This window comes from Sardina pilchardus, chromosome 1, assembly GCF_963854185.1.
Source record: "Sardina pilchardus chromosome 1, fSarPil1.1, whole genome shotgun sequence".
NCBI lineage: Eukaryota > Metazoa > Chordata > Actinopteri > Clupeiformes > Clupeidae > Sardina > Sardina pilchardus.
In genome coordinates this window covers 37,291,615-37,357,702 of record NC_084994.1, presented here as the reverse complement: position 1 = coordinate 37,357,702, position 66,088 = coordinate 37,291,615, and the positions used below count along the sequence as shown (strand labels likewise).

Below are 66,088 nucleotides of genomic sequence, written 5' to 3'. Positions count from 1 at the left end.
TTTCGTTTTCACCGGTTCCGCGTTGGTCACATGGGCAAATATAGCACGTTCTAAAGTAAAGTGGGAACACTACTCCCCCTAGTGGCTGTGCGGAGTGGTTCAAGCGAACAATTGGAAAAGAATAAAGGAAATCTGGCAATTATCTGGCCAGTTATGTAACAGAGGTGGTAGTGAATCAGGTTCACCTGCTTTGATGTCAACGAAATTTACTACAGGTGTACTAGAGGGCCATCTGTGAGACGACCCCCAAAACAGGAATGGTTTTACAGGTGGTGGCAACTGGTAATTTATCCATCTTCATCCTTCTTGACTGATTTTTCACTAGTTTTGCATTTGCATAGGGTCAGTGTTACTACTGGTAACATAAGTCAATATCTGGAGCCTACAGAGGTTGCACAGGGTAGTCCCAACTCCTCCAGAATAGCACACCAAAACTTTCCATTGCCAAAAAGATTGCTGTGTCTCCCACTGCAGTCTCAAGAGCATGGAAGAGATCCCAGGAGACAGGCAGTCGCTCTAGGAGAGCAGGGCAGAGTGGTAGAAGGTCCTTAACCCAGCAGCAGGACCAGTATCTGCTCCTTTGTGCAAGGAGGAACAGTAGGAGAGCCTTACAGAATGACCTCTAGCAGGTCACTGGTGTGAATGTCTCTGGCCACACTGTCAGAAACAGACTTCATGAAGGTGGCCTGAGGGCCAGATGGCCTCTATAGGGACCTGTGCCCGCTAACATCAAAGCAGGTCAACCTGATTCACAACCACCTCTGTTACATAACTGGCCAGATCAGTTATCCCACAAGTGGGACTGACTTGATGCTATACTCCTATGAACCAGTGTTCCCTTTTTTGAGCAGTGTATTTCACTTTTGCAACAGAAAATCATTCACATGGTGGCCAGCAGGTGTCCACTGCAAATGTTTCCCCTGCATGTTCCCGTCAGTACAGATGACTGGTTGCATGCGTCTCCATGTACATCAGGTCTGCCGGTTTCAACAGAATAGTCACAGGGGGAGTCTTTGTTGAACTTTGTTAGTCAGTGTTAGCTTTGAATATGCCTGTTCAAAAATATCAAAAAACAACCAAAATATTATAATACGCACAAAGTTGAGTTCTCTCTCAGCGTATAAGCACAACAATTCTATTGGATTAAAGACTCCGAGTCATGATTTTATCGGGACCGAGGGCATTTCAAACATCTGGAATAACATTCCCATATTTTAAAACAATATCTTTTTTAAGGTTCAATGAATTGATGTGGTCTCTTGTGTAGCAGAGAATGCCACAAAATGAAAATTAAAGCAATTTCTCAGGTGCTTTTTTAAAATGTGTATTTAGGTTTTGTAAGAGACAGATAATAACTGAGTCTAAAACAAATGTTCAACCCAGCAGCGACAAGGTCCATTTTTAATAGTTTATAAATACCAATACATTGCTAGCTTCTTACAGTAAATGAATAATTAAATGGAAATAGCAGAGGGTGAATGTTCAAGGAGCAGCTTCAGCCTTCTGGTTTAAGGTTAATCCCTCTTTAGTTTAGTACTGTAGATACAATAGAACAAACAGCCCATTATGGTTCATATTTCACATTGACATGCCACACACCAGTTGAAGTTAAGTTTAATTACCTCAGCCAAAGTCTGTCTTTCTGTCTGTCTGTCTGTCTGTCTGTTTGTCTGTCTGCAAGATGACTCAAAAAGTCATGGATGGATTTCGATGACATTTTCAGGGAAGGTCTGGAATGACCCAAGGAAGAAACGATTAAATTTTGGGCGTGATCCGTATCACTGTCTGGATCTGGATCCAGTAGGCGGTATTGTTTTCGCTTGGCGGAGGTCTGCTCTCTCTGAGTGCTTTTCTAGTATTGGTTGATGATTCTGATTCTGTTGATTCTGCTAATGAAATTGTGATACTATATAATTATAGTATAGATTTTATGCTATAGATACTATATAATTATAGTATAGATTTTATACTATAGATTTTCACATTGTGTCTGTTACAGAGATGTGTTTGCTGGAGATGTCACTGTGCAGGTTTTCACCACTATCATTTAAAAAAAAGTGAATCGCAACCTCTGCTGTGTGTGTGTGTGTGTGTGTGTGTGTGTGTGTGTGTGTGTGTGTGTATGTGTGTGTGTGTGTGTGAGTGAGAAGGAAGACATGAAGAGAGAGTGAGAGGAGTAGGATGAGGAAGTGCACTAGGGGCAGTCTCCATGCTCCACTCTCCCCTCTCTATACTCTGGGCTGTTTCCACTCTCCACTCCCCCCTCTCTACACTCAGCACTGTCTCCACTCCCCCCTCTCTACACTCAGCACTGTCTCCACTCCCACCTCTCTACACTCAGCACTGTCTCCACTCCTACCTCTCTACACTCAGCACTGTCTCCACTCCCACCTCTCTACACTCAGCACTGTCTCCACTCCCACCTCTCTACACTCAGCACTGTCTCCACTCCCACCTCTCTACACTCAGCACTGTCTCCACTCCCACCTCTCTACACTCAGCACTGTCTCCACTCCCACCTCTCTACACATGTCTCCATGATCCACTCCCACCCCTACACATTAGCCAGTGCACTTTTTTGGGGCCTTTTATTATCAAAATGTCATAGGCAGAATAGAAATTAATGATTATTGGGATAATGCTTCTTTTATTTTATTCCATGGTTCACCGACATCCAAACCCAAATAGTAGCCCCCCAAAGTGTCAGCTTCATTTGAGGCCAGGATTTAGTTTGCAGGCAAAGGGGTTGTTAAGTTAGAGGTGTTTAATTCTGGTTATACAGTTTGGAGTCTCCAAAAAGGATCTAAGAAAAACGCATACTGTATATCTTTTGAAACATCATTATTTCTTCTATCATTCGGCTTACAACTTGGGTATGTAATTTTAGCAAAACAATTAGAAATAGGGGGCTGACTGCACCAGTGCACAAAGCAAGGTCTGTAAAGACATGGATGACAGAGTTTGGTGTGGGTGAACTTGACTATCCTGCACAGTCCTGACCTCAACCCGATAGAACACCTTTGGGATGAATTAGAGCAGAGAGTCTCCTCATCCAATATCAGTGTGTGACCTCACAGATGTGCTTCTGGAAGAATGGTCAAAAAATCCCATAAACACACTTCCAAATCTTGTGGAAAGCCTTCCCAGAAGAGTTGAAGCTGTTATCGCTGGACAGGATGGACTAACATAACAGAAGCCCAGATATGCCTATTTACTAGACTCTGTGTTATTTTGAGCGGGCCGACTCCACTGCATTCTGCTCAGCTTACCTGCAGCAGCTGGATACTCTGTTGAGGGTCACTAGTGTCCCTCCATTTGCATTGAGGTCAACAGCTGGTTCCACAGCAGTCAGTGAGGACTGAAGCTTCACCTCCCTGATGTTCAGGGCCGTCCCAGTAGGCCTGAGGCAGCAGGAACATGGTGGAGCAGCTCAGCTGGAACCTCACCAACTGACAGTTGGGCTCCACGTCCCGCTGGACACCGCTGCAGACAGTGCGCCACCTTCCAGCACTGCTGGGCCGCATGGGACGGAAACATGACCAAATGTTGCAGGACAATCTCTACTGGGCCACAGGAAAAAACAGTAGATAGATAGATAGATAGATACTTTATTGATCCCCAAGGGGAAATTCAAGTAGCCTACAATTAAACAATTAGGCTTTCTAATAACATATTACAGGCTAAGCAAAAAATATACTTATTGAATATGATGCAGTCTGTTATGTGTGTGGTTGAGACTGAAGATCAACACGCTCTTCAGCAGGAGAAAGGGTTTTGGAACAAAACACTTTCAACGTGTCAACGTGTTTATGACTTATTTGATCAAGATGATTAAATATTAATTTATATAATAATTTGACAATCAATGTGTTTTCAATGTTGTATTAGCTGGCCACAGTGTGGCACCACCTGCTGGTCGGTTGATTGCCTTCCACTGTGCCTGCACAATTGCTAGAGGACCTTTCCCTGGGAATAAATGAACCAGCCTCGTCCTTTACATGAGACATGAGTACTGAGGATCTTCAGTCCGTTATCTAGACTTAGTTTAGCTCACACCTGCTGCCAGTGAATATTGTACAGGAAATGTGTTGTGCTGAAGGAATAAATGCTGTATTGGTTTCACAGTTGAGTCTCAAAGGCAGTGGACACCTCCTGCACTAATTCTTCCCCTAACTCTGGGAATAAATGAACCAGCCTCTTCCTTTACATGAGACATGAGTACTGAGGATCTTCAGTCTGTTATCTAGACTTAGTTTAGCTCACACCTGCTGCCAGTGAATACTGTACAGGAAATGTGTGGTGCTGAAGGAATAAATGTTGTATTGGTTTCACAGTTGAGTCTCAAAGGCAGTGGACACCTCCTGCACTAATTCTTCCCCACAGTAACTCTGTACACCGTACTGGGTTATGACATAGAAGAGGAGGACTTGACCTGACATTGTCAAAGTCAAGCAGAATGACTCATTAAGCATACACATGCCTTGAAACTGAGCACAATACTACACACTCACACACCAAACATTTGGTCACATTTTATTTTAATTGAATTACTTAAGGTCAAGGTCAAGCAGAATGACTCATTAAGAATACACATGTGCCATGAAACTGAACACAATACACAATTTACATTTTATTTTAATTAATTTGTATGCATTTTAATGAAACCCTGTTTGCCTTTGTGGATATACACATCATACGGTTAAGACAACATTTTAAACAATAACATATTTAATTTACAATCAAAAATAAAATGTATTAAGGGAATCCCCTCCTTCTCTCTCCCTCAAGTATATCAATGTCGAAAAGTCTCTGCAGCAACAAACTCCATTGTTACTAATATCAAATATCAGCTCTGAGAAAAGCCGTTCTTCAGATAACATACAACACTCTAAGTTCAAGTCCAAATGTCGGTGTTTGCTCTAGTTGGATACGACACGCTCACCATATGTCATTCAGATGATCAAATATAGATTAAAGGATTAAATTGGAGCGGCAGAGAAATGTGTGTGCAGGAAGGAAATAGAAATAGCCAGGAAAACAGAAGGAGGTATGATGCTACTCATGGGAAGGAATGGAGAAAGCAGAAACAGAGAGAGAGAGTGAGTGTGTAAGTGTGTGTGTGTGTGTGTAAGAGAGAGAGAGAGAGAGAGAGAGAGGGTGTGTGTGTGTGTATGTGTGACTGAGTGTGAGCGTGAGTGTGTGTGTGTGTGTGTGTATGTGAGAGAGAGTGTCAGTGTGTGAGTGAGTGAGTGAGTGAGTGAGTGTGTGTGTGTGTGTGTGTGTGTGTGAGAGAGAGAGAGAGAGAAGAGAGAGAGAGAGAGAGAGAGAGAGAGAGAGAGAGTGTGTGTGTGTGTGTGTGTGTGTGTGTGTGTGTGTGTGTGTATGTATGAGTGTGAGAGAGTCAGTGTGAGTGTGTTAGTGTGTGTTTTGTGTGGGTGTGCGTGATTGAGCACAGTGAGAACAGTGACCGGTACAGAGAGGAGGCAAGAGGAGGAACAAACACACACACACACACACACACACACACACACACACACACACACACACTGTGTGTGAATGTGTGTGAGTGTGAGTGAGTGTGAGTGAGAGTGAGTGCGTGCATGTGTATGTGTGTGTGAGAGAGAGAGAGTCAGTGTGAGAGTGTGTATGTGTGTGAGTGTGTTAGTGTGTGTGAGTGTGTGTGTGTTAGTGTGTGTGAGTGTGTGTCTGTGAGTGTGTGTCAGTGTGAGTGAGGGAGTGTGTGTGAGTGAGTTTGAGGGAGTGAATACAGTGAGAACAGTGACCGGTACAGAGAGGAGGCAGGAGGAGGAGCAAACAACACACACACACACACACACACACACACACACACACACACACACACACACACACACACACACACACACACACACACACACACACACACACACACACACACACACACACACACACACACACACACACACACACACACACACACAGGAGGAAGAGCGCGCACGCACAGGAGGGGCAGCACACACACCCCAAACACACAGAGAAAGTAAGAGATATTGAGGGAGAAGAAAACACAGTCAGAGGGAAAAGGCAACACAGATGATGAACAGGAGAGGACACACACACACACACACACACACACAGGAGTGTGTAAACAGGTGTGTGTGGCTCTCCTCTGCTGCAGGATTAGGAGGTCATGTGATCTGGCACAGGGACACTGAGAAGGCAGTCCAAAACCCAGGATAGAGGGGCTCAGTGAATGTGGAGTGGAACGTGTGCAGGTGGGTGAGTGTGTTAGAGGAGACGCTGTAGAAGGACAGAGTGCCTGCTGGCCAGTCCAGGTACACTCCTACTCTGCTGGAGCTGGAGGAGGGGGCACGTATGGCAGTGTCCTTATTATTGTGCCAGACAGAGTAACTGTTACCAGAGCAGTACAGGCTCCAGGACTTGGCATTATGTCCAAACCCGCTGCTCTCCCCACTCCGGTCTGTCCTCGGGGTGCTCTTATAGGCCACTGCTATATAAACCCTATCACCACTCCACTCAGCCTCCCAGTAGCAGCGTCCAGTCAGACCCTCTCTACACAGCACCTGAGTGTAGGAGTCAAATCTCTCTGGGTGGTCAGGATACGGCTGCTGCTGATTCACACGTGTCACCTTTCTGTTCCCCTCAGAGAGAGAGAGACGTCTGTCTGCTGTGTTTGGGTCCAGTGTGAGCTCACAGGCATCTGCACACAAGAGGAGAAGAGAGAGGAGAGAACATCCTCATCAGTACACATACATACACACAGAGAGACAAACACACACACACAGGCAAACACACACACACACACACACAGTGTGTGTTAGTGTGTGAGTGTGTGTGTGTATGTGAGTGTGTGAGTACAGTGAGAACAGTCAGACCAGTGACAGGTACAGAGAGGAGACCAGAGGAGGAACACACACGCACACACAGGATGGGAGCAGGGGCAACACACCACAAACACAAACACACACACACACACACACACACACACACACACACACACACACACACACACACACACACACACACACACACACACACACACACACACACACACACACACACACACACACACACACACACGAGCGGGACTGTTCAAAAACACCTTTGGCCTGCTGCTCTCTCTCTGCTTTGCCCTGCAGCTCTCTGCTTTGCTCTGCATTACTTTGCTTCTCATTTCCTGACTTGATATTCTTCTTGATTTAGATTATGCTTTAGTGGTATTATTTTATGCTAATAAATTATTTGTATTTAACTGTTCAAACGGTGTGGTCTCCCTTTATGTCATGGCTACTCTGAGCTAGATAGTCGTGACAACACACACACAAACAGACACAAACAAACAGAAACACACACAGAGAGGAGGGGAGCACCACACACACACACACACACACACACACACACACACTCACAGAGGTTAGGATTTCGGGCTTGTAACCGAGTTTGATCCCCGACCAGCAGGACAAATGTGGGAAGGGGAAGAGGTTGCGCTCTCCTGCGCTCACACACACGGCTGAAGTGCCCTTGAGGAAGGCACACACACACACACACATCCACGGCTGAAGTGCCCTTGAGGAAGGCACCTACTGTAACCCCTCACTGCTCTCCTGCGCTCACACACACGGCTGAAGTGCGCTTGAGGAAGGCACACACACACACACACACACACACACACACACACACACACGGCTGAAGTGCCCTTGAGGAAGGCACCTACTGTAACCCCTCACTGCTCTCCTGCGCTCACACACACACACGGTTGAAGTGCCCTTGAGGAAGGCACCTACTGTAACCTCTCACTGCTCTCCTGCGCTCACACACACACACGGCTGAAGTGCCCTTGAGGAAGGCACCTACTGTAACCCCTCACTGCTCCCTGAGCGCCACTGTAGCAGGCAGCTCACTGCTCCGGGTTAGTGTGTGTGCTTCACCTCACTGTGTGCTGTGTGTGTTTCACTCACTCACGGAATGGGATAAATGCAGAGACCAAATTTCCCTCACGGATCAAAAGAGAATATATACAAACACACACACACAGGAGGGGAGCAGAGACAACACACACCACACACACAAACACAGGGGGGGAGCAGGGACAAAACACAGACACATACACACAAACACACAGGAGGGGAAGCAGGAGCAACACAACACACAACACACGCACACACACACGCATACACTCACTCTCTCACACACACACACACACACGCATACACTCACTCTCACACACACACACACACACACAAACACACACACACACACACAAACACACAAACACACAAACACACACACACTCTAAGAGACATAGGGCCAGATGTACTAAGACAGTGCTAATACCGAGTTTTCGTATGCGCAGAATGCGAACGCTGTGCTTTACTATATTGCGTGGAATTTACTAAGCTGTCACTTCATTACGTTAACTGCGTCCAACACCGCCCGTTCCCGCCCCCTGTACCGCCAATTGCGCTGTGCAGAGCTGAACCACAAGCGCAGTTGAATATTGCAGCATTAAAAATAATCAAAGTTTAGCGATCATACATGATACAAAGATAGTCAACGAACAGCGACAGACAGAGTAGGCCTAGTAGTTCTACTAATCCACTTAGAAAAATACTTAAACTATTTACTACACGTAGACCAGGGCTATGACTTAATACTTAGTCTAACAGATTGAGAAGGGCTATGTCGTAAAATAGACAATACGATATTACAGAGGCAAACGAAAGTTAAGGTTGCTTTTGACATAGTACAATGAAGAAAACTGATGCTCTGAATACTGATTCAGCTGTCTCTAAACGTTTTTCTAAGAGAAGCAGTCAACCGCAATTTGGAATACACCTGCTTTTAGCAGGCGGAAGTTTTTCAACGCAAAATAGACGTGCGCTGTTTTCATACATATGGCGGAATACTTAATCAATCGCTATTAGCACCTCTCCTCCCCTGTACTTGCGCGTTACACCCATTTTCAGCTGATCCGCCCAGGAATTAATATGCATGACACGGAAAAACGCAAATAGCCATTTTCAGCTCCCACGGCAGGCAGTCTGCGCGTTTCCCTCATTGCGGCTTGTTTGTACATATCCTCCCCATGTTTTTACGCGCACGCTACGCCTGAAATGGGCGCAAAACGTTAGTACATCTGGCCCATAGTCTCACATTCACACTCACACGGAAACAGGTCACACAAACGGGACAACACACACACACGTTCCACACGTACAAAACTACCGTATTGTCTATGACTGTATGACTCTCCTGAACATCAGAAGCAATGTAATGATCAATAAATATAACAGGATTACCTGTAGATATTGTTTGTAACTCCACAAGCGGATCGGTCAACAGGTCTACTCATCGGTGGAGGAGGGGGAGACGAGGTGGCGTCTTAGCCAGACGGCGAAGGCGTCCGACCCGGCCTCCCATCCCTACCTTACTGCTGGCTAATCTGCAGTCCATGGAGGCCAAACTGGATGAGCTCCACTGTTGCATCAGCTCATGCAGGGACTTGTGAGAGTGCAGTGTACTCTGTTTCACCAAGACCTGGCTTAGCCCAAACACTCCTTTTGGAGTATCTGACTATGGCATCCGTTTCATCTGCTGATAAAGTTTCCTTCTATACTTCTCACAACTGTTTACATTTCACCAGACGCCCCTGCTGCAGCGGCACTTGAACTGTATGTTGTAAACAAGAGAGTCAGCACCAGGAAGCAATCCTCATCAGAACGGGTGACATCAATCACTGCAACCTCAAAACAGTCCTTCCCAAGTACCACCAGCACGTCACCTGTCCCACCAGGGGCGATCAGACCCTTGACCACTGTTTCACCCCACTGAAAGGCTCATACAGGTCTGTACCACACACACTCTTTGGTAAGTCGGACCATTTGTTCCACACGTACATAACTGCTGTATTGTCTATGAGCGTATGACTCTCCTGGACTCCCTACTTTGTGACCATTTGTCAGTGTTCCTGCTGCCGGCCTACAAAACCGAAGCTAAAGCGTGAGCAACCAGCAGTGAGCAAAGTTCAATGCTGCTCTGCAGAACACAAGTCTGAACTTCAGGACTGTTTTGACATAACTGACTGGTCTGTGTTCAAAGACTCCTCGGCGGAGCTGGACGAGTACGCCGATTCAGTGACAGAGTGCATCAGGTGACGGACTACATAATGGACTTGTGTGTGCCTTCCCATATCGTCCGATCCTTTCCCAGCCAGAACACCTGGGTAAACAACGCTGTTTATCTGAGCCTGAGGGAGAGGACCATGACCTGATTAGATATCAGAACTCAAGGTACACACTAAGAAGGGCAATACAAGTGCCTAAAAAACAGTATGGGAATGAGTTGGAGAATGACTTCAGCAACTGTGACATTGCCTGTGGAAGGGACTGCAGGTGATCACAGACTATAAAGCGACACCAGCTCTTACAGACACACCTGCCTTGGTTCTGGATGAGCTAAATAAATTCTATGCTCGTTTTGAGTCTCGCGAGTCTAAACGGGGGGATGAAGGTGCTCTTCCAGTAGGAGGAGACATCTTACAGGTCTCAGAGGGTGAGGTCGGCAAAACCTTTAAAACGGGTTAAAATTCACAAAGCTGCCAGCGCTGATGACATCCCGTCTTGTGTATTCAAGACGTGCGCCACTCAGGTGCCACAAACCTACACTGACATCTTCAACTTGTCCCTGCTCTGGTGCACAGTGCCTTTGTGTTTCACAAAGACAACGATTGTGCCAGTGCCCAAGAAAAGTGCTGTGTCTTGCCTGAATGACTACTGGCCCATCGCCCCTAACCTCCGTGGTGGTGAACTGTCTGGGGAGACTGGTTACAGCCTACATCAATACACACCACCCTGCTTTCCTGGACCAACTTCAGTTTGAATATAAGCACAACAGATCTGTGGATGAAGCCATCTCCATCACCTTGCATACTGCCCTAGCTCACCTGGACAAGAAAAACACCTGTCAGGATGCTGTTCACTGACTACAGCTCTGCCTTTAACACTGTTGTACCATCAAGAGACCTGGGTCTGAGCAGCCTCCACACGCTGTCAGAGGAGGGCTGAGTCCATCATCAAGGACGCCAGCCACCCAGCTCACTCCCTATCCTCTCTTCTCTCCTCTGGTAAGTACTACCAGAGCAAACACACACATACTGGACACACAGACACCGAGTAAGCAGCAAACAGTGAGCAATAACACACACACAGACACAAATACTGAACACACACAGACAGACACACACACACACACACACACACACACACACACACACACACACACACACACACACACACACACACAGTAAGCAGTAAACAGAAACAACAAAGGGGTGGTTAATGTTACACATGACTACATTTGTAGAAGTTTAGCAACAGACAGTAACTAAGCGGGCGGGACTTCAGGTTGAAAAATGACCAATCACAACAGGCAACTTCCTTGGTTCTGTCCCCGAAACTGTCAAAAGTCAACCCACGCGAGCAAAGCTGTACTTCAAGAGAGCGAGCAGAACTCATCTAGGAGAGCGTATGGCCCCCAGCTGTTGTTTTCCTCGCTCGCTGCTGTGTCTACGTGAGTGAATTAATATTTTTTGCTCCTGAGGATGTTGTATTGCGCTTGCAAGATATGACACTATTCTACCACCATAGACCTCTGTCAACTGTCAACTGTCACCTCTGTCAACTGTCTACTCCACACACTGTCAGAGGAGGGCTGAGTCCATCATCAAGGATGTCAGCCACCCAGCTCACTCCCTCTTCTCTCTGCTTCCCTCTGGTAAGCGCTACCGGAGCATTACCACCCACACCACACCATTCAGACACAGTTGAATACCACAAGCTGTCAGCAGTGTTGTGCATGAACGAGTTCAAAAGAACGCGTTCATTGAACACGTTAATTTTTCTGAACGCTGAACTGAACGCAACACATTTGTAAATAATGAATTTGAACGTGAATTCGCTCAGATTATGTGAAATGAACGACGAACGTCACTGTTGATGTCCAATTAAACGTTACGTAATTTATTTTGTCCTGAGAAGTCGAGTGACACTATCTGCTGGCAATTTAGAAACAGTATGTCGTTGTCACACTTACTGCCCACGGGCACCACTCCTAAGCTTTGCACTACCTTACTACATTACCCATGATCACGTTACGCATGATGCATTCGCGGAAAGATTCTGCACTTGTTAGTGATGATAGAGGGATGCATAACGTGTTCAAAGAGCCCTATAGTATGTCACTGAACAGTTCCATCGCTGCAGGTAATGCAGCAAGGCAGCCTCCTCCATACTCCCGGTGTAAAAACTACACTCTTCCGCTGTCAGGCATGCACAGCTGACGCATTTATTAATAATTATTAATAAATGTGCGGCCGCATTTATTAGGCGTCGGTATCTGCCATAGACCTAAAAGAAATGTATCTGCCCAGCGAAATGAAGCCCAATTTACGGACATTCTCAATTAGATGAGAACAACAGGTGGCTGTAGCCTATATTCCGTCAGAAAGAGATTTTCATTCAAATGAACTGAATTTGAACTAGTTCAAAATTAAAAATGGTGAACTATGAACGTGAACAGTTCACTTTGCACGTGTGTGAACTGAACTTTGAACTAGTTACTGAAAAGTGTGAACGTGCACAACACTGGCTGTCAGAATCCTAAATGGTCAGTGACTAAACAGCTCCTTCTCTTTATTGATTAATTCTACCCACACGGTTAATTTCACACTTGCTATACTGCATCCGGAATGTACACTGTTTTTAGTGTTCATGTCTCATGTCCATGGGCCTGTGGTTTTATGTGTGTATAGTTGTCTTATATATTACATGTAGGTACAGGAGTTGTGTGTGTGTGTGTGTGTGTGTGTGTGTGTGTGTGTGTGTGTGTGTGTGTGTGTGTACAGTATATATATGGCTGTATAATGTGTGCGTGTATGGATAGTATGGCCATGAGTGATACTGTACAGTTGTGTATTGTCTCATATAGAGTTGTCTATCCAACTATCCTTTATTTATTGCCCCCATGCCCCCTGTGTTTATTTACCCCTTTTATCCTTGCACTACTGCAACGAATGGTATACGAATTTCACTAAATTGCAAACTACATGCAACAATATTAAGTCTTGAAACTTAAAGCAAACACACACACACACTCACACACACATACTGACACACAAACAGGAAAACAAACACACACTCTCAAGCACACAAACACACACACAGCCATACAAATGCAGATGTGCACACACACACACACACACACACACACACACACTGCACACTTTCACCACCGCACATTCACAAACACACTTTCACTCAACCTGCTCTATCACTACCTGGTGCACTGCATCCACTGTCAACGATAAGAGCAGACCGTAGCATATCATTTGTTGTATTGAGAGGATGATTGGCTGTGATCTGTCATCACATACTGTAGTTAAGCTGCTACAAGCTTAAACTGCTCTCCACCATTAAAACGTATACACACTACCCAACAAGTCTGGAGCATATAGAGCTATTGTGAATGTATAACATCTACTACATGAGTTTGAACAGGACATACAGTATCTGTAATCTAAATTAAAAATCTAGTCATCTACAGTAATATTTAATCCAATATGTCAAACTTTGCTTGCTTTTTCTATCCTCTAATTCTATTCTTTTCTTCCACTCTAACTTGAGACTCTCCACATGTTAATCTGTCTCTGTTCTCAAGGGCCTCTCATGTGTCATGCCGTACTAGTTCTCCTTCTTTGTCTGCCATGATCCCTCTGATGTCTGGCTACTGTAACATGCCAACGTGTCAATCTGTCTCTGTTCTCTCTCTGTCACTATGATTCAGTGTGTTTCTGCAGGACACCACAGACCCCCATACATGATCTAAAGGCCTTTCACATACAGTGGTGGCCTACGCCACAGTGACATAGCTGCTTACAGTAATAAAGAACACTTCAACATCATAAGCATAACAGTGCAACAGTAGATCAACACTTACATTTTATCAGTTCTCCACGGGCATGTCTTTAAAGGGGAGAGAGAGAGAGAGAGAGAGAGAGAGGGAAAGAGAGAGTAAATTAAACAAAGTAAATTCTACCATTATTAGAAGACAATAATCTTCACCACCTTGAATGTTTTAAATGGCAAAACAATGACATTGCTGTGTTACAAGAGCAATATGCCACACAAAGCCTTGTTGTCAGTGACTTAGCAGGAGCAGATGGTAAACATTTTCAGAGTACATCATAGCCCTCATTAGTAGGGCTCATAACTCTAAACAATGAAACTTAAGAAATTGCATAGACATTCGACCTGACTGTTATAAGAGCATTAGGCCTTTTAAAGTCTTTCTGTCAGTGACTCTGCAGGTGTATTCTAAACTTTGTAGTTTATTTTCAGAGTACATTATATCCGTCAGTAGTCATCTTATTACAAATAATTCACTAGCTCATGATCCGAAATTTGTATAAAGACATGCGGTAACAAAGCGTGTTTGGCGAGGTCTCTGACCAGGGTCCTAAAGTGTTTTGTGGGAGCGTGCAAGAGTCAACTGTGCAGGCAATAGTCATGCAGGACCCCGTCATACACCCCTTTATTCTTAACTAAGGAAGACTGGAGGTGTGAGGGGAGAGAGTGAGCAATTTAACCCCATGCTGCTGCTTTGGCAGTTACAGTATGCTTTTATCTGCTATTACTGTTTGGTTTTGTTCATGTAAAGCACATTGAATGACCTCTGTGTATGAAATGCGCTATGTAAATAAACTTGACTTGACTAGTAATTACTCAAGCTTATTATTATGCCATGTAAACAGCAAGGTTTGTAAGACCGACTGAGACAGAGGCGTGGCAAATTCCTTCTCGCTCCTCCTGAACTTGAGTTTCTAAACACCATCTAAAGACACTGATGAAATTGAAACTTCAATTGCATCAACATGCTATAAGGTATCAGTGACTCAGTCATATCAGACATTAGACTGGACTCTGACATGACTACCATGACTCTCAACACACTCCTGCTCACCTAACCCATATTTACTACTTGGTAGAAAAAACACTGACATAATGTTGTGTGGTGAACATACTGGTACTGAAACTATATATCAAAAGACACTGTTTAAAAGCCTGAGGAAAGTCAAACACAAACCTCAATGTATGCAGTTTACAGTTGATGTCACTTTTCAGTGAACTCAGAAGCTGAATTCCAGTGATGCTTATGTGATTGTCACTCAGGTCCAGTTCTGTCAGGGAGACCATGTGCTGCACAGCAGAGGCTAAAGCCTCATAGGATTCCTCTGTCAGTTTACAACCAGCTAGTCTGCATAGAGTGACAAAGACAGAGTGCAAAAGGCAGAAAGGAATGATATAATTTAATTTGATTCATTTTAACAATAATATGATCAATAATCAATATAACAACCCATAAGCACTGGGAAGTACATCACTGGACTCAACTCAGCCAGCCCATCAGGATGCTCTTATGTGTTCATAGATTAGTTACACACAGTGTTCATGGGTCTCCTGGAGACAGGCAATCATAATGTGGGTCCAGGAGACATTGCATGTTTAAACCAGTAAACCACCATATCAAATATACCACCATACAAAACTGGACACAGGATCACTGTATGCCAGTCATATAAATTCATAAACAATACGGTTATCATTTGTATGAATTTGAACACTATTCTGGTCCCTTCCTACATAGTGTAGTTTCACCCAGCTCACCAGGAACACAACAGATTCAGAATGATATAAGTTGATGCTGAGGAGATTCTGGGCATGAATTAGAGGAGCCCCCTTACTAAAGCATCAGACTATTTTGGTGTGTAGCAAACAAACACAGCCCATCACTCAAACTCTGGCGATATCTCCCTGCACTCAGGAACTGAACTGCAGCGATATTCATATGATGGTCACTCAGGTCCAGTTCTAACAGGATAGAAGTGTAGGCAGCAAGCTTTAAAAAACGTCAATTGTTAGAATGTTAAGGAATTGTAGAGCACTCTCTCTGCTAGGATCTCTGCTAGGACACATTCACTCTCTCTCTCTCTCTCTCTCTCTCTCTCTCTCTCTCTCGTGGCCAGACTGTGCTGGTGCTACAGGGTGTCTGCGTAATCGCTGCCAAGTCCTGCTGCTGGTGGTCGAGCCAAACCCGTCGTTATACCAGGTCCCATGCACTCCATCATCTGGGGCCACTGGCTTCTGTGCCTCCAGTGTATGTGTGCCTCAGTTCACACAAGGTCATTAGGAAGCTTTTGTGAATGAAACCCGCTTCTCGTCTGTTTGTTTACTTTGTTTGGACATTGGACTGTTTTCTCAGTGTAATCCGGGTTGCTGTCTTTGGGGTGCTGAAACCCTTTGGAGCCGTGTGCAAATGGTGAACCAAACGTGGATCTCCTGTCAACATTGAGTATTGTGGTGCTATTCTGCACAACATTTATTGTAAAGGGTGGCATAGTCAGACCATACTGTGGTATAATATACTGTAACTGGGTTCTAACTCCCAACGGCCACACAATGTTTAAATGGTGGAGATGAAACACAGCGTTACTGTGCTCGGTGCTCTAGATGCTAGATGCTAGATGCTATATGCTATCCTTCTACTTCCCTCTACCACCATCTTCTTGATCACACTCTGGCTGGTGCTTAAACGTTTGCACTCTCATCCTCTGGTTCTCTTATGGTGTTTGAAAAAGCAGTATTATTGTTACCCTACGGTTTAAATGGTGGAGATAACACACAGTGTTACTGTGCTCTGTGCTCTAGATACTAGAAGCTACTTCCTTCTACTACAGCACCATCCTCTTGATAACTCTCTGGCTGGTGCTTATTTCTGCACTCTCATCTGGTTCGCCAGGTGGTGTTAGAAAAAGCAGCATTTATTGTTACCCTACGGCCTCCTTTTTACCATGTAGCTTGCATGTTAGACATCAACTCTAAGTTGCTTTGGATAAAAGTGTCAGCCTAGTGAATAAATGTAAATGTATATGGGACACATCAGCAGGGAGAATTTATACTACCGTGACACATTCACTTACATAAACAACAATAATACATTATGTGATGATATTTCACCACTTCATATCTGGATTCCAGTGCCCCAAAAACAGAAATCGCAATCATATGCCCAGGTATGAATGTATGAATAAGGCCTCTATGAATTCTGTGTCCTTCAGAGTTTTACTGACCTCAGTTTCTGGAGTTTGTAGTTTGGGTTTCTAAGACCAGAGAGCAGCTTCTCTTCTGATGTTTGCAGATCACAGCCACTCATGTCCAACTCACTCAGTTGAGAAATATATGACAGCAGAACTGAGACCACAACCTCAGAGGAGCTGTGTTTGAGTCTACAGCTGACGAGTCTAGAGTGAGAGAATAAAAAACAGTATAAACAACATGTCCTCTATACTCCTTACATTCCCAAATATCTAAGCATTATCGCATGAGTGGGAGTGGTGCTGTTGGCCTATATCGCCACTGCTGTGGTTTGCCGTAGGCACGAAGCCGAGGGCTGAGTGCTGTAGGTAACCACAGCCGTGGCGATATAGGCCAACAACACCACGACCACGAATGCGATAACGCTTTTATACAACAGTTCCATTGGCAACAAAAAAACATACCAGAGTGCATTTTTAAAGGGATAGTTCGGGTTTTAAGACACGAAGTTATATGGGTTCCCTGTCAGCAACGTTGTGCATCAGCACTGACTTACCCCCCGACAGCGTCCTGTGAGCCGAGATCCAGCCGGTTTTTGATCGTTTTTGATGCTGAAGAAAGTAGTCCAGCAAGTTGCTGGGGTCACGAAAGAAAAGTGTTTTTCTTCTCAAAACCATATGCGTTCAAAAGAGTGATATATTTGCACCACAAAAACGTTGTCCAGGAAAAATTCAAACCTCGTTATCACTTGGCACTATTTTTCTCGATTCCTATCACTGCGCGCTACTGACAGCTGGACAACGTTTTTGTGGTGCAAAATTATCACTCTTTTGAATGCATATGGTTTTGAGAAGAAAAGCACTTTACTTTCGTGACCCCAGCAACTTGCCGGACTACTTTCTTCAGCATCAAAAACGATCAAAAACCGTCTGGATCTCGGCTCACAGGACGCTGTCGGGGGGTAAGTCAGTGCTGATGCACAACGTTGCTGACAGGGAACCCATATAACTTCGTGTCTTAAAACCCGAACTATCCCTTTAAGGAAGGATAATTTATTTTTTGCTATTGTTTTTTTTAGCCCAGTTCCTCTGCTATGCGAAGTAGGCCTAGCTCAGAACGTGTGTGGTTGTTAAATCAAAGAACATGGACAACCGTCTCTCGATACATTAGCGGAGTGAGCGGACATTAGCTGTGAAGAGTCACCAGTGGTGATATTGCTTAATATCACCACTGATAGAACGCGTCTCGTCCAATCAGATATTGCTAAATCGTTTGACCGGACCTAACTGTTGCATAAGATATGATATACTGTTCATTAGATCAAACAGAAAGCACATGTCTGTGTGCACTGTCCAAAATACAGACCTCACTTTACAGTCTTGATTCAGTGGTTGATGGAGCAGTTCTCCTCCACAGTCCTGAAGCTCACTGTCACTGATGTCCAGCTCTCTTAGATGGGAGTTTGCCCACTGAAGAGTTGAGGCCAAAAATCGTCCATTTAGTTTACAGCCAACAAGTCTGTAAGAACATAAACAATGTAACAGAGAATCACACAGAGAGCAATCAGAGACCAATCAGGAGTGAAACACAGCTGTTGTTATTGTCTGGTTAATACACTCTACAGTTAACTGAGCTATACACGAGACATATCAGGTCTATGACAACATCAACATTGCCACAAGAATAAAAGCCAGTGTTTCACAAATTCATGTCTTGATTCTAGCAGAAAACAACAGTGACATTATTTTAAGTTCAACACTGTGAATGTGCACATGTGTAGGCCTATGTGTCAGAGTTCTACTGACCTCAGTTTCTCCAGTTTGCAATGTGGGTTAGTAAGACCAGAGAGCTGCTTCTCTTCTGATGTTTGCAGATCACAGCCACTCATGTCCAACTCACTCAGTTGAGAAATATATGACTGCAGAACTGAGACCACAACCTCAGAGGAGCTGTGTTTGAGTCTACAGCTGATGAGTCTACAGAAAGAGAGGAAAACACCATAAGCAACATGGCCTTTATACTCCTTATATTCCCCGATATGAAAATGCAGAAAAAATATGGACTGTTTATTAGATCAAATAGAAAGCACATGTCTGTGTGCACTGTCCAAAATACAGACCTCACTTTACAGTCTTGATTCAGTGGTTGATGGAGCAGTTCTCCTCCACAGTCCAGAAGCTCACTGTCACTGATGTCCAGGTCTCTTAGATGGGAGTTTGCCCACTGAAGAGTCACAGCCAGAAATCTTCCTCTCAGTTTACTGCCAACAAGTCTGTAAGAATATAGACCATGAAACACAAAACATGCAATCAGAGACCAGTCAAGAGTGAAACAGATTTTGTTGTTGTCCTATTAATATACTCTACAGTTAACTGAGCTCTATATGGGACACATAAGTAACAGGTCTTGGACCAACTCTCTCACATCAACATTGACACAAAAACAAAAGACACTGTTTCACAAATTCATGTTTTGATTCTAGTAGGAAATAACAGTGACACTCTTCTATGTCCAATATGTGAATGTGTAGATAAGGCCTGTGTGTCCTTCAGAGTTCTACTGACCTCAGCTTCTTCAGTTGACAGTTTGGGTTTTTAAGATCAGAGGGCAGCTTCTCGTCTGATGTTTGAAGATCACAGCCACTCATGTCCAACTCACTCAGTTGAGAAATATATGACTGCAGAACTGAGACCACAACCTCAGAGGAGCTGTATCTGAGTTTACACCTGGTAAGTCTACAGAGAGGAAAACACCATGAGCAACATGTCCTCTACACTCCTTACATTCCCAAATATGAAATGGTAAATAAGGGTGTTAGCCATTTATTACTTTAAGCAGAAATACCAGTCTGTGTGCACTGTGCAAAATACAGACCTCACTTTACAGTCTTGATTCAGTGGCTGATGGAGCAGTTCTCCTCCACAGTCCTGAAGCTCACTGTCACTGATGTCCAGCTCTCTTAGGTGGGAGTTTGCCCCCTGGTGGGCCAAGGCCAAAAAGCTTCCTCTAAGTTTACAGCCAACAAGTCTGTAAAACAGAATCACAAATACTGAAATCAAAGACAACATATCTATCAAAGGTAAACAGTGATGCTGTCATTGTCTGATTAGGACAGTCTACTTTTGACACCAAATAGTCTACGACATTAGTGTCTGCCAATGCAATCAAGAATATTACTGACCTCAGTGTCTGCAGTTTGCAGTTTGAACTCTGTAGAGCAGAGACCAGTTTTTCTCCTGACACCTGCAGGTCATTCTGACTCAGGTCCAGCTCTCTTAAGGGGCAGTTTGCAGACTGCAGAGCTGAGGCCATAATCTCCAAGGGCTTCGCTGTTAGCTCACAATCAGCAAGTCTGCAAGAGAGGCAGAAGTGTATAAAAAGGTCAAGTAAAATCTACAGGAAGACTGAGACAGGGAAATAATATAACTGCCCAATATACAGTGTGTGAGGGATAAGTGTAGAGAATAATATGAGGAGGGAATTGATACAACTTTAACAGTTAAAATGACATTGATTCTGCTAGTTGGTCTTAATAATGATTCCCATATTGTTTCCTGTTCAATGTTCTGTGTGGTAAAATCACAAACTAAAAATCAGAGAGGATACTGAAGAGTAGATCAGTAATGCTGTTCTTGTCTGGTTCACACCGTCTACACACAACACAACAACCTCACAGGGTTTATCTGACCGTTTACAACAAGTCTTTAAATGTAATGCAATGTGATTCCATTTTCTTTGTACTGTTTACAATAGTAGACAAGAAAGAAATTATTTAACACACAGGTACTTAAAATATATTGGGTCCTTATAAATCCTTAAAGAAACAGAATTCACCCAATAACACCAACCTAAGTGTCTCCATCTTACAGTGTGGATTCAGTGCTTCAGAGCCCAGCTTTCCTCCACAATCCCCCAGAGTATTCTTACTCAGGTCCAGCTCTCTCAGATGGGAGTTTACTGACTGCAGAGCAAAGCCCAAAATGTCACCAGACTTCTCAGTGAGTCCACAGCCAACAAGCCTGTAAAGTACAGTTGACATGATGGTTAAACATATATTCAGAAAAAACACAGAAATAAAATACATCAATGAAGAGTCTTTGTCTAATTGTATTCAACCTCAGTGCCTCCAGTTTGCAGTTTGGACTCTGTAGAGCAGTGGGCAGCTTTTCTACTGAATTTGCCAGGTAATTCTGACTCAGGTCCAGCTCTCTTAAGGGGGAGTTTGCAGACTGCAGAGCTGAGATCACAATCTCACAGGACTTCTCTGATAGCTTACAGTCAACAAGTCTGAAAGAGAGGAAAAAGAGGATAAAAAAGTAATGTGTCATGTTTAAAGGTATACCATGCAGGTTTAGGTATTTTGGGGCGACTGTAGGACTCCTTCTATAGTAAGGACTGAATAGGACTCAAACACACACACACACACACACACACACACACACACACACACACACACACACACACACACACACACACACACACACACACACACACACACACACACACACACACACACACACACCACACTTACTTCAATAAACTGTTGTTAGATTGCTCTGTGTGAACTACTGTTCTCTGTGCAGGCTATATGTTTTATCTTACATGTAATGGCAGACTAAAGGCAATCAGCCTACATACTGGTAATATATGAGTTCAAGCTAGAACCTTCAGAATGTGCAGTGTGTGTAATGATTGAAGTGCTTATTTTGACACTCACAGAGCCTTTCTGCAACATCTCACAGCTGGCACAAGTCTCCTCCGTCCCTCATCTGAGGTTTTGTATTTCTTTAGGTCAAACTCATCCAGCACCTCATCAGACATCAGAAGCACATGAGCCAAGGCTGAGCAGTGAGCCAGTGTGAGCTGTTTCACAGCACCTTTCTCTGCCTTCAGGAAAGCCTGGATTTCATCATGGACAGAACAGTCATGCATTTCCACCAGGCAGTGGAACAGGTTGATGCACCGTTCAGGAGAGATATTTTGTCTCTGCATCACCTTCAGGTTCCTCAATGTTTTCTTCACACTCTCTGGGCTGCTGTGTGTGTGTGTCAGGAGGCCTAGCAAAAGGCTCTGATTTGACACCAGAGAAATGCCATGAAGAAAGCGAACAAACAAATCAAGGTGTCCATTCTTGCTTTCTAAAGCTTTGTTCACAGCATTCTTCAGCAGCTCATCGAGAGGCACATCTGGTAAAGACCAGGGCTTGGTGCTAACAAATGATTTCAGGACCTCAATGTTCTTACTCAAGTAGGAGGAAAACAAATGAAGTGCAGCAAGAAACTCCTGGATGCTCAGATGGACAAAGCAGTAGACTTTCTTGTAATGAAACACACATTCCTCCCTGAAGATCTCAGTGCACATGCCAGAGTACACTGAAGCTTCACTGACATCAATGCCACACTCTCTCAGGTCCTCCTCATAGAACATGAGATTGCCATTATCCAGATTCTTGAAAGCCAGCTCTGCTAGTTTCAATATGACACCCTTATGTGATTCTAGGAGGCTCTGTCTATCGGTCTCACTTTCCTCTTGATACTTCTGGCCCTTCCTTGTGGTCTGGATGAGCAGAAAGTGTATGAACATCTCAGTCAGAGTTTTGGGGGCTTCCTTCCCATCATCCTGTTCCAGTATTTTCTGAAGGACAGTGGCTGAGATCCAACAGAAGACTGGCATGTAGCACATGATGTGAAGGCTCCTGGTTGCCGTAATGTGTGAGATGATTCTGTTGGCTTGATTCTGGTTACTGACTCTCTTCCTGAAGTACTCCTCCTTTTGTGGGTCACTGAATCCTCGTACTTCCGTTATCTGACTGATGCACTGAGAAGGGACCTGACTGGTTGCTGCTGGTCGGGAGGTTATCCAAAGGAGAGCAGAGGGAAGCAGAGTTCCCTGAATGAGGCTCGTTATCAGCACATCCACTGATGATGTTTGTGTTGCATCAGACAACTTCTGGTTCTCTTGGAAATTCAGTGGAAGTCTACTCTCATCCAGACCATCAAATATGAACACAATGTGGCAATCTTTGTATTCATCCTCTTGTAGCTCTCTAAGCTCAGGGTGGAAGTCAAGCAGGAGCCTGTGAAGACTGTACTGATCATGTTGGACCAAATTCAGCTCACGGAACGGAAGCACAAACATGAAATCCACATCCTGGTTAGCTCCGTCCTCTGCCCAGTCAAGGATGAACTTCTGCACTGAGACAGTTTTTCCAATGCCAGCAATCCCCTTGGTCATGACAGTTCTGATGTGTCTCTCCTGTCCAGGTAAGGGCTTGAAGATATCATTACACTTGATTGCTATGTCATCTGTAGTTTGTGGTCTGGATGCTGACTCCACCTGCCAAACCTCATGCTCATTATTCACCCCTTCACTCTCTCCCTCTGTGATGTAGAGCTCTGTGTAGATCTTGTTCAGGAGTGTTTGAGTCCCTGATCTTATGATGCCTTCACATATGCTCTCAAACCTCCTCTTCATACTGGCTTTATGGGTCATCAGTACTCTGTTCAGGACATGGTTGTCTATTTGGCAATACACAGACAAACAAACCAAAACATGAACATTATTAATAACTAACTGGCCTAAAATACATTTCTTTAGCATAAGAACACTTGGATAAAATAACATTTTATTATCTTCACAGATAACAGATTGTATAACATTTTGATTTCGTTCAAATAAATTGTCTCTTCATCCAAGCACAAGCGCCGATCATGGACACATATGATAAATATTTAAAGACTCACCTGTTAGTTTGGCCCTTTTGACTGGAGCATGCAGATGGGTGCTGCCTCTCATAACTGTGTGTTCATCTAAACGAGGCTGTGAAGAGATCTGTGCTGTCTGGATGTGTGGATAAAGAGGGTGCTGGATGTGTGGATGATTATGCTGCCCCATGGCTGAGTCTGAGTACTGAGGATGCTGTCCCGTGTCTGTGTGTGGGTATGGAGGAACTTGTGCCATGTTAGAGTTCAGATGAAGTGCCATTTCACTGTGTTGGTATGGCGAAGGTTGTGCCATGGCTGCAGGTGGGTATAAGTGAGGTCGTGCCATGGCTGTCGGTGGGTATAGGTGAGGTTGTGCCATGGCTGTAGGTTGGTATAGGTGAGGTTGTATCATGGTTGTAGGTGGGTATAGGTGAGGTTGTGGCATGGTTGTATGTGGATATACAAGTGGTTGTGCCATAGTTGTGTCAGGGTTTGTAAAGGGTTGTGTTCTGGGTCTCTTTCTGCACTGGGGACAGTTGTAGTCTCCTGATGGACCAGACTGGCTCCAGTAGCTGCTGATGCACTGCCTGCAGAAACTGTGTCCACAGCTGGTGATGACTGGGTCCCTCAGTAGCTGCTCACACACTCCACACCTGGACTGATCCTGGGTCAGGGTATTCCTACTCCCACTGCAGAGACACAATAGTTGATAATTGAATGAATAAACTACACACCGTTGCGTTGTCAATGTGAGACACCTATTGTAATTTATTGCAATTTCCACAATATCATACTTAGTCAAAGACTGGACTAGCCTACTATGCTTAACTTAGCTCTGTCTAATAATGAATTGTGCTGAAAGCAGACAGGCACACAATTATGCTGCTCACATTTACATATGTCTGCAAGGCGGGGTTTAAAACATTACTGTCAAAGTATAAGAAGCCTGTTTAACATTCAAAGACAGTCATTGCACTTGTCAAGAGTGAATATCATTTTAGTGAGCTGTTTGAGACAGGAGACCAAAAATAAATAGGCGGTCAATAGTAAAACGACTCGTCGGCTAAAGAAATTGCAATAGACTCATTTTCATGGTTGATTACATTGACTGAGTCAATTAATCACGGCAGCACTAGTGATGTATAGATTCCCTTTGATGGTCAAGTAGAGCATACCATAATGTGTCTTTCTTTCTAAAACTGTTTCCAAGGCAGACACACACACACACACAGTTCTCAGGGGTATAGGTAGGGTTGTGCCGATGAATGATGGGATGCAACCATTGTGATACCACGCCCCCACATTCCTGCTGTAGACTAACCCAGGTTAAAACATTAAAAAAAGCCTTTCCCTGAAAATTAATTCCTGCTGTAGAATAACCCAGGTTAAAACATTAAAAAAAAGCCTTTCCCTGAAAATTAATTTGAGCCTAGAACTGATGTATATGTAGGGTATGTATGTGTCAGCCAAAGAGACGCATTAGTCTATGTGAGACTACCGTCTTGTTCAAATAATTCCTGATTGAAACGTGAATGTGTTATTGTCTTTTTTACATGTCTCACGGTATAGCCTACAGTACAGTATATTGAACGTCAAATATGTAGCCAAATGTTTTAGCAGAAAATAGTCCTAATGCAGGGATTCCCAAACTGTGGTAGCCTACGCGTACTCATCGTGGATATCATGTTTTTTTAAACAACAAAAACAGAAAGGAGGAAGCTAGGAGTTATTTCGGATGGGTAAGAACAAGGCAACATTAACAAACTAAAAGGTAATTTTAGCCTTTATAGGGCTATAAAGTTGTCCAAACGAATACATCCTTGTCAGGCGTTGTTGAATCACCTTGAATCAGATTGTGGTGGTCCACTGCTGGAATTGGCAAGGGGATCCAACAGTGGTGTACTGTGTTTGGTTTTCGGCAAACATAGTACTTGGAGTTCAGTGCAGAAACACATCTGGAATATTCTGCTACCATGTCAAAAAAGGTTTTATGGTCAGATTGAAGACTAAGAGATTGAACTTTTTGGACTGAACTCCAGAAGCTATGTTTGGCGAAAACCAAACATAGTACACCACCCACAACACACCATACCTACTCTGAAGCATGGTGGAGGCAACATAATGTTGTGGGGATGTTTCTCTTCAGCCGGGACTGGGCAATTTGTCAGGATAGAAGGGGAAATATAGAACATAATATAATAGAATAGAATATATACTTTTTTGATCCCGTGAGGGAAATTCAATTCCTTGCATTTAACCCAATTTAACCGAATTAGTGAACACACAGCACACAGTGAACACGCAGTGAGGGGTTAGGTGCCTTGCTCAAGGTGCCATGGTGGACTGGTTGGGGATCGAACCGGCAACCCTCCAGTTACAAGCCCGAAGCCCTAACCAGTACACCACGGCTGCCCCCAAAATAGAGCAGTGCATCACCGTTCCCAATAGAATTGACTGAATTTGAACAATTCTGCAAGGAAGATTGGGCAAATATTCCTCAATCTAGGTGTGCAACGCTAATAGAGACATACCCAAACAGATTAATGGCTGCAATGAAAGCAAAAGGAAGCTCTACAAAGTATTACATTTTCCAATCTACATTTACATTTTCCAAGCTCTACAAAGTATTACATTTTCTAATTTTTAATTTTTCCCATTATTTTGATCTTGTACAGCTAAACGTGTACATAAAGCCAGAAAAATATTTGTATTGGGTTTTGATTTCAGGCTGTAAGACAAATAAAGTAACTATTTCAAAGGATGATTTTGTATAGTCACTGTAGATGTGATAGCTGAAAACTCACCTTGGATCAGATGGTGGTCCACTGCTGAAATTACCAAGAGGTTCCATGGACCGGTCACTCTTCATAGACAAACAGCTGGGCACTGGAGACACTGGTCTGTGTGTCTGTGGTCTGGTTATAAGCAGACAGAATAACAGTTTAACACACACACACACACACACACACACACTTCTCGAGAGTATAGGTGCAATATCTGAAATCTCACCTTGGATCAGATGGTGGTGGTGCACTGCTGAAATTGGCAAGGGGATCCATGGACCGGTCACTCTTCATAGACACACAGCTGGGCACTGGAGACACTGGTCTGTGTGTCTGTGGTCTGGTTATAAGCAGACAGAATAACAGTTTAAGTTAAAGACACACACACACACAGACACACGTTGTCCGCTACTTTTAACTTTTAACACACACACATTGTCTCTTACTTTTAAAGAGACCCTATGCAACTTTTTCATAGTCATAAAATCGCTTAGAAATCGTTGTTTTGCTTGACTGACCAGTTTTATCGAAAACAGTAATATTTCCGTCCGCCCCCAGTGTCCCTATCAGCTATTGCAACCTTGCAGTTTGTCCAGGAGGCGATCGCTCCTTGTTTACATCTGGAAGGCTGAGACGTGTAAGGAACAAGAAGAACCACGCTTGCAATTTATATATTTATATATAGCCTATACAGTAAGTATAAATATACACGGTAAAGCTGTCGGGGAAGCTCTGCAGAGAAATATGCAAGCATAAAACGAGCGAAAACAAAAAACGAAACAGATACCGGAGACAAAATTGCCAATCCTGCATAGTGGCTCTTTAACACGCACACACAAGAAGTTGTCCGTTACTTTTACACACACACACACACACACACACACACACACACACACACACACACACACACACACACACACACACACACACACACACACACTTCTCGAGAGTATACATGTAGGTGCAATATCTGAAATCTAACCTCGGATCAGATGGTGGTGGTCCACTGCTGAAATTAGCAAGAGGATCCATGGACCGGTCACTCTTCATAGACACACAGCTGGGCACTGGAGACACTGGTCTGTGTGTCTGTGGTCTGGTTACATAAGCAGACAGAATAACAGTTTAACACACACACACAGACACACACACACACAACATGCTATCTTATTCTTTTTCACACACACACCAGATATTGTCTCTTACTTTTTTTATTTTTAAGTATATTTTTTCTGCGTTTTTTGTCTTTATTTGGACAGGACAGTGAAGACTGCAGGACATGGACATGACTGTAGGTCGGACTCGAACCTGGGTCCCCGTAGGTGCTGGGACCCATTTATGGTATGGCCATAGTGCCCCCCGTCTCACACACACACACACACACACACACCAGGTGTTGTCTCTTAAAACACCCACCCACACACACACAGACAGACAGCTGGGCACTGGAGACACTGGTCTGTGTGTCTGTGGTCTGGTTACATAAGGAGACAGAATCACTCCTTAACTCAACACACAAAGACACACACAATATGCTTTCTTGTTCTTTTTCCAGAGAGACAAACACCCACCCACACACACACACACACACACACACACACACACACACACACACACACACACACACCAGGTGTTGTCTCTTAAAACACCCACCCCCACACACAGACAGACAGCTGGGCACTGGAGACACTGGTCTGTGTGTCAGTGGTCTGGTTACATAAGGAGACAGAATCACTCCTTAACTCAACACACACAGACACACACAATATGCTTTCTTGTTCTTTTTCCAGAGAGACAAACACCCACACACACCCACACACCCACCCACCCACCCACCCACACACACACACACACACACACACACACACACACACACACACACACACACACACACACACACACACACACACACACACACACACACACACACACACACACACACACACACACACACACACACACACGACCAGGAAATTTGCCACTCTCCCCCTCACATTTTTTTATCATGTTAAACATGGAAGGGGATGGTAGTAAGGGTTCGCACTCTGAAAAAATATAGACAAAGTCTTTGCTGAAGAAAAAACTCTTTTACTGGGTCAACATGGAAGGGGCACATCAGTGAATCTGGAATCTGTGGCAGGCCAATAAGTGTGAGAAGGATAGGGAATGGCCAATGTAAGTGGTTAATGTGTGGAGGGGGAGGGTCCTAGAGACAATGGAGCGCACGTAAACGTCTGTGGGAAGGAGACATCACAACCTGCTCCGTGCGTCTGAACAATGAGTATGTGAACTAATGACTCGTTCTTCTGACCTGTGGCCAGTGTGCTGGTGCCAGAGTCTACAGTGTCACAGTCGGATGCTGATTCAGAGTCAGAGTGTTTGTGTGGCGAAAAAAAGGCCCTCTCTGACTGAACTGTGACGAGGGGGCGTTGCCAAAAAAACAATATAGTACAGTTGTAGCCTACAAGAAGTTACCTGATGTAGTGTTATCAAACAAACACAGATCGCCGCCAGTGCGCACAATATATCTATGATAATAACTTTATCATACTGTAGTTCCAATACAATGCCATGAAAGTGAAAGTCAATTTTCTGGAAGTGGTCAAATATAGAGCTTAAATACTGTAAGCAATATTGCTTGCAGGGCAGGGCTAAAGTTGCTCGGGCAACTGCCCATCTGCCCTCTCTGACTGAACTGTCCCTTACAAAAAAAAAAATGGATGATTGCAGGTTGACTTCGTGAAACTTTGGACATTCAAATTCTATTAGAAAACATTGAGTAGTCTTGCCTACACTAGTGTAGCATAAGCACTACTTAGAAGCATATTTCCAATCATTAACGTGAACAATATTAGACAGCTAATCTTATGCTGCATATTGCATGTGAAAACATAATATAAAATTTTTTTAAATCCCCTTTGTAATCCATGTTCAGATATTAATTTTAAAACCAGACAACCTCACTATAATTGAATGTTGAATAAAGTATCTCTCTATAACTAGAAATGCAATTCCAAGGAATTACCAGTGCATGAAAATGCAAAAATAGATAGATAATGTAGATATGGTTACTAAGGTGTAGCTAGGGTAAACATGGTAGTTGCATAGTTTACAGAGAGTTGATAGTGTGAAGGTAGACAGTTTAAAGCTGAAACATTCCAGTTCTAATTTAACTAATGATTTCTATTCATGTTAAAATGTTAACTATGGTAACAATGATAACCAGGTTGATTGGTTAACTTAGCTACTGATTTCATGCAGTTATGGTAAAAATGTTAACTATGCTAACTATGCTCACAGTTCTAACCAGGTTGATTAGCTAACTTAGCTAATGATTTCTAACAGTTATGCTAAAAATGCTAACTATGGTAACAATGTTAACTTAAACTAACATTGCTTACCAGGTTGATTAGCTAACTTAACTGATGATTTCTAGCAATAATGCTAAAAATGCTAACTATGCTAACAATGTTAAATATGCTAACAATGCTAACCAGGTTGATTAGCTAACTTAGTTGATGATTTTTTGCAGTTATGCTAAAAATGCTAACTATGCTAAACATGCTAACCAGGTTGATTAGCTAACTTAGCCAATCATTTCTAGCAGTTATGCTAAAAATGCTAACTATGCTAACCATGCTAACTAGCTAACTTGCTAGTGCGGATTTTATTTTTAAACATTTGTTGCAAGGGTATTCATTGTGGCCACTATCAGGAAACAAGAAGTTACTGCAGTGTAATCATGTTGGTTGCTATGGAAACGGTCATAAACGCTTAATTTTAATGGTTGCTATGTTGGTTGCTAGGTACATGGAGGTTTCATGTAGTTGACTGGAGGCATAGTTGATGATAACTGACAGTTGGAATGGTTGAACAGTTAAATAGTTGAGTAGTTTCAATGGTTAAATGATTTAATGGTGTATTATTGCAGTGAGGACTTTTATTTTGAAACAGTTGTGGACAGAGGAAACAGTTAACAGGATATGTAGTCTTCAGAGAGATTGTATGCTTATAGCCAGAGAAACTGACAGTTGATACAGGTGTAATCAATTTAATTTAAGAGCCAGAGTGTATATGCTTTAAGCCTGAGACAGAGTAAATAATTTAAAAGTTGAATGTAGTCTAATTAATGTTGATAGACAGAGAGTTTAATGGATGTTGATAGACAGTTTAATGGGTGGATGAGTGAATGGTCTGAAGAAGATGAATGGATAGAAAGTTGGATGGAATGTGCCTTATATTCTTGTAGAATGGAGAGACACAGCTCTACTGAGAGTAGTGGATACAGATACAGGTGTAATCAATTTAACTGGCTAGTCTTAAGAGAGCCAGGGTGTGCTCTTAAAGCCTGAGACGGAGTAGATTGTTTAAAAGTTGAATGTAGATCGTCTAATTGATGTTGATAGGCAGACTGTTTAGAATGGGTGGATGAGTGAATGGTTTGAAGAAGATGAATGGATAGAAAGTTGGATGGAATTAGGAAGACTTATGTTGATACAGTTGATACAGGGGAACAGAAAATGTAGTCTCAAGAGAGTCAGTGTATGCCTGAGAGAGAGCTGCTGCACCTGGACTGGCCACCTGGCGTAACATTCTAATTGCTGCCGTGATGTCATAAAGGGTAATGTTAAGTCTATGGGGAAATAGCTCAATGTTAAATCTATGGGGAAATCGTTTTTTAATTAATAGTTTAAAAAGTATAAAAGTTACAAAGTTGAAAAGTCATAGCACACATGTCCTAAGTAAGACCTACGTAACGCAGTTTGAATGAAGTTTCTATGTTAAACGGTTCAAGCTGATTTGCGTGCGTTAGAAGAATAACTAGAAATGCAATTCCAAGGAATTACCAGTGCATGAAAATGCAAAAATAGATAGATAATGTAGATATGGTTACTAAGGTGTAGCTAGGGTAAACATGGTGGTTGCATAGTTTACAGAGAGTTGATAGTGTGAAGGTAGACAGTTTAAAGATGAAACGTTCCAGTTCTAACTTAACTAATGATTTCTATTCATGTTAAAATGTTGATTAGCTAACTTAGCTAATGATTTCTAGCAGTTACGCTTAAAATGCTTACTATGCTAGCAATGCTAACAATGCTAACCAGGTTGATTAGCTAACTTAACCGATGATTTCTAGCAGTAATGCTAAAAATGCTAACTATGCTAACAATGCTAAATTTGCTAACAATGCTAACCAGGTTGATTAGCTAACTTAGTTGATGATTTTTTGCAGTTATGCTAAAAATGCTAACTATGCTAACAATGCTAACTATGCTAACCATGGTAACTAGCTAACTTGCTAGTGAGGACTTTTATTTTGAAACATTTGTTGCTAGGGTATCCATGGTGGCCACTACCAGGAAACAAGAAGTTACTGCAGTATAATCATGTTGGTTGCTATGGAAACGGTCATAAACACTTTTTAATGGTTGCTATGTTGGTTGCTAGGTACATGGAGGTTTCATGTAGTTGACTGGAGGCATAGTGGATGATAACTGACAGTTGGAATGGTTGAACATAGTGATGCTCCGATCGATCGGCCGCCGATCATGATCGGCCGATATTGGCTAAAAATGGCTTGATCGGTGAAGCTCAAAAGCGCCGATCAAAAAAGCCGATCATGTGACCTAAATTACTTGCGTGACATTTTTCCACCTGCAGGCGCGGCGCACAGGCACACAACAGCCTAGAGTAGAGAGGAGCTTGCAGTGGCAAACATGAGTAGGCTACAGGTTCAGTGTAAAATTAACCATTTGCAATGTATGTCGTGCTGAAATCCTTCGAGGTGGAAGCCATCAAAGACGTTTTAACACCACTGACGGACAACTGAATATGTCGGGTATGAGAAACTAAACCAGCCAACTTCCCCATCCTTCAATCAGCCGACTGTAGGCCTACTAACGATAGGGATGATAAGAGATGGAAAGGCATTACGTTCAGAATTAATTTGCCTTCACGAACAACCTCTATTCGTTGTGGAGGATAAAGCCCTCCTTATACAGTTGTTACGATTTTGCAAATATCTGTAGCCTAAAAGATTTTTGAAAGACAGTCAGACTCTAACATCTAAAGACAAATCATAGAGTTTTAAGTCACAAAAGTCACAGACTATGCAGACATGCGATAATATATTAGACATGTTTGATATTGTTGTAACGGCAAATTAGAAAATGACTCCGACTGGCTTACAACCGCTAATTGACACATTAAACGAGTACACAGGAGCGCGCCGCGCCATGATTTCTGTCCCGACTTTGGATATTTATTCGCCGACTGTGAAAACATGGCAATATCGCGCAATGTAAGTCGGCCCTAACCTGCCTTGATCCACGATATTACCCCGCAGGCATGAAATAGTAATGTGTATCTCCCCGCGTTACCAAACAGTGTAGCCTACATTGACAAGCTGAAGAATAGGCATATTAGCTTCCCAAGCGCAGACGCCTGTCCAATGTCCCTGCTAGCTTAACAGCGCACTTTATTGACTCAAACTGGTGGCATTTAACGGCATGTTTCAGTCACGGGGGATTCCAAGAGAAAAAAGACTTGCAATTTATTGCTTACAGTAGCTTACATTATTTCTTTTTTGGGGATTTGGAACAGAGGAAAGCCATAGTTTTGCACTTTGTGGCAGTAGGTTTTGGCGTAACACGTTTTTCATTTAATGTAGTCAGTCTATTTAGAGGCTATACTTTTCAAGTAGCCTAGGCAATGTAATTTGGTCCCATCCCATTTAGGTGATCTGTGTGTTGGTCTGCCTGACCCCCTCCTTGTATGAAATCATTTTATGTCTCGCTGCATATTTGGAAAAGATGGCCAAAGTTATTTCATTTTCTAAATACAAATCGATAAATGGTGGTTCTTCAACATCTAGCCTGTAGGCCTACTGTCTTTTATGCCACTTACATTAATTCATAGTTAGTTTTATTTCTACAAATGATGCAAACTCTGCTAGACTATTGTTAAAAGAATCTCATTCCCCTGCCATTCTGTGATCGGCAGTGATCGGCAATCGGCCGATCATGATTTTGATGATCGGTAATCGGTGATCGGCCCCAAAAATGCTGATCGGAGCATCTCTAGTTGAACAGTTCAATAGTTGAGTAGTTTCAATGGTTAAATGATTTAATAGTGTATTATTGCAGTGAGGACCTTTATTTTGAAACAGTTGTGGACAGAGGAAGTAGTGAAACAGGATCTGTAGTCTTAATGAGATTGTATGCTTAAAGCCTGAGACAGAAGGTGCTTCTCATAGCGTTTACGCGTCCTCTCTCGCTCCTCACTGATCTACATAAAGAATGATGGAGCGGCAACAATGGGATAGTCTAGCCCTTCTTCTATCTTTCTTTATGTAGATCATTGAGGATCGAGGAGCGAGGGAGGACATATAAACGCTGCTTGAGAGGGACCCACAGTAAATACTTTAAAAGTTGTATGTAGATAGTCTAATTAATGTTGATAGATAGAATGTTTAATGGATGTTGATAGGCAGATTGTTTAATAGATATTGATTGACAGTTTAATGGGTGGATGAGTGAATGGTCTGAAGAAGATGAATGGATAGAAGGTTGGATGGAATGTGCCTTATATTCTTGTTAAGAGAGACACTGATACAGCTCTCTGAGAGTAGTTGACACAGGTGTAATCAATTTAACTGGCTAGTCTTAAGAGAGCCAGAGTATCTTAAAGCCTGAGACAGAGTAAATAATTTAAAAGTTGAATGTAGATAGTCTAATTAATGTTGATAGACAGAGAGTTTAATGGATGTTAGACAGATTGTTTAATAGATGTTGATAGACAGTTTAATGGGTGGATGAGTGAATGGTCTGAAGAAGATGAATGGATAGAATGTTGGATGGAATGTGCCTTATATTCTTGTAGAATGGAGAGACACAGCTCTCTACTGAGAGTAGTGGATACAGATACAGGTTTTGATACTGTTGTGCGCAGAGGATACAGGGGAACAGAATATGTAGTCTTCAGAGAGGAGCCTGAGAGAAACTGACAGTTGGTGCCCAGGTGGCTGACCAGCTGGGGTAACATTCTAATTGCTGCCGTGATGTCATAATGAGCAATGTTAAGTCTATGGGGGAAATGGTGATAGTTTTTAACTAATAGTTTAAAAAGTATAAAAGTTACAAAGTTGAAAAATATAAAGCACATATGGCATAAGCAAGACCTACGCAACAAAGTTTGAATGAAGTTTCTACGTTAAACGGTTGAAGCTGAATTGCGAGCGTTAGAAGAAGAAGTTTAATAACTAGAAATGCAATTCCAAGGAATTACCAGTGCATGAAAATGCAAAAATAGATAGATAATGTAGATATGGTTACTAAGGTGTAGCTAGGGTAAACATGGTGGTTGCATAGTTTACAGAGAGTTGATAGTGTGAAGGTAGACAGTTTAAAGATGAAACATTCCAGTTCTAACTTAACTAATGATTTCTATTCATGTTAAAATGTTGATTAGCTAACTTAGCTAATGATTTCTAGCAGTTACGCTAAAAATGCTTATTATGCTAGCAATGCTAACTTTACTTACAATGCTAACCAGGTTGATTAGCTAACTTAATCGATGATTTCTAGCAGTAATGCTTACTATGCTAACAATGCTAAATTTGTTAACAATGCTAACCAGGTTGATTAGCTAACTAAGTTGATGATTTTTTACAGTTATGCTAAAAATGCTAACTATGCTAACAATGCTAACTATGCTAACCATGCTAACTAGCTAACTTGCTAGTGAGGACTTTTATTTTGAAACATTTGTTGCTAGGGTATCCATGGTGGCCACTATCAGGAAACAAGAAGTTACTGCAGTATAATCATGTTGGTTGCTATGGAAACGGTCAAAAACACTTAATTTTAATGGTTGCTATGTTGGTTGCTAGGTACATGGAGGTTTCATGTAGTTGACTGGAGGCATAGTGGATGATAACTGACAGTTGGAATGGTTGAACAGTTCAATAGTTGAGTAGTTTCAATGGTTAAATGATTTAATAGTGTATTATTGCAGTGAGGACCTTTATTTTGAAACAGTTGTGGACAGAGGAAGTAGTGAAACAGGATCTGTAGTCTTAATGAGATTGTATGCATAAAGCTTGAGACAGAAGGTGCCTCTCATATAGCGTTTACGCGTCCTCTCTCGCTCCTCACTGATCTACATAAAGAATGATGGAGCGGCAACAATGGGATAGTCTAGCCCTTCTTCTATCTTTCTTTATGTAGATCATTGAGGAGCGAGGGAGGACATATAAACGCTGCTTGAGAGGGACCCACACACTGTGTCTCAAACCGCGCACTTCTGCACTTAAAATACTTAATTTGAGTGCGTGAGGGCGTTCACACTGAAATTTCGAACGATACGAAGGGCACTGCAAGTCCCCGGATGGTGCACTCATAACGGTCAAAAAGTTGAGTGTGGAACGCTGGACACTTCTCGCCCTCAACGGACGCCATGTTGGCTAACTAACGGAAGGGGATGGAGTATTTTCAAACTCGTAGAAATAGCGGTAGAGAAATCTGAAGCAGCAGCTGTGGAAAACACACTTTACAGAGGTACAAGCAAGTTACAACATAAACTGTTCATGTTTTGACACAGTACAACCATGTCACGGTGGAATTGAGGACACCAATAAAAACATATTTAAACGTTACGATCGTCATTTCCGTGAAGTTAGCGTTTGATATGAGACGACACTATTCTGTTAAAATGTGCACACTATGCCAGTAAGCACACAGGGCACATAGGGTGCTGTACGAAAGTGTACTCACGGAAGTAGTCGGTTTGAGACAGACTAACAGTAAATACTTTAAAAGTTGTATGTAGATAGTCTAATTAATGTTGATAGACAGAATGTTTAATGGATGTTGGTAGGCAGATTGTTTAATAGATATTGATTGACAGTTTAATGGGTGGATGAGTGAATGGTCTGAAGAAGATGAATGGATAGAAGGTTGGATGGAATGTGCCTTATATTCTTGTTAAGAGAGACACTGATACAGCTCTCTGAGAGTAGTTGACACAGGTGTAATCAATTTAACTGGCTAGTCTTAAGAGAGCCAGAGTGTACTCTTAAAGCCTGAGACAGAGTAAATAATTTAAAAGTTGAATGTAGATAGTCTAATTAATGTTGATAGACAGAGAGTTTAATGGATGTTATACCACTGCTTGGTCAAATTTCCTATTGTGATGCGCTATTTGGAACGTGCATTATTTTTCTATATACCGCACGGCTATGAAGTAGTTCCCTTCTTTTGGGCTTATTACACTTGAATATTAATTCGCCAATGTGAATGTAACGGTAAAAACAGCAATGTTGTATCTAAGACGGCGGCAATATAAACGAAAATGATAGTAGCAGTGGTATAAGCGGGATAATCAACTCCGCGCCCTGTGCGTTTATAGGAAAATAATGCACTTATCGAAGTGTAAAGTCCCCTCCGCCTGCGGCGTCGGGTCCTTATTACCACTTCGAACGTGCATTATTTTCCTATAAACGCACGGCGCGTCGTTGATTATCCCTTACTTGATAGACAGATTGTTATAGATGTTGATAGACAGTTTAATGGGTGGATGAGTGAATGGTCTGAAGAAGATGAATGGATAGAATGTTGGATGGAATGTGCCTTATATTCTTGTAGAATGGAGAGACACAGCTCTCTACTGAGAGTAGTGGATACAGATACAGGTGTAATCAATTTAACTGGCTAGTCTTAAGAGAGCCAGCCTGAGACAGAGTAGATTGTTTAAAAGTTGAATGTAGAGCGTCTAATTGATGTTGATAGGCAGACTGTTTAGAATGGGTGGATGAGTGAATGGTGTGAAGAAGATGAATGGATATAAAGTTGGATGGAATTAGGAGGACTTATTACAGTGCATGAAAATGCACTGTACTGTTATCCCTAGGCTTCTTCTTCTTCTTCTTCTTCTTCTTCTACTACTTCTTATTATTACAGTGCATGAAAATGCACTGTACTGTTCTTCCTTTTCTTCTTATTACAGTGCATGAAAATGCACTGTACTGTTCTTCCTAGGCTTCTTATTACAGTGCATGAAAATGCACTGTACTGTTCTTCCTAGTCTTCAACTTCTTCATCTTCTTATTATTAGAGTGCATGAAAATGCACTCTACTGTTATGCTGTTTATTCTTATTATCGATATTATAGTCTTCAGTCACTTTTTGTGCGTTCAATTCAGCTTCAACCGTTCGACGTAGAAACTTCATTCAAACTGCGCTGCGTAGGTCTTACTTAGGTGACTTCAGCTATGTAATTTTCAACTTTGAAAACTTTATCGTTTAATTTATATGAATTTTTTAAAACATTTTTTCTCCCATAGACTTAACATTGGATTATGACATCACAATTAAGTCGTTAAGCAATTAGAATCTTAAGCCAGGTGTTCAAAGCCACCTGGCAGCAACTCTCTGTCTCAGGCTTTCTGGCTCTCTTAAGACTACATATCCTGTTCAACTGTTTCCTCTACCCACAACTGTTTCAAAATAAAAGTCCTCATCATTTTTGCATTTTCATGCACTCGTAATTTCCTTGGAATTACATCTCTAGTTCTTCTTCTAACGCACGCAATTCAGCTTGAACCGTTTAACATAGAAACTTCATTCAAACTGTGTTACGTAGATCTTACTTACGCGATGTGGGCTTTGTATATATCAACTTTGTAACTTTTATACTTTTTAAACTATTAGTTAAAAACTATTACAATTTCCCCCATAGACTTAACATTGCTCATTATGACATCACGGCAGCAATTAGAATCTTACGCCAGGTGGCCGGCCACCTGGGCACCAACTGTCAGTTTCTCTGGCTTTAAGCATACAGTCTCTCAGAAGACTACATATCCTGTTAACTGTTTCCTCTGTCCAAAACTGTTTCAAAATAAAAGTCCTCACTGCAATAATGCACTATTAAATCATTTAACCATTGAAACTACTCAACTATTGAACTGTTCAACCATTCCAACTGTCAGTTATCATCCACTATGCCTCCAGTCAACTACATAAAACCTCCATGTACCTAGCAACCAACATAGCAACCATTAAAATTAAGCGTTTATGACCGTTTCCATAGCAACCAACATGATTATACTGCAGTAACTTCTTGTTTCTTGATAGTGGCCACCATGGATACCCTAGCAACAAATGTTTCAAAATAAAAGTCCTCACTAGCAAGTTAGCTAGTTAGCATGGTTAGCATGGTTAGCATAGGTAGCATTTTTAGCATAACTGCAAAAAATCATCAACTAAGTTAGCTAATCAACCTGGTTAGCATTATTAGCAAATTTAGCATTGTTAGCATAGTTAGCATTTTTACCATTACTGCTAGAAATCATCGGTTAAGTTAGCTAATCAACCTGGTTAGCATTGTTAATAAAGTTAGCATTGCTAGCTTAATTAGCATTTTTAACGTAACTGCTAGAAATCATTACCTAAGTTAGCTAGTCAACATTTTAACATGAATAGAAATCATTAGTTAAGTTAGAGCTGGAATGTTTAATCTTTAAACTGTCTACCTTCACACTATCAACTCTCTGTAAATTATGCAACCACCATGTTTACCCTAGCTACACCTTAGTGACCATATCTACATTATCTATCTATTTTTGCATTTTCATGCACTGGTAATTCCTTGGAATTGCATTTCTAGTTATTAAACTTCTTCTTCTAACGCTCGCAATTCAGCTTCAACCGTTTAACGTAGAAACTTCATTCAAACTTTGTTGCGTAGGTCTTGCTTATGCCATATGTGCTTTGTATTTTTCAACTTTGTAACTTTTATACTTTTTAAACTATTAGTTAAAAACTATCACCATTTCCCCCATAGACTTAACATTGCTCATTATGACATCACGGCAGCAATTAGAATGTTACCCCAGCTGGTCAGCCACCTGGGCACCAACTGTCAGTTTCTCTCAGGCTCCTCTCTGAAGACTACATATTCTGTTCCCCTGTATCCTCTGTGCACAACAGTATCAAAATAAGTCCTCCTAATTCCATCCAACTTTATATCCATTCATCTTCTTCAAACCATTCACTCATCCACCCATTCTAAACAGTCTGCCTATCAACAACATCAATTAGACGCTCTACATTGAACTTTTAAACAATCTACTCTGTCTCAGGCTGGCTCTCTTAAGACTAGCCAGTTAAATTGATTACACCTGTATCTGTATCCACTACTCTCAGTAGAGAGCTGTGTCTCTCCATTCTACAAGAATATAAGGCACATTCCATCCAACATTCTATCCATTCATCTTCTTCAGACCATTCACTCATCCACCCATTAAACTGTCTATCAACATCTATTAAACAATCTGTCTATCAACATCCATTAAACTCTCTGTCTATCAACATTAATTAGACTATCTACATTCAACTTTTAAATTATTTACTCTTTCTCAGGCTTTAAGAGTAGGCCTACTCTGGCTCTCTTAAGACTAGCCAGTTAAATTGATTACACCTGTGTCAACTACTCTCAGAGAGCTGTATCAGTGTCTCTCTTAACAAGAATATAAGGCACATTCCATCCAACCTTCTATCCATTCATCTTCTTCAGACCATTCACTCATCCACCCATTAAACTGTCAATCAATATAAAACAATCTGCCTATCAACATCCATTAAACATTCTATCTATCAACATTAATTAGACTATCTACATACAACTTTTAAAGTATTTACTGTGGGTCCCTCTCAAGCAGCGTTTATATGTCCTCCCTCGCTCCTCGATCCTCAATGATCTACATAAAGAAAGATGGAAGAAGGGCTAGACTATCCCATTGTTGCCGCTCCATCATTCTTTATGTAGATCAGTGAGGAGCGAGAGAGGACGCGTAAACGCTATGAGAGGCACCTTCTGTCTCAGGCTTTAAGCATACAATCTCATTAAGACTACAGATCCTGTTTCACTACTTCCTCTGTCCACAACTGTTTCAAAATAAAGGTCCTCACTGCAATAATACACTATTAAATCATTTAACCATTGAAACTACTCAACTATTGAACTGTTCAACCATTCCAACTGTCAGTTATCATCCACTATGCCTCCAGTCAACTACATGAAACCTCCATGTACCTAGCAACCAACATAGCAACCATTAAAATTAAGTGTTTATGACCGTTTCCATAGCAACCAACATGATTATACTGCAGTAAATTCTTGTTTCCTGATAGTGGCCACCATGGATACCCTAGCAACAAATGTTTCAAAATAAAAGTCCTCACTAGCAAGTTAGCTAGTTAGCATAGTTAGCATTGTTAGCATAGTTAGCATTTTTAGCATAACTGCTAGAAATCATCGGTTAAGTTAGCTAATCAACCTGGTTAGCATTGTTAGTAAAGTTAGCATTGCTAGCATAATAAGCATTTTTAGCGTAACTGCTAGAAATCATTAGCTAAGTTAGCTAATCAACATTTTAACATGAATAGAAATCATTAGTTAAGTTAGAACTGGAATGTTTCATCTTTAAACTGTCTACCTTCACACTATCAACTCTCTGTAAACTATGCAACCACCATGTTTACCCTAGCTACACCTTAGTAACCATATCTACATTATCTATCTATTTTTGCATTTTCATGCACTGGTAATTCCTTGGAATTGCATTTCTAGTTATTAATCTTCTTCTAACGCACGCAATTCAGCTTGAACCGTTTAACGTAGAAACTTCATTCAAACTTTGTTGCGTAGGTCTCGCTTATGCCATGTGTGCTTTGTATTTTTCAACTTTGTAACTTTTATACTTTTTAAACTATGAATTAAAAAACGATTTCCCCATAGATTTAACATTGAGCTATTTCCCCATAGACTTAACATTGCTCATTGTGACATCACGGCAGCAATTAGAATCTTAGGCCAGGTGGCCGGCCACCTGGGCACCAACTGTCAGTTTCTCTGGCTTTAACTATCCACCTCTTTCCTTAACCCGGAAATATGTATCGTTGCGATGGTTACGATACTGTTTTCAACTTCCGTTCATTCTGTTAACATGTGCGTTCTCCATAGCTAACTAGATTATGCCTCAACTTAGATTTCTTTCGAAATGTTGACAATTCTGCCCTCAGCATGTATATACTACATTATATATAACCGATATAAAATAGAAAAGTTAACTTTTATATGCGTTATGATATGTTAAGCACCGTAAACCGTCACGTTAAAACAGATACAATGCAGCTTCGCCGGAAATAGAAAACCGTCTCGGCTTCATGGCGACCCCCAATGTTGGCTGCGGAATATCGTGGATACAATCTCTCTGAAGACTACATATTCTGTTCCCCTGTATCCTCTGCGCACAACAGTATCAAAATAAGTCCTCCTAATTCCATCCAACTTTATATCCATTCATCTTCTTCAAACCATTCACTCATCCACCCATTCTAAACAGTCTGCCTATCAACATCAATAAGACGCTCTACATTCAACTTTTAAACAATCTACTCTGTCTCAGGCTGGCTCTCTTAAGACTAGCCAGTTAAATTGATTACACCTGTATCTGTATCCACTACTCTCAGTAGAGAGCTGTGTCTCTCCATTCTACAAGAATATAAGGCACATTCCATCCAACATTCTATCCATTCATCTTCATCAGACCATTCACTCATCCACCCATTAAACTGTCTATCAACATCTATTAAACAATCTGTCTATCAACATCCATTAAACTCTCTGTCTATCAACATTAATTAGACTATCTACATTCAACTTTTAAATTATTTACTCTGTCTCAGACTAGCCAGTTAAATTGATTACACCTGTATCAACTACTCTCAGAGAGCTGTATCAGTGTCTCTCTTAACAAGAATATAAGGCACATTCCATCCAACCTTCTATCCATTCATCTTCTTCAGACCATTCACTCATCCACCCATTAAACTGTCAATCAATATCTATTAAACAATCTGCCTATCAACATCCATTAAACATTCTGTCTATCAACATTAATTAGACTATCTACATACAACTTTTAAAGTATTTACTGTGGGTCCCTCTCAAGCAGCGTTTATATGTCCTCCCTCGCTCCTCGATTCTCAATGATCTACATAAAGAAAGATAGAAGAAGGGCTAGACTATCCCATTGTTGCCGCTCCATCATTCTTTATGTAGATCAGTGAGGAGCGAGAGAGGACGCGTAAACGCTATATGAGAGGCACCTTCTGTCTCAGGCTTAAAGCATACAATCTCATTAAGACTACAGATCCTGTTTCACTACTTCCTCTGTCCACAACTGTTTCAAAATAAAGGTCCTCACTGCAATAATACATTATTAAATCATTTAACCACTGAAACTACTCAACTATTGAACTGTTCACCCATTCCAACTGTCAGTTATCATCCACTATGCCTCCAGTCAACTACATGAAATCTCCATGTACCTAGCAACCAACATAGCAACCATTAAAATTAAGTGTTTATGACCGTTTCCATAGCAACCAACATGATTATACTGCAGTAACTTCTTGTTTCCTGATAGTGGCCACCATGGATACCCTAGCAACAAATGTTTCAAAATAAAAGTCCTCACTAGCAAGTTAGCTAGTTAGCATGGTTAGCATAGTTAGCATTGTTAGCATTTTTAACATAACTGCAAAAAATCATCAACTAAGTTAGCTAATCAACCTGGTTAGCATTGTTAGCAAATTTAGCATAGTTAGCATTTTTAGCATTACTGCTAGAAATCATCGGTTAAGTTAGCTAATCAACCTGGTTAGCATTGTTAGTAAAGTTAGCATTGCTAGCATAATTAGCATTTTTAGCGTAACTGCTAGAAATCATTAGCTAAGTTAGCTAATCAACATTTTAACATGAATAGAAATCATTAGTTAAGTTAGAACTGGAATGTTTCATCTTTAAACTGTCTACCTTCACACTATCAACTCTCTGTAAACTATGCAACCACCATGTTTACCCTAGCTACACCTTAGTAACCATATCTACATTATCTATCTATTTTTGCATTTTCATGCACTGGTAATTCCTTGGAATTGCATTTCTAGTTCTTCTTCTAACGCACGCAATTCAGCTTGAACCGTTTAACGTAGAAACTTCATTCAAACTGTGTTACGAAGGTCTTGCTTAGGACATCAGCGCAATGTATTTTTTAACTTTGTAACTTTTATACTTTTTAAACTATAAATTAAAAACTATTAACAATTTCCCCATAGACTTAACATTGCTCATTATGACATCACGGCAGCAATTAGAATGTTACCCCAGCTGGTCAGCCACCTGGGCACCAACTGTCAGTTTCTCTCAGGCTCCTCTCTGAAGACTACATATTCTGTTCCCCTGTATCCTCTGCGCACAACAGTATCAAAATAAGTCCTCCTAATTCCATCCAACTTTATATCCATTCATCTTCTTCAAACCATTCACTCATCCACCCATTCTAAACAGTCTGCCTATCAACAACATCAATTAGACGCTCTACATTGAACTTTTAAACAATCTACTCTGTCTCAGGCTGGCTCTCTTAAGACTAGCCAGTTAAATTGATTACACCTGTATCTGTATCCACTACTCTCAGTAGAGAGCTGTGTCTCTCCATTCTACAAGAATATAAGGCACATTCCATCCAACATTCTATCCATTCATCTTCATCAGACCATTCACTCATCCACCCATTAAACTGTCTATCAACATCTATTAAACAATCTGTCTATCAACATCCATTAAACTCTCTGTCTATCAACATTAATTAGACTATCTACATTCAACTTTTAAATGATTTACTCTGTCTCAGACTTTAAGATTACTCTGGCTCTCTTAAGACTAGCCAGTTAAATTGATTACACCTGTGTCAACTACTCTCAGAGAGCTGTATCAGTGTCTCTCTTAACAAGAATATAAGGCACATTCCATCCAACCTTCTATCCATTCATCTTCTTCAGACCATTCACTCATCCACCCATTAAACTGTCTATCAACATCTATTAAACAATCTGTCTATCAACATCCATTAAACTCTCTGTCTATCAACATTAATTAGACTATCTACATTCAACTTTTAAATGATTTACTCTGTCTCAGACTTTAAGATTACTCTGGCTCTCTTAAGACTAGCCAGTTAAATTGATTACACCTGTGTCAACTACTCTCAGAGAGCTGTATCAGTGTCTCTCTTAACAAGAATATAAGGCACATTCCATCCAACCTTCTATCCATTCATCTTCTTCAGACCATTCACTCATCCACCCATTAAACTGTCAATCAATATCTATTAAACAATCTGCCTATCAACATCCATTAAACATTCTGTCTATTAACATTAATTAGACTATATACATACAACTGTTAAAGTATTTACTGTGGGTCCCTCTCAAGCAGCGTTTATATGTCCTCCCTCGCTCCTCGATCCTCAATGATCTACATAAAGAAAGATGGAAGAAGGGCTAGACTATCCCATTGTTGCCGCTCCATCATTCTTTATGTAGATCAGTGAGGAGCGAGAGAGGACGCGTAAACGCTATGAGAGGCACCTTCTGTCTCAGGCTTTAAGCATACAATCTCATTAAGACTACAGATCCTGTTTCACTACTTCCTCTGTCCACAACTGTTTCAAAATAAAGGTCCTCACTGCAATAATACACTATTAAATCATTTAACCATTGAAACTACTCAACTATTGAACTGTTCAACCATTCCAACTGTCAGTTATCACCCACTATGCCTCCAGTCAACTACATGAAACCTCCATGTACCTAGCAACCAACATAGCAACCATTAAAATTAAGTGTTTATGACTGTTTCCATAGCAACCAACATGATTATACTGCAGTAACTTCTTGTTTCCTGATAGTGGCCACCATGGATACCCTAGCAACAAATGTTTCAAAATAAAAGTCCTCACTAGCAAGTTAGCTAGTTAGCATGGTTGGCATAGTTAGCATTGTTAGCATTTATAGCATAACTGCAAAAAATCATCAACTAAGTTAGCTAATCAACCTGGTTAGCATTGTTAGCAAATTTAGCATTGTTGGCATAGTTAGCATTTTTAGCATTACTGCTAGAAATCATCGGTTAAGTTAGCTAATCAACCTGGTTAGCATTGTTAGTAAAGTTAGCATTGCTAGCATAATTAGCATTTTTAGCGTAACTGCTAGAAATCATTAGCTAAGTTAGAACTGGAATGTTTCATCTTTAAACTGTCTACCTTCACACTATCAACTCTCTGTAAACTATGCAACCACCATGTTTACCCTAGCTACACCTTAGTAACCATATCTACATTATCTATCTATTTTTGCATTTTCATGCACTGGTAATTCCTTGGAATTGCATTTCTAGTTTTGATACTGTTGTGCGCAGAGGATACAGGGGAACAGAATATGTAGTCTTCAGAGAGATTGTCTGCTTAAAGCCTGAGAGAAACTGACAGTTGGTGCCCAGGTGGCTGACCAGCTGGGGTAACATTCTAATTGCTGCCGTGATGTCATAATGAGCCATGTTAAGTCTATGGGGAAATTTTTAATAGTTTTTAATTTATAGTTTAAAAAGTATAAAAGTTACAAAGTTGAAAAATACATTGCACAGGTCTCCTTAGTAAGACCTACGTAGCAAAGTTTGAATCAAGTTTCTACGTTAAACGGTTCAAGCTGAATTGCGAGCGTTAGAAGAAGTAGTGGAATAATAAGAAGCCTAGGAAGAACAGTACAGTGCATTTTCATGCACTGTAATAACTAGAAATGCAATTCCAAGGAATTACCAGTGCATGAAATGCAAAAATAGATAGATAATGTAGATATTACCAAGGTGTAGCTAGGGTAAATATGGTGGTTGCATAGTTTACAGAGAGTTGATAGTGTGAAGGTAGACAGTTTAAAGCTGAAACATTTTGATTTGCTGATTTCTATTCATGTTAAAATGTTAACTATGGTAACAATGATAACCAGGTTGATTGGTTAACTTAGCTACTGATTTCATGCAGTAATGGTAAAAAGGTTAACTATGCTAACTATGCTCACAGTGTTAACCAGGTTGATTAGCTAACTTAGCTAATGATTTCTAGCAGTTATGCTAAAAATGCTAACTATGCTAGCAATGCTAACTATGGTAACAATGCTAACTTAAACTAACAATGCTAACCAGGTTGATTAGCTAACTTGACTGATGATTTCTAGCAATAATGCTAAAAATGCTAACAATGCTAAAATTGCTAACAATGCTAACCAGGTTGATTAGCTAACTTAGTTAGATGTTTTTTGCAGTTATGCTAAAAATGCTAACTATGCTAACAATGTTAACTATGCTAACCATGCTAACTAGCTAACTTGCTAGTGAGGACTTTTATTTTGAAACATTTGTTGCTAGGGTATCCATGGTGGCCACTATCAGGAAGCAAGAAGTTACTGCAGCATAATCATGTTGGTTGCTATGGAAACGGTCATAAACGCTTAATTTTAATGGTTGGTATGTTGATTGCTAGGTACATGGAGGTTTCGTGTAGTTGACTGGAGGCATAGTTGATAACTGACAGTTGGAATGGTTGAACAGTTAAATAGTTGAGTAGTTACAATGGTTAAATGATTTAATAGTGTATTATTGCAGTGAGGACCTTTATTTTGAAACAGTTGTGGACAGAGGAAGTAGTGAAACAGAATCTGTAGTCTAAATGAGATTGTGTGCTTAAAGCCTGAGACAGAAGGTGCCTCTCATATAGCATTTACGCGTCCTCTCTCGCTCCTCAATCCTCACTGATCTACATAAAGAATGATGGAGCGGCAACAATGGGATAGTCTAGCCCTTCTTCTATCTTTCTTTATGTAGATCATTGAGGATCGAGGAGCGAGGTAGGACATATAAACGCTGCTTGAGAGGCACCCACAGTAAATACTTTGAAAGTTGTATGTAGATAGTCTAATTAATGTTGATAGACAGAATGTTTAATGGATGTTGATAGGCAGATTGTTTAATAGATATTGATTGACAGTTTAATGGGTGGATGAGTGAATGGTCTGAAGAAGATGAATGGATAGAAGGTTGGATGGAATGTGCCTTATATTCTTGTTAAGAGAGACACTGATACAGCTCTCTGAGAGTAGTTGATACAGGTGTAATCAATTTAACTGGCTAGTCTTAAGAGAGAGTGTGCTTAAAGCCTGAGACAGAGTAAATCATTTAAAAGTTGAATGTAGATAGTCTAATTAATGTTGATAGACAGAGAGTTAAATGGATGTTGATAGGCAGATTGTTTAATAGATGTTGATAGACAGTTTAATGGGTGGATGAGTGAATGGTCTGAAGAAGATGAATGGATAGAAAGTTGGATGGAATGTGCCTTATATTCTTGTAGACTGGAGAGACACAGCTCTCTACTGAGAGTAGTGGATACAGATACAGGTGTAATCAATTTAACTGTCTAGTCTTAAGAGAGCCAGTGTATGTAGCCTGAGAGAGAGAGAGAGCTGCTGCAGGTGGGGCTGGCCACCTGGCATAAGATTCTAATTGCTTAATGATCCGATTGTGATGTCATAGAGGCCAATGTTAAGTCTATGGGGAAATTTGTAATAGTTTTTAATTTATAGTTTAAAAAGTATAAAAGTTGCAAAGTTGAAAAATACTTAGCAGCATTCCCCTATTTAAGACCTACGTTGCAACGTTTGAATGAAGTTTCTAAGTTAAACGGTTCAAGCTGAATAGAAAAAATGAATTTGATCAGCGGAATAATAATAACTAGAGAATGTAATTCCAAGGAAATTACGAGTGCATGAAAATGCAAAAATGTACAGATAAATCATGTAGATATGGTTACTAAGGTGTAAGGTGCTAGGGTAGACATGGTGGTTTCATAGTTTTTGAAAGTTGATAGTGCGAAGATAGACAGTTTGAAATTGAATCAGCTAACCTGATTACCAGATTAGCTAACCTGGCTAATGATTTTTAACAGTTATGTAAAAATGCTAACTATGCTAACAATGCTTACCATGTTAACTATGCTAACAAGGTTGATTAGCTAACTTAGTTGATGATTTCTAACAGTTATGCTAAAAATGCTAACTATGCTAGCAATGCTAACTATGTTAACAATGCTAACCAGGTTGATTAGCTAACTAAGCTAATGATTTCTAGCAGTTATGCTAAAAATGCTAACTATGCTAACCATGCTAACTAGCTAACTTGCTAGTGAGGACTTTTATTTTGAAACATTTGTTGCTGGGGTATCCATGATGGTCACTATCAGAAATAAAGAAGTTACTGTAGTATAATCATGTTGGTTGCTATGGAAACTGTCATAAAAGCTTAATTTTAATGGTTGCTATGTTGGTTGCTAGGTACGTGGAGGTTTCATGCAGTTGACTGGAGGCATAGTTGATGATAACTGACAGTTGGAATGGTTGAACAGCTAAATAGTTGAGTATTTTCAACAGTTAAATGATTCAATAGTGTATTATTGCAGTGAGGACTTTTATTTTGAAACAGTTGTGGAAAGAGGAAACAGTTTAATGTAGGATATGTAGTCTTCACAGAGAGATTGTATGCTTAAAGCCTGAGGAAGAGAGAGCTGCTGCAGCTGGACTGGCCACCTGGCATAAGATTCTAATTGCCCTATTATGATGTCATAATCGTAATGTTAAGTCTATGGGGGGAATTTTAATAGTTTTTATTTAATAGTTCAAAAAGTATAAAAGTTACAAAGTTGAAAAATACATAGCTGAAGTCACCTAAGTAAGACCTACGCAGCGCAGTTTGAATGAAGTTTCTACGTTAAACGGTTCAAGCTGAATTGCACGCACAAAAACGTTAGAAGAAAAATAATAACTAGAGATGTAATTCCAAGGAAATTACGAGTGCATGAAAATGCAAAAATGATGAGGACTTTTATTTTGAAACAGTTGTGGGTAGAGGAAACAGTTGAACAGGATATGTAGTCTTAAGAGAGCCAGAAAGCCTGAGACAGAGAGTTGCTGCCAGGTGGCTTTGAACACCTGGCTTAAGATTCTAATTGCTTAACGACTTAATTGTGATGTCATAATCCAATGTTAAGTCTATGGGAGAAAAAATGTTTTAAAAAATTCATATAAATTAAACGATAAAGTTTTCAAAGTTGAAAATTACATAGCTGAAGTCACCTAAGTAAGACCTACGCAGCGCAGTTTGAATGAAGTTTCTACGTCGAACGGTTGAAGCTGAATTGAACGCACAAAAAGTGACTGAAGACTATAATATCGATAATAAGAACTAGAGAAAGCAATTCCAGGGAATTACGAGTGCATGAAAATGCAAAAATTGTGATGTCAAATTATTTTATTTGGTTAAAACAGATCATGAAGACATGGTTACAAAGGTGCTGCAAGGGTAGACATGATGGTTGTAGTTTAATGAAAGTTATTGGTGTAAAAGTAAGGAGTTTAAAAGTTGAATACAGACCGTTTAATGAATGTTGATTGATAATTTAATGGATGTTGCTATCTATGCAGATAGTTTCATGGATGTTTAATGTATAGCTAATGCTTGCTAGCAGCTAATGTAGCTAAGTTAATTAATGCTGTGCTTGGGATCAGAAATAAAAAATGTTGCCTGACAGAATACTCTTCACAGTCATTAAAATTCCATTTCAATATTAATTTATTTATTCTCATAGAGCGCCAAAACATCACACACATCTCATGGCAGTTACCGAGTGTTAAACATTCAGAGAGCCCATGAGTAACAGGGGCGAGGAAAAACTCCCTAGAATTGGAGAGACATATAGGAAGAAACCTCGGACAGATCCACGACTCAAGGGCCTGACCTATCTGCCTAGGGTCAGTAACAGGACAGTGACATAGGCTACATGAGAAGTTAATAGGTTAGTTAGGTGTAGATAATAGAACATAGTGTTTAAAGCCACCTGAGATACAGTATATGTTACCAAGAGGTAGGATACTGTAACCAGTATGATAATGCATGAATCCCATTTAGTGTCAGAAGGTTCAAATAGTCCAGTGTAGGGAATGAATTGTCCATAGGGATTAGACATTGTCATTGGGCAAGTAGTGGGTCACTAGGGTGCGCGGGCCAGGAATCCAGGGAAGGGGACAGAAACAGGCGATGGTAGGGCAGTCATAGGGATGGGACTTCAGGTGTGATAAGGGCAAGACACAATGATGGCTGATGAATGTTAAAGAGGGTTTCCTCACATGTGAGATATGGGAGAAGAAAGAGAGACATAAAATGGGTTAGTATTGCTACAAGTCATGATGGTTAGTATTAATAAGTATATATCAATGGTACTATGTAATGTTTTAATATAGAGAGAAAAGGCAGAGAGGGATTGTTGAGAGAGAGAGGGGAACAGAGGGAGTTGAATGACAAGACAGAGAGAAGAGATAAGAGGGAGAGTTGAGAGAGAGAGAGAGGGAGAGAATAGTTGTACAGCGTGACCCCATCATCTTATGTGCCAGTCACATAAGCACACAGGATGATGAGGAGGACCTTATATTTCAAGTTTAACCTCTTGTTTAGTTCAAATTCAGGTTATTTCAAGTGTAAGCTCTTGTTTAGTTCAAGTTCAGGTATATCAAGTTGAAGCTCTTGTTTAGTTCAGGTATTTCAAGTTTAAGCTCTTGTTTAGTTCAAGTTCAGGTTAAGTTACTTTCCTATTGATTAATGCGTGGGATTCTGCGATGTATTTCCATTTTGAATGATGTGAAAGGCGTCAGATTCAGGAGACCAATCAAGTTAAAATACAAAATATAGGATCATGATAACTGTAATATGTTTGTAAAACACCTGAATGGGCACAGTGCTGGAGATCAGAAATGAAGATATTGTCCAACAATGTGTTCTTCTCTGTGGTAGCAGTCGTAATGAGATTTGTGAAACCTCTGGACTGAAATGAATCAAAGATGGGCTTCCTTCCATCAGCCAATAGGTTCTCATTGAAATCCCCACAGACAATAACTGGACCATCAGCCATAACATGTAATGAGTCCAACAGATGACAGAGATTTGGGATGAATAAATGTGTGCTGTAATCTGGTGGTCTATAAATCACTGCAATTAGTGCTGAAACTGGGGCCACCACTTTCACTACCAGGAATTCAAGGTCAGTCACTCCCTGCAGGTATGGCACATGACAGTGCAACTCCTCCACCATTCTTCTGTAGATGAGTAAGAGTTGAGTAAGACACATGCCTGTTGCGCTTGTACATACGGTAGTTTTCCAGCTGGATATTGTCTGGGACAAAGGTTCCGAAAAGGTGTGTTTCAGTGAAACATAAAATATCTGCAAGGCACATTTCATGGTGTTTCTTGACATCATCAATATGTGCTGATAGTCCCTCTGTGTTATGATGGATCAGTTTTAGACATGATGATGAGCTGACTGATGGGAGACAATGTAGAAGGGGCATTGCATTTCCAAAATGTGCTTTTTGCATGCTTTCCAAAGAACGTGTGATTTCTGGATCTGAATAAATATGTTTTTCATCAAAATCAATGATGCGTAGGCCACGCAGTGAGGTTGTTCTGCTTAGAGCCACATATGCCATACCTGGTTCAAAAATTCGGTTCAGTGAAACCACAGCAGAGTCTCTAGTCATACCTTGAGCCTTGTGAATCGTTGAGGAAAAGGACAGAACAAATGGTAGCATTAATCTCCTGACTCCTTTCTTGCTCAGAGGTTCCTCTATTCTCTCAATGTACACTAAATTATCTGGCTGTCCTGGTACCTTGTTGCGATGTCTCTGACCTGCATTTGGGCTGTCTAGTTCAATGCCAACCATCTTTACATTTTTCTTGCCATCTTGGACTTGATAAACAATCTTAGCAATCTTTCCAAATGAGCCATTTACTAGGCCATCTTCCACGTCTATGTTTCTGATCAACATCACAGGGGCACCTTCAGCGATTTCTAGTCTATCAGGTAACTCTCCTTTACATCCTTTGACAGGCTCTCTCATTCTTGCCATGCGTCCAGATTGAGGATCTTTTCTGTAGTCATGGGCTTCGACATTGACCAGTTCAGAGTACAGAGCAGAGATGGTGTTTGCATTGTGTTGCTGTACTTCTTTATTAGTTGCAAAAAGATGTAAGACGTCTTTGGGACAGTCTTCAGCTTGACATACGGCCTGGGTAAGAAGAGCTCTGTCTGCTTCAGTTAATGCCTCTCCCTTGCGTTTCACTCTTAGCCTGTTGAGTAGTTCTGCAAATGGCACGTCATCTTTTTGACGCATGATTTCTGTCAGAGTAACAATTTGAAACTGGTCCTTCCAGAAATCAAGAACATGATCCTCGTATACACAGAGAGGTTTAGCTTTGCCTGGTGCAGGGAGCTGGAAGAAGTCGCCAAAAACCATTACAGAAATTCCCCCAAAAGGTTTCTTACTGCCTTTGATTTCTTGAAGCCTCCAGTTAACATACATGAAAAGTGGTTTTGATACCATGGACACTTCATCAATGATGATTATCTGAACATTAGACAAGGTCGCTCTCACTTCATCTCGACAGTTTCCAAGGCACTGGTAAGGTGGCTTAAGGCTTCTCGGTAGTTTCAGGACAGCATGCAGTGTCTTGCCAGATATGTTGAAGGCTGCTGTGCCAGTAAATGCTGTGAGAAGGACAGTGGGCATGGACATGTCTCTTTCCTCTGTGATGCAGGGTAACTTGCGGAGTATTTTTGATGCCTCTGCGTAGATGCATTTGATAAGGTGTGATTTGCCTGTTCCAGCACCACCAGTGACAAAGTAGAAAAACTGATCAGCACTCTGTCCACACACACGTCTTATGCACCACTTACGCACTGTGTAGAAGATGGATGCCTGCGTTTGATTTAGATTTTGATACATGCTTCGGATAACATTTGGGTCTGTTTGAGGAGCCTCAAACATTGGCGTTACACTTCCTCTGCTGGCAGTTGTGCTATATTCAGGAATGTCATCCTGTTCATTCATTTCCTCTGGATTTATTTCCTCACGCTCTGAAACACACTCAAGACGAAGAAGCTCTGTCTCAGGTGCTAGTGTTGTCCATGCATCTTCTACAGGCCCATTTTCTTCCAAGTTCTCAATAGCTTTCTCAATTGCATCACTGCTCTTTTCAAAGTGGGACCTGTTCTCTTTAACAATAGCAAATACACTCTCATGATAGTCTTTTCCAGGAAGCCTTACAGAGCCTGATGTGTAAAATGACTCATATGTTGAACCTGTAGGTTTCAATTCTGAATTTGAACGGTGGGGTAAATAAAGCTTGATTAATGTGCCATAGAATTTCTCTGGAGCTTTTTGCACAGAAAATCTGGCATATCTGATGACGGCAGGCTTTCCAGTAGTACGCTTCTGAATAAATCCCATTTCATTTAGAAGTGGTAAAACTTTGCTTCCTTGTTTCTGCCTTCCATAAACAATTCTGTAAGTGGAAGCAAACTCTGCCATGCACATTGTTGCAAATTCTGGTGTACTAGGTCTGTTTTTGTATTTGTCTCCCATCCCAGACATCCAAACATTCTCTGATTCAGGTATTCTGTCATTCAGATATCTCAAAGGGACACTCATTTTCAAAGCATCATCATCAGTGGGTATAAATATCACACTTCGAGAACAAGACTTGAGTTTTAAGCTACAGACTCGTGCAACAGCCTCTTGAACACTGACCTCTCTGTTTTTGGAGTAGGCCTGCATGATTTGTTTCATTTCCTCGGAATCAGATGTAGTTGACTGAGAGGTGTCAGACACAACCCTTTTCAGATACTCACTCATTTCGTGTTCCGCTTTGGAAATATATGATAAGATGTACATGATGCAAGAATAAGGGTTCAGGACAAACTGAATGTCCATGTTAGCATTCCATGCCCTTAACAAATGTGGGTTGTAGCCATTTATCCAGCTGTCTTTTGGTTCACGTTTCATTACTAACACACTGGCTGTTGTTAATGACTCAACACAGTTTAGGTATTCCTCATAGGTTAGGTTGCATTTTGCAAGTAGTTGTGGGATGCTCTCAAACGATGCAGTTGGATTATTCAGCAACTCCCATACAGGCTTCAGTTTAGTTTTGGCATGTTCAGGAGACATGGACGGAGGGTCATGAGCAGCTTCATCATCAGATTCATTGATGAGCTCCACAGGCCTTGGTCGTGTTATGAATGTGTTCTCTACAGGCTGTTTTGGAAATCCAAACCGACAGTGCTTATTTCCCTTCTTACATGATTTGGAGTGTCTTTTGCTGTGGGTTTGCACCTCTGTCACTATTTTGAAAAGTTCAGGATCTTTGTCAGGGTCAGGAAGCTTGCATGTTATGTACCGATCCACAAACTCACACACGTTCTCATCAGGATCTTCCTCAAATACAGGTGCGTTCTTACACCAAACCAACATATGTATATGTGGTGAACCTCTAGCTTGAAATTCCACTCGAAAAAAGTAGTCAATGACCTCACCGATTGGCTGACTTGGTGACAAAATCAAATTTCTCATCAGGGCATCGACACGCTTATCAAACATACGCATGGTAGTGACAGGGTTGCTGCGTAAAATCTCGCATTTTGAAGCCCAGTCAAGCTGAGAGAAGTCAACCTGTTCACCTTGTTGTGTCTTTATTGTTTGTATAACCTCTGGCCATCTCATTTCAGCAGCACTGAATGTTACAAAAAACGTCGGACAGTTCAGAGTACGTAACATTGCATATAGGTCGCGTAGTGTTTTTTCCCAGTAAGCAGGGCTACCTCTCAAAGGTTGCATGAACGGCTACCTCTCAAAGGTTGCATGAACCGCGTGGCATATTTGTTGTGTATCAATTTTTCAACCTCACGTTTGTCTTGGAGCATTCTTGCTGTTATTTTGCGTCCATCCCGTGTCATAGGTTTTCCTTTACGTAGTTGGATAGACATTGAAGACCTGGCCAAGTGCATTTCAGTGATAAACTGTGCAAAGAAAATGTAATTGGTGTCGAGAGCAAATCGATTGTCAATAGAAAAGAGACGTGCATTGAAATATCTGCTTGGCGATAATTTTATGGGTCTCTGTGTTTCATCCAACGTGTTCACTCCAGTGGGAAACTGTACTGGAAAGGCCATCGCTTCTAGTTTGGGAACTTGGAAGAAATTAACTGGTCTGTTTCCTTCAGCCGGGGCCACGCTAAATATTCCTTCACCAAATGTAATCATTTCTTGTGCAAGATCAGCTGGCTGCAAACAGGAGTCTAATGAGCATGCACCATTCTGCTGACTTGTGCTTGGCTCAGGTGAATCCTGGTCATCATTTGACTCATTCCTTTCGTTATTAAGCTGAATGCTAGCACTGTTAGTCTCTGAATGTCTTGTGTCAGTCAGGTCACACTCATCTATTGCATCAGTCTGCATTAGATCAATTGCCTCTGCATCTGTAATGCCATTTTCATCTGCCATGTCACTTGTTTCATCCTCAAAAGCAGGTATATCATGTATAGTTATGTCTCTGTACTCTGGATGTATCTCTTTTAGTTTTGATAAAGCACAAAGAACTTTGGACATGTCAAGAGTTTGGAACTGATAATGTCCTGTATAATTCATTCTTCTTTTCAACTTGACTTTCAAAAATTGAGATTGGCTGCTGGGTCTAGGCAAAGCATTGACTGTTGATTCCACCTCTGATGGGACACACACAACTCCACCGTGTATTAATTTCTGCTGGCCTTTGGGAAGACTGATTATTTTTGCAAATGGTATATATTTTGCTATTATATGCCTCTCAAGTATATTTAGATTACTGAGTTCTGGGGGAATTTGTGCTAGTTCCAATAAATTAATGGCAGAAATGGGTGGCAATCTGCCTGATTTGAGGTTTTCGTGACAGCTATGACAAATCCATTCCGTCTTTTGTTCTGGTGCACAACACGATTCAAGTGAACTGCATTGATCGCTGCAAGTATGCACATATTTGCCTGTCAAGCATCGCTCAACCATGTCTGGATTCTTTTGATAATTTGAATGTTTACATTGTTTTACCTGATTGTAAAACAAAGCTCGGTGACACACTGTGCACGCGAAAGTAGGACCACTCTGTACATCCATTTGAAAAGCTGCAATGGCATCATGGAGAAGGGTGCTCTCTGTTGACTGTTCAATCTCTGGTTCTGATTGAATTACAGATAGACGTGCAAGATTACGGTATTTACGCTGTATATGTAAAGCACAACGCATTTTCTGAAGCATTTTCTGAAATGCGTTATTGGGACACTTCTTTTTCTGTAGGCTTAGATAATAATGTCTGAAAGAGGGGTCATTTCTGTATTTGTTGGTGATGGTGTCCTTTTTTTTCTGCCTGTATGTTGTATCCCTGGCATAGTGATGTTTCATGGTCAACTTCTGTCTTGAACGGAAATTGACATTGTGCAAGTATCTCTGCTGTATGTAAGCCTGTTGCCTTGATCTAAAATCTGCATCACTTGAGTAACGATTCCGTATGTAAGCCTGCTTTCTCGACTTAAAATGTGGGTCACTTGAGTAACGCTTCCGTATGTAAGCCTGGTGCTTCGATCTGAAGTCTGGGTCATTGTAACGCCTATGAATGTAAGCCTGCTGCTTCAATCTAAAATTTGGGTCACTTGAGTAACGCCTTCGTATGTAATCCTGCTGCCTTGATCTAAAATTCAGGTCGATTGAGTAACGCCTCTTTATGTAAGATTTCTTATTTTCTTGAATGGATGCATATCTCAATCTTTCATACTGCAGTTTATTCAGCCTATTATTTTCATAATATTTTTTTTGTCTAACTTTGTTGTTTTCACTAGGCAACATTTTGTTTTGAGCTTTGACAGCTTTTCGCCGTCTGCGATCTTTTGCACGTTTAGCAAGCTTTGAAGTCACGGAAACAGCTGGAGCCTGGAGCTCTGCAGGAGCATGTTGCACATTGTCAGTGTGGCTTCCTTGTTCATCATTACGCTCAGGCGTAAATAACACCGGCATCAACTCATAGACCCATTCATCAGATGTGTCAAAGAGAGCCCAGAATGCAAACAGTTGATCAATCAAATCGCTCAAATGGACAAAGGTCAGCATCACAGCAGTACCATCGTTTGCTGGAAATCCCTGGGATGTCCTTGGATGTGGATCAAATATTCCATATCGATCATTGTTTTTATATAAGGCAATTGTTAGGCTACCTACAGTCAGCAGTGCAAAGTTTACATCATTTGACAAACAGTGTAGTCTTTCAGACAGTCTTAAAAAGTCTGCTGCACCATCGGGTCCATCTTGTCTAAAATAGCCATACCGTGACAGGCACTTCTCAATGTGATATACCTGTCCATAGATCTCAACACTATGAGGTAATTCATCAAGAGCCAAGTGGTCAGGTGCTACATTGCCTCTAGAGCTCAATCTTTCCTGTACTTCACTGTACATACAGTTACCTTTTTGCAAAATGTAGTCGAGATCATCACTGTTTAGTTCAGTTCTGTAATGGAGAGTGGCAAGAAATACCAGGGAGTTGCAAGTGCACTGCTTGCCTTTGTTGTTCTCATACCTCAAATCATTCTGACTATGACTTGCTTGAACACAGTTGTCTCTCTGTTCCATCTCCACATCAGCAGCACTAATTACCTGATTTAGCTCACTCTGGTCACATGAAGACTGGCATGGTGTTTCAGCTTCACAAAGGTCCAACTTCCGCCACCGTTTTTTCTGAGCCTCCGAGCGACGGCCTTTCCGTCCCATGTCTTAAAATGTTACTATAACACCTGTAGTATGCAACTGGATGACTGGACTACTATAGGGTATCTAAGTACAATATAAGCTATACAACTCGTAGTACGATTCCTTACAGGTTATACACAGTATTATTTTACTCCACTTACAGGTGATGCTTATCAAACTTGAGTAAATGAAAAAAGTGTAGATTAAATATTAATACACAATATTCAAACAACAGTCTTTATTTTAGTATTTTGTTACAATTTTTGAGCCGGATGTCAAAAGAAAATGACAATAATTAACTGGTCAGAAATAAACAAGTGTCTACTTAAGTTTAACACTTAATTTCAGAATTTGATACCAATACAATTATGCTCAAAACTTTCTGATGCTTAAGTTCCAGAAATGTATCACTGGTAATTCTGATTAGGCAACACTGGAGTGGTTATGTAGAGGTCACACTTGATGAAGCCAGCCGTCAAGGTTATGCAGAACTTGGATGGAATACCAAAATCTTCACACAGCACAGCAGGTCTTGCAGGACAGCTCAGGTCTAAAATCAGAGCTAACAGCACAAATAATTTTCACAGAATAGATTGTTCAAATGTATAAATATTTGAAATATACACTTATCTGTTTGAATGGTTCCCAGGTGCAGTTCTCAGTATAGTTCAGAGTATAGATTTGATTCAGAGTATGATTCAGAGTATGAGTATGATTCGCTTTGATTCAGAGTATAGGCTTGATTCGCTTTGATTCAGAGTATAGGCTTGATTCGCTTTGATTCAGAGTATAGTTCAAGTATGTGCAGCAGGTATGTGCATTCAGGTATGTGCCAGGTATGTACTCAGACAGTGTTAAGAATTCTTGTCACCAATATGAATGCAGGTATGTAGGTAAGTGGGTTCTATTGTCAGAGATGATGTCAGTAATGATGATCAGCAATGTTGTCAGTAATGTATCTTACGTGCACAGACAAGACAAACAGTATGTGACCAAAGTATGTGCCAGGTATGTGCAGCAGATATGTAATCAGACAGTGTTAAGAATTCTTGTCACCAATATGAATGCAGGTATGTAGGTAAGTGGGTTCTGTTGTCAGCAATGATGTCAAGTAATGTTGTTAAGTGTGTATGCGTGTAGGGTGGACGGACACAGACGTGTACAGGTGCGTACAGACAGACAGACACAGTGCCACAGGTGGCACACTGACACCCCCCTGGTGGTGAAGGCCGGTCTGGAACGAGCCTAAAAGAAAACAAATGTACAAATTTACATACTTCCAAAAACAAGGAATGCATAGTTACTCATTACCACTTCAATATCAGGCCATGTAGTTCCCCCATCAAGCCATTCTAGTAATTCAAGACGCTACAACATTGTATCATGAGCATTCCTTGTTCTATTCGTTGTAGTAATAGGCAGGTGATGGTGATATAGGTTGGTGAGTTAAGTGAAGTAACACATTTTGTAAGAGGCCATGAATGAGATCAGTTGCTACCTTAGGAGTTAGAAAATTCCAACACTGATGTGATGGTGCATCATTTAATTGTTAGTCAAATATAAACCTTGTCATGAGCTGTAGGTGCTGATACATGTGACATTTAATCATAAATTGAGTTTGGAGGATTGATCAGTGTGATGTTAAGCAAAACAGCTTGATTAAAGTTGAATAGCCCATCAATGGGGCCAAATTAACATTCAAAAATCTGTCTGGTTTACATTTTAATAGAAGCCATTCTTTGACAAAGTGTATCAGCACATAGCTGGTTTATATATATATATATAAAAATCAATTCATACCTGAGAGGTCACCACCTCACGAGACTGTGGGTAGCTCCACAAGGGAAAGTGGAGATGGAGTATAGATGGGAGGGTGAAGGACTTTTGAGTTCTGTTGTGAATGAAGTAAAAAAATGGTGAAATTGTGACCACTGCTGTAACAATACAATGCAACATGTTAACATGCAAATATGTTAATTAAACAAATGACAAATTATACAGTGAACTGCCTAACAGTGGAGCTACACCAGACGTGTAACTGAAGCATTCCGTTCGCGACACGTGTGTTGCAGCAGTTAATAATCACTATAGTCAATGGAAGTAGCTACACCAGACGCGACAGTGACGCGTACATTCAAAAAAAATAGACCAATCTTCTTAAATGGATTTTACGCGTCGCAAACGGAACGCTTCAGTTACGCGTCTGGTGTAGCTCCCCTGTAAGGGGTTAATTGCTGACAGCTAACTGAGAGCCAACTGAGAGCCCTGCTTGTAAAACTTGTAAAACTCTGTAGACTTAAGTTCTCTGAGTGATTGGGTAAATGATGCTACACGTAGGCTATGCTCACTTTAGGTTCATAATAACCCTTCATGTCAAAGTCACTATGATGTGTCAATTGTTGTTGATACAAACACATTAATGTATACTTACTGTCTTGAAGCAAGACTGTTGTGTGTCTGTTTTCTGTAAATGAGAGAATGAGAGGGGGGGGGGGGGGGGGTAATGTTTAACCATCAACTCTATACAGATACACCATTTCTGTGCAACTGGTGTTTAATCAATATCTCTGCCTGGCAATAAGAAATGGTGTATCTGTGTAACCAAGTCGCATAGTTGGTCTAGCAGTTAAAATAATTGAAATTGCATACCTGAAAAGTCTGTAGCACCACAAGGGAAGACGGGATGGGAGAGTCTTCCACACCACAAGGGAAGGTGGAGATGGAGAGTATAGATGGGAGGGTAGAGGTGGAGTCTTTATAAAGACTATTGATTTCTGTTGAGAGTAAAGACAGAAACAATGTGAAAGTGTGACCTCTGCTATAACATTACAATGCAAAACAATTACGTTAATTTAACAAAATGCAGCACAACTTCTAATCATGTAGTACCAATAGGCTACATGGAATGACTTGTATTCGGGCCACACTAAGAAATAAGTATGTTTGCTGTAACATTAGAATCAGAAATGAATTGGGCCAGTAGGTTGATAGGTTAGATATTTTTTTCAGTTACAAGTCGACACGTCTGTTTTTTAAATAACGTTAGGAAATATGATATAGCATTGGATTCATGTCAGTCTCGGCTTCACGTCGTCACCAGCGCTGGCGTTTTTAATGCGACGCTTAAAGTTAATTCGTTTAACTTGCCTTGCGCCATCAAAAGTTAAATCAATGTTAGACTTCGACTCAAATACCCCACGACCAATTGTGGGACATAATTCATACACGTTAGTTTCAAATGGCCTCAGTAACGTTAAGCGAATACAAGTTACTTTGAGGGTAATGTGAAGAGTCACGGTAGCAAGGCACAGGTCTGTAGAGACGAGACCTAGCAGCTGCTAATCAGATGCAAGACGAATGATTCACAGGTGTCGACTGTTCTTTCTCGTTAGCAAACAACGATTGCTTCCATTTACCAGACTTCAAGGGTCAACTATACTAGTACCTAACCAGACAACAAATACGTCGAATAAAATGCATGTCTAATTAACAAGTAGAAACACTGAGACAGATAAAGACAGCCAAACTTGTAATGTAACGTTAGCTACGTTTCGATAATTTCCAAATGGTAGACTAACTTTGAGTCAGCTACGCTACTACCCTTTTAATCGTCGAAAACAAGTTACAAGTCGTATACATTGTTCTTTGATAACATATACGTCGAATAAAAGTGACATGATAGGGAACATCTCACAAAGTGCAGATCTAGTTAAGAGTGCATAGCAGCTAATGTGGTCGTTAGCGTTAGCTTGAACGTTAACGTTAGCTAGCCGCGATAGCTACCAGACTCATTTAAAATACAAAGAACGCTGTTAGTTACCCAAACCAAAATACATCTACTATTAATATAACTGTAAGCGAATTAAACTTACTTTGAAGGTGATGTGAAAAGTCACTTCGAGGCAAAGTTTTTCTTGACGGCTCAAATCTGGCAGTGGCGACGAGACGGCAGCTGCAAGCAAGTGTAGCTCAATCAATGGAGGAGCCAGGATTCCAAGTCAGTATTTAAAGCTGCCAAGCGCGCGACGTAGCGACGTCATTGCCTGAAAATATAGGTTTTACTATCTCTTACTGTTATTGACCAGAGAGGGTGATGTCAAGTCAAGTTCAGGCCAGCACATTTCAAAGTGTTTAAAATAAACAAAATAGTAAAAGTAATGAATGAACAAACAAACAACAACAATGATATATATGGGATTAAAATAGTAGCCTACAAGGATACGAGGAGGTTTATCTGACACATAGGTTACAGAACTAACAGCATGTGAAATTTAATTCGGTGTTCAGCTTTTTCTGTGCGAATGTGAAGAAAGAAAGATCAGTAAATTATGTGTTAATGAATAGCAGGAGAAAGTATAAACTGCCGTGTGTTGAGTCTACAATCCATGTGCAAGTATGCAAAAAGTGCAGTTTATTTAGCCATCTTAAGGATATGGATGGCTTTAATATTAAAGTAAACTAGGCTATCAACAATCATATATGGTAGTTTAAGTAGACACAGAAAATAATAGGCCTACTATAGCCTAGTGTACAACACAATACAGTAATCAAATCAAATTGAAGGCTGCAGTAAACGAGGGAAATTATCGCTATTAAAGGCTTAGGGAGAAAAATAAGTTTTTAACTTGGATTTAAAATGATCTGACCTAATTTGGGAGGGGAGTCTATTCCAGAGGTGGGGAGCAGAAGCCAAAATTGCTCCGTCACCACCCGTAGGCCTAGTAGTTAAAGGAACACTTCACCGTTTTTTTCCATATTAAACTATGTTATTCCCTTAATTAATATACGAGTTGATACATACCTCTCACGTTTCAATGCGTGCACTCACTGGCTCTGGGGCGCGGCGCAACTTTGATAGCACCTAGCTAGCCCAGTGCATTCATCAGGATCCAAACAGAGATGAAGTTAGAAGCGACTAAACATCTCCATGTTTTCCCTATTAAAATACAGTTACACGAGTAGTCACACGACCAAGTATGGCGAGACAAAATAAAACGTGGTGCATTTCTAAGCAGGTAAAAGGGAAAACTGTATTTTGTGGCAGAATAACATTGGGAGCACTTAGACTCTGCGCAGTAATATCCTCACTCCAAAGTGAAATTGAGAGTGCAAGAGTGAGGATATTACTGCGCCACATAATATAGTTATCCCTCCTGCTTATAAATGCACCACATTTTATTTTGTCTCACCAAAAATCATTAAAAAGTGGAAACAGTTGAACAGGATTGTATGCTTAAAGCCTGAGAGAGAGTTGCTGCAGGTGGCCTGGAGTCATAATTGATGACAACTTGCATTTAAAATGACTGAAGAGTAAATTAGTTGAGTAGTTTAAATGGTTAAATTATTTAATAGAGAATTATGGTTGCCTACTGAGGACTTTTATTTTCAAACAGTTATGGGAGTTGACGGGAGTCATAATGGTTGATGACAACTGGCAGTTAAAACGGCTGAACAGTTAATTAACTTTACATGTTTAATTATGTAATAGTGAAAAATTGTAGTGAGGACTTTTATTTTGAAACAGTTGTGGGCAGAAGTTGGCGGGAGTCATATTTTATGACAACTTGCAGTTAAAATGACTGAAGATTTAATTGAGTAGTTTAAATGGTTACACTTTTAAATAGGGAATTATTATAGTGAGGTCTTTCATTTTGAAACAGTTGTTGGCAGAGGAAACAGTTGGCAAGAGTCAAAGTTGATGACAACTGACAGTTGGAATGGCCGAACAGTTAATTAGTTGAGTAGTTTAAATGGTTAAACGATATAAGAGTGAATTATGGTGTTGAGGACTTTTATTTTGAAACAGTTTTGGGCACAGGAAACCGTTTAACAGGATTTGTAGTCTTATCAGAGCTTGACAGATAGGTAAATCATTTTAAATGGATGGCAATAAGTATAGTTTAATGGATGTTTAATGTTTCGCTTATGTTTGCTAGCAGTTATGTTAATAATGTTAATATGCTAATCAGATTGCTTAGCTAACTTAGCTCATGTTTGCTAGCAGTTTTGCTAACAATGTTAACAATGCTAACTATGCTACCAATGCTAACCAGGTTGATTAGCTAACTTAGTTGATGATTTCTAGCAGTTATGCTAAAAATGCTAACTATGCTAACAAGGCTAACTATGCTAACAATGCTAACCAGGTTGATTAGCTAACTTAGCTAATGATTTCTAACAGTTATGCTAAAATGCTAACTATGCTAACAATGCTAACCATGCTAACTAGCTAACTTGCTAATGAGGACTTTTATTTCGAAACATTTGTTGCTAGGATATCCATGGTGGCCACTATCAGGAATCAAGAAGTTACAGCAGTATAATCATGTTGGTTGCTATGGAAACGGTCTTAAACGCTTAATTTTAATGGTTGCTATGTTGGTTGCTAGGTACATGGAGGTTTCATATAGTTGACTGGAGGCATAGTTGGAACAGTTGGAATGGTTGAACAGTTAAATAGATGAGTAGTCTCAATGGTTAAATGATTTAATAATGTTATTGCAGTGAGGACTTTTATTTTGAAACAGTTGTAAACAGAGGATATGTAGTCTTCATATGTAGTCTTCACAGAGAGATTGTATGCTTAAAGCCTGAGAGAGAGAGAGTTGCTGCAGGTGGGGCTGGCCACCTGGCATAAGATTCTAATTGCCCTATTATGATGTCACAATCCAATGTTAAGTCTATGGGAGAAAAAATGTTTTTAAAAATTCATATAAATTCAACGATAAAGTTTTCAAGGATGACAAATACATAGCTGAAGTCACCTAAGTAAGACCTACGCAGCGCAGTTTGAATGAAGTTTCTACGTTAAACGGTTGAAGCTGAATTGCACGCACAAAAAGCGTTAGAAGAATAATAATGACCTATAATAAGAACTAGAGAATGTAATTCCAGGGAAATTACGAGTGCATGAAAATGCAAAAATGTATAGATACAGTAGATAATGTAGATATAGTTACTAAGATGTAGCTAGGGTAAACATGGTGGTTGCATAGTTTAAAGAAAGCTGATAGTGTGAAGGTAGACAGTTTAAAGCTTAAACATTACAGTTCTAACTGAACTAATGATTTCTAGCAATTATGCTAACAATGCTAACAATGCTAGCTATGCTAACAATGCTAACCAGGCTGATTAGCTAACTTAGCTAATCATTTCTAACAGTTATGCTAACAATGCTAACTATGCTAACAATGCTAACCAGGTTGATTAGCTAACTTAGCTAATCATTTCTAGCAGTTATGCTAAAATGCTAACTATGCTAACTAGCTAACTTGCTAGTGAGGACTTTTATTTTGAAACATTTGTTGATAGGGTATCTATGGTGGCCACTATCAGGAATAAAGAAGTTACTGTAGTAAAATCATGTTGGTTGCTATGGAAACGGTCATAAACGCTTGATTTTAATGGTTGCTATGTTGGTTGCTAGGTACATGGAGGTTTCATGTAGTTGACTGGAGGCATAGTTGATGATAACTGACGGTTGGAATGGTTGAACAGTTAAATAGTTGAGTAGTTTCAATGGTTAAATGATTTAATAGTGTATTATTGCAGTGAGGACTTTTATTTTGAAACAGTTGTGGACAGAGGAAACAGTTTAACAGGATATGTGTAGTCTTCAGAGAGATTGTATGCTTAAAGCCTGAGAGAAACTGACAGTTGGTGCCCAGGTGGCTGACCAGCTGGGGTAACATTCTAATTGCTGCCGTGATGTCATAATGAGCAATGTTAAGTCTATGGGGGAAATTTGAATAGTTTTTATTTAATAGTTCAAAAAGTATAAAAGTTACAAAGTTGAAAAATACATAGCTGAAGTCACCTAAGTAAGACCTACGCACCGCAGTTTGA

At 40.8% G+C, this 66,088-nt stretch overlaps 1 protein-coding gene across 1 annotated transcript; it reads right to left on the bottom strand.

The window, feature by feature from the left end:
* Nucleotides 1–18,650: 18,650 nt before the first annotated feature.
* LOC134078581 (NACHT, LRR and PYD domains-containing protein 12-like) lies at nt 18,651–52,931 on the bottom strand. The gene is made up of 13 exons (XM_062534606.1): nt 52,305–52,931; nt 27,617–27,702; nt 26,861–26,974; nt 26,656–26,766; nt 24,355–24,540; nt 21,865–23,667; nt 21,264–21,434; nt 20,996–21,166; nt 20,329–20,499; nt 19,712–19,882; nt 19,267–19,419; nt 19,090–19,123; nt 18,651–18,665 (listed from the first exon to the last, which is right to left on the bottom strand). Exons 1-13 carry the CDS (start codon nt 52,929–52,931, stop codon nt 18,651–18,653), a joined length of 3,813 nt encoding a protein of 1,270 aa, XP_062390590.1.
* Between the last annotated feature and the right edge of the window lie 13,157 nt (nt 52,932–66,088).

Excerpts from the sequence above, each read along its gene's own strand:
- LOC134078581 (XM_062534606.1), bottom strand. The coding sequence starts at position 52,931 with ATGGTTTTTGGCGACTTCTTCCAGCTCCCTGCACCAGGCAAAGCTAAA. Across the intron at positions 26,975-27,616 it reads CCACCACCATCTGATCCGAG|ACCACAGACACACAGACCAG; the intron begins GTTAGATTTCAG and ends GCTTATAACCAG. Across the intron at positions 19,420-19,711 it reads TGTCAACTGAAGAAGCTGAG|ACTTGTTGGCAGTAAACTGA; the intron begins GTCAGTAGAACT and ends ATATTCTTACAG.